The sequence below is a fragment of the Malania oleifera genome, chromosome 2 (assembly GCF_029873635.1).
Source record: "Malania oleifera isolate guangnan ecotype guangnan chromosome 2, ASM2987363v1, whole genome shotgun sequence".
In the NCBI taxonomy this organism is placed as follows: Eukaryota; Viridiplantae; Streptophyta; class Magnoliopsida; order Santalales; family Ximeniaceae; genus Malania; species Malania oleifera.
The window spans coordinates 22,433,465-22,505,553 of NC_080418.1; the positions used below are offsets into that span (position 1 = coordinate 22,433,465).

The 72,089-nt window shown below is 35.6% G+C and overlaps 1 protein-coding gene across 11 annotated transcripts; it reads right to left on the reverse strand.

Moving 5' to 3' along the window:
- Positions 1–30,306: 30,306 nt before the first annotated feature.
- LOC131148863 (interactor of constitutive active ROPs 3) lies at positions 30,307–46,079 on the reverse strand. Of its 11 annotated transcripts, none has more exons than XM_058098801.1 (5): positions 45,877–46,079; positions 44,049–44,148; positions 34,346–34,514; positions 30,747–32,440; positions 30,307–30,590 (listed from the first exon to the last, which is right to left on the reverse strand). In XM_058098801.1, the coding sequence occupies exons 2-4, from the start codon at positions 44,066–44,068 to the stop codon at positions 30,767–30,769; spliced, it is 1,863 nt and encodes a 620-aa protein (XP_057954784.1). In that variant the 5' UTR covers positions 44,069–44,148; positions 45,877–46,079; the 3' UTR covers positions 30,307–30,590; positions 30,747–30,766. The 11 variants fall into 11 exon arrangements, with proteins under 11 accessions (XP_057954784.1, XP_057954789.1, XP_057954785.1 ...); XM_058098806.1 differs by having other exon boundaries at positions 30,747–32,434; positions 45,877–46,034; XM_058098802.1 differs by having other exon boundaries at positions 30,307–30,613; positions 45,877–46,030.
- Positions 46,080–72,089: the final 26,010 nt, after the last annotated feature.

Below are 72,089 nucleotides of genomic sequence, written 5' to 3' on the forward strand. Positions count from 1 at the left end.
ACCCGCTAAGTGAGCCTTTAGTGGAATCTTCGGGCTTACGAGCTAGAGGTGGGGACATAGGCACAATTGGCCGAACTCCGATAACATATCGTGTGCCTTGTTTATATTTCCGCTCTTTACATTTACCGCACATGTATGTTATGGTATGAATGATGCGCTTGATTTAAATTTCCGCACATTATATTATTGGCGCATTTGGAATTGTATAGAAAGACCCTAGGTTGTATTATATAGATATTTCATTTAACCTAGGAGATAAATTTTAAAATTCCAATTCACCCCCCCTCCCTCTTGGGAATACAAAAATTCTAATAGGTTACTTTGTAAGAGAATCAAAAGCTTATGCTCCATCAAAAGACTCTTATAAATATACTACATGCTTTAAATGTAAAAGGATGAGTCATATAAAATTTGATTGTCCTTTTAAGAACAAAGATATTAAAAAGAAAAAGGTATGGAGAGTTAAAAGGAGATTCAAGCACTAACCCCTATGGACCCAAGAAAAAATGGATACCAAAAACAGTTACTTAAATGTCTATTGCAGGTGTGCTTGAGATCATCCTCCTCAAAAGATAGATGGTGTATGAACAACGGATGTTCACAACATATGACTGGGGATAAAGCTAAATTCGTATGCATCACACCAAAGGATGGAGGATTTGTCTCTTTTGGGGACAATGCAAAAGGGAAGATCATAGGAGTAAGTAAAGTTGGTAACGATCCATCACTTATTATAGATGATGTTTTACTAGTTGAGGGTTTAAAACATAACTTACTACGTATAAGTCAACTGTGTGATAAAGGTTATAAAGTATCGTTTGAACATGATAAGTGCATTGTTGAATATAAAACTAATAACAAAATTCTATTTACTGCTGACCGTCATGAAAATGTATATACCACCAGCTTTGATAACTTAACTTCTCAACGTGTGACATGTTTCTCTGTTATGAATGAAATCAGTTGGATTTGGCACAGGAGACTAGGACACGCAAACATAGACTTAATATCTAAACTAGTTAAGGGAGACTTATTAAAGGGATTGCCTAAGACAAAATTTTTGATACATGTCAATTAGGAAAGCAAGCAAGATCTAGTTTTAATAAGAAGAAAGTAATATCTACTACTAGGCCACTTCAAATGCTACACTTAAATTTATTTGGTCCAAACCCAATTCAGAGTTTAGGAGGAAAATCATACGCATTTGTTGTCGTTGATGATTATTCTAGATTTACATGGGTATTATTTTTAGGTCACAAAGATGAAGCGTGTAAACAATTTATTAAACTGTGCAAGAAAATTCAAAATGTAAAGAGATATACTATCACTAAAATCCAAAGTGATAGGGGTAGAGAATTTAAAAATCAAGATATGGAAGAATTCTGTGATTCATTAGGAATATGTCATAACTTTTCAGCTCCTAGAAGACCACAACAGAACGGAGTAGTTAAAAGAAAGAATAAGTCTATACAAGAAATGACCAGAACTATGCTTAACGAACATAAACCACCTAAGTCCTTCTGGGTTGAGGTAGTGAACACCACCTATTATGTTCTAAATAGAGTCCTGATTAGACCATCTCTAAATAAGACTCCATATGAATTATGGAATGACCATAGACCAAACATCTCATATTTTCATGTCTTTGGTTGCAAATGCTTTGCGCTTAAAGACAATGAACATTTAGGAAAATTTGATGTGAAATCTGATGAAGATATTTTTCTAGGATATGCCTTAGATAGTAAAGCCTACAAGGTATATAATAAATGAACATTAACCGTTGTAGAATCCATTCACGTCGTATTCGATGAATCCAATCCATTTTCTTAAAAGACTGATGAAATTGAGATCAATGAGGAATTTGAAAATTTGTCTATTGAAAATAATTCAGATAAGAACACTAGAATTAAAGAAACACTTATTGAAGATAATCAAGTAGAAAAAGAGGTTAATGAATTACCTAGAGAATGGAAGTACATAAAGCATCATCCTATAGATCAAATTATAGGAGAACCATCACGTGGAGTAACTACACAATCCTCACTTAGAAATATGATTAGTCATTTTGCTTTCTTATCACAAGAAGAACCTAAGAATGTGAGTGAAACAATTGAGGATGAATCATGGGTAATATCTATGCAAGAAGAATTAAACCAGTTTGAGAGAAATAAAGTCTAGACATTAGTTCATAGACCTGAGGTTAAGACAGTTATTGGAACAAAATAGATATATAAGAACAAGAAAGATGAACATGGAATAGTTGTTAGAAATAAAGCAAGACTAGTAACTCAGGAATATAAATAGATTTTGAGGAAACCTTAGTACCTGTAGTTAGAATGGAAACCATTCGAATGCTGTTAACTTATGCTACTTTTAAGGATTTCAAACTATATCAAATAGATGTCAAAAGTGCATTTTTAAATGGCTACATAAGTGAAGAAGTATATGTAGAACAACTCCCAAATTTTGAAAACCATAAGCATCCAAATCACATTTATAGACTAACTAAAGCCTTATATGGTTCAAAGCAAGCTCCTAGAGTTTGGTATGAAAGGGTAAGCGGTTTTCTACTAGAAAATGGATTTACTAGAGGAAAGATTGACACAACACTCTTCATAAAAGCTAAAAATGAAAATTTGCTTCTAGTACAAATATACATAGATCATATCATATTTGGAGCAACAAATGAAGAGTTGTGTAATGAGTTTGCAAGGTGTACGCAAAATGAATTTGAGATGAGCATGATGGGAGAACTTAACTTATTCCTAGGATTTCAGATCAAACAAGCAAAACATGTAATCTTTATAAATCAATCGAAGTATATTAGAGACTTGCTCAAAAGGTTTAATATGGAAGATGGTAAAATTCTAAGAACACCTATGAGCTCTTCTTTAAAATTAGACAAAAATGAACAAGGTATACTAGTAGATGTTAAGCTCTATCGTGGGATGATTGGCAACTTACTATATCTGACTGCCAGCAGGCCTGACATAATGTTCAGCGTATGTTTATGCACAAGATTTCAGGCTACACCTAAAGAGTCCCATTTAATAGCTATCAAAATAATACTTAGATATCTGATTGGAACCATTGAACTTGAATTATGGTATCCTAAGTATACCTACTTTGAGATTATTAGCTATTCGAATGCTGATTTTGCCTGTAGTAAAGTGGATAGAAAAAGTACGAGTGACATATGTCACTTCTTAGGACATTCTTTAATATCTTAATTTTCAAAGAAGCAAAATTCAATTGCTCTTTTCACAGTCAAGGTAGAATATATAGCGATTGGAAGTTGTTGTGCTCAAACGCTTTACATGAAACAACAACTTATGGATTTTGGATTACACTATGACAAAGTTCCTTTAAAATGTGATAATACGAGTGCAATAAACATCTCAAAGAATCCTATATCACATTTGTAATGCCCCGAACCCTTAAACCCTGGTCTGGTGCGTTATACCTAATAATATCCTAATAAATCATAATTCATAACATATGCAGCGGAAAACATAATCATAATCTCCATATACATAGTTCTACAATACCAACATTCCATAATATTAGAGTTTGCTATATCCCAACTAGAAATCCATAAAATTTATCCATCACCTGCATTTCTATAAATACACACATCTCCAAAACATTTTAGTATATTCACAATCATTCCATTCTCTACTCAAACATAAAAACGTAAAACATAGAATCTTTACATCCCCAAAGTAGTATCAACATATACCCTGTTTCTTAATATTCCTCAAAACTGAGTACCCTCGAGCTCCCTAAGACCAGCCTCGATGATGTCTTGAAAAAGAAACATTCATATTCGGGTGAGACACATTTCAGTAAGGGAAGAAAATATATATATTAAAACATCGTGTGGCCAACATGAGGTAAATAGATATCATTTTAATTACATTTGCAAATCATTAACATAACTCTGAAATCATTTTCTGAACCTAATCAAACACATGCAAATATTTAGCCCACGAGATTACCCAAGGATAGGGGTGATTACCCGCCCATACAAGTAGCACCCCTTTACTCTGATACTTAGGCAACCCTAAGGTCATGACTAAAGCATACCAGGACACTCATCTTACTTAGCAAACCCTTAAGTGTTGACTTGATCTCGTACTCACGCATTCAACAATAGTTTACCGACAAAGGCTCTAAGGATAGAGAATTCTACCCGCCCATATAAGTAGGTTCCCTTTGCCCTAGTACGTTATGCAGCTACTGCCACATCTGAAGCTACTAGTGCACTTGCCTTTCTCAGTAAGCTCTCAGGCGAAGATTTTGCCTTACCCAATCGTAACATGTTCTACATACATAGATACTTCTAATAACATAATACATATTTCTTTCTGTATTTATTTAATCATACCCATTCATTCATGTTCATAGTTTAACATTACATTACATTTCACTTTAAGTGGCTCTTTCCCATTTATATCATTCATGTTTCACAATTCATTTCATTGCATTGTCATTCCATTGTCATTTCATTGCATAACGTTTTCATTTCATTCCTTCGTACTACAGCTGGTTTTTAACCATCATCAGTTAGTCCACATAGAAATGCGCTAGAATCTGCTTAAAATGACTGTCTTTCAGCTATCTTACATTTACATGATTACATTTAACATACACGGGCAACATTGTCCATATCATATTTTATTCTCCATACTTTACTTGCTTAGTCTGCATCTCATACATTTAATATATATATATATATATATATATATATATATATATATATATATATATATGCACAAAATCTCATGCTACACAATTTAACAGTAATTTCATACATATTCCTGTAAAATAGGTCAACCCACATTTAACATTTATATGCTTAAATTACATTTTATTTCTTACATAAATTCCTTAGAAAATTACTTTTCACTTTCAACCGTTTACTTTCACATATACATAACTATATAAGCAATCCTAGGCTCAGAAAACATGGTTTTACATGGTTAGCATTTTAAATCCACATAAAAACATATATATATATATATATATATATATATATATATATATATATATATAACACATAATCCATTTTAATTCATGAAAAACCTAATTTAATACATAAATTTCCCCCTTACCTGACTTTCAAACTACGCTGGCAGGATCCCCGAACCAATATCTGCAGCATTCACTTGGACCCTGAATCCAAAAATCTTATTTTAATTAAAATAATTCCAACTAACTCAAATCTTAAAAAAAACACCTATTTACTACTTTTTAGGCTCCAAATAACAATATTCGCTAAGGAATTCCCAAAATAACTCACTTACCCTGATTTTGGGATGTTTCCCAAACCTCACAACCCAATGATCAGCTCTTACAGCCTTACAGAGAATGATCTTATGAACCTCCTGGCGGTTCCGGATTGTCAAACCGAGTCAAAACCGGCCCGAAATCATAGAGAGAAGGCTGGGAGACCGTCCTAGAGAGAGAGAGGTCGCGAGTTTTTACACTGAAAATGAAGAACAACTTATTTATAGGCAGGGCTTCGTCGACGAGACACGTGGATTCGTCGACGAGGCACCATAGAGACTTCGTTGATGAGAAGATACCTTCGTAGACAAAATTCAGAGTTCCAAAATATACTCTCTCGAGATTCCTTCATCGACGAGGAACTAGATTCGTCGACGAGCTTTAGAAGGACACTCGTTGATAAGGACAAGACATTCATCAACGAGGTCTGCTTTTCCTTCTAAAATCCTTTCTTTTTTCCTTTATTATCCTTTAATCCATTTTATTCATTATATTTTCTAATTATTTAAATTTTCGGGTCATTACAACATTCACGAACTAAACATCGAAATTAGACATCATTTTCTTCGTGATCATGTGCAAAAAGGAGATGTGACACTTGAGTTTGTATACACAGATGAACAATAGACAGACATATTCATGAAACCACTTTCGGAGGATAGGTTTATCCAAATTAGACGTGAATTAGATCTTATACATAGTCGAGAAGTTGCCTAGAGTTACATTAGACTACATAATTAAGGGGGAGCAACTTACATTAAAATTAATATTTGGTTAAAATTTTCACATTTGGCAAATTTTTTTTTACATTTGGTGTTAAACTTAAAGAATGGTTATTGCATGTTAAATTTTTATGGATACATGACACATGTTGATGCTCACATAAACATTTGCACTTTAATGGACTGATTTGCTTATCCATGTCTATGTAAATTGATATACTGTGTATGTTCACATTAAAATTTGATTCAACAACACAGATATACCATAGAAATGGGGAGAAGAAAATTGAGTAACAAGGGAGATATATTTCGTAGTCCAATTTTGAAACATAAAGGTTGAATTGTATTTTGATTGCAGCGATGAGATATATTTATGTCAGAACAATTTTTTTATACCTTTTGTTGATGTCAAAAAGGGGGAGAAGTTAGTAAGCAAAAATGTTTTTTTTTTTTAAATAAAGGGGAAGAAGTATATAAACTCCATTCTAGCAAAAATATTGCATATTTTACAATGTGTATGAACTTCATTGTGTGTAAACTATATTACTGAATTCTAAATTATGCATCATCTTAGGGGGAGTCTTATTAAGCGTAACCCATTTTTGATCGTATATTTGTCATCATCAAAAAGGGGGAGATTGTTGACTCTATAAGTCTAATCCTATTTTGATAATGACAAATCACTTGGTATTTAACTTGTGCAATTGAGTTTGTGAATAGGATCATGATTTAGAATGCACGAACGATAAGCTTGATATGGAAGCCACGAGGAACCTAAAGTACATATCACTTGACTCAATCCATGGAACTAGAAAAATAAAAGAATGAAGAAGCAAACTTCAAGTTCAAGATCTTCAAATGGGAATGGGTATTTAGAATTGAGTGTATTTACATATGTTATATGATATAATTCGAAACTCAAATATTTCCTAGACTGACCTTAGGACTCATGCATTTTATGAAAGATACATTTACATTAGTTCTAAGTTGAATAATTTTTAGAGACAAAATTTTGGAGGCCTCATCGACAAACCCCATGGCCTCATCGACGAACGCATGAAGGCCACTCGGCGATGAACAGTTTTCTCTCGTCGACGAAAAAAATACCGAGAGCCCAAAAAGTTACGACGGTGCTCTCGTCGATGAACTCATAGCCTCGTCGATGAACAGGTGTTGTACACTCGTCGATGAACGTACCCACTCGTCAACGAAGGTCGCGGCACTGAACGACGTCTCAGCGAGGATACGCATGGAAATTACTTAATCTAATTTATCCAAAGGCCAAAACTTAATCTAGGACCGAGAACACTTATAAAAATAATCTCTAAACCCTAGAAGAACATCTTTTTGCATATTATTGAGAGCCTTGAACTTTTTGCCTACATTCTGAGAGCCTTGAATCCTACTGCTAAGAATTTTTGCTTGCATTCCAAAGAATACACATTTGTCTGGGCATTCTCATCACCAAGCTTCAAGTGAATACACGCACAACTTCTGCTAATCTAGGTTTGATCTTGAGGTTTGGAAAATTCTTTCATTGAGTATTCAATCTGTTATTAAACGGTATTCTTCTCCATTGGTTGTTTATATAAAAATATTCTTGAGAGCAAGACACCTATTTTCCCATAGTTATTTATTTGAAAAATCTATTAGGAATAATACTCTAAAGATTGAATCCTTGTGATATTCAAAGTTACATCTTTATACAAAGAGTTTTACATTATTGGTGCAAAAAGTACTTGAAAAACTATTGTTTTTAAATCTTTGTAATATCCAAAAACATATCTTTACTCAAAGGTTTAAATCTTATAAGTTATTTGATAGCAAGAACTTGGATCTACATATTATTCAAGACTATTCTTTTAAAGATCTTATTTGTTATTCTTGCATAAAGTGAGTTGAAATCAAACCCTAAAATCTCCAAAGTTTTTATTTTTAAGAAATTATTTTTGGGAGATATTAATTAAAAATAAATTTGGGAAGCATCACATTACTCATATAATGATCTTATCATTACATACATATTGAATTTCATGTTTTATCATATGATTATGTACTAGGAATTTTTTTGTACTCACTAGTTTGGTTAGAAGCATTTTGAGTTTTGTAGAAATTGTAATTTTTATATTGTATTCACGGTTCGAGCTGTAAACCGAGGTTGAGGAGGAAGTTACGCCTCTTGTAAGCAGAAGATTGTAAGGGAAGCTCCGTCCCAATTAAAGGAACAGATTTTTAGTGGAATCCTTGAGTGGGTTGCTCAAGGTGAGGACGTAGGCTGGGGTAAGCCGAACCTCATAAAAATTGAGTTTGCATCTCTCTTACCCTTACCTCTATTTAATTTTCGCGTAATCTTATTCGTGTGAATATTGTGAATATTTTAAATAGTTAGTAGGTCTTCAAAGTAATTGGGTAAATTAGGTTGATTAATAAAAAAACATTGAGGTAGTTGTAAGTAGCTTGTAAGTTTGTAATTAATAGTTTTCAAAATTAGAACTTGAAGAACTTAATTTAATTTTAAAATACCCAATTCACCCCCCCCCCTCCTCTTGGGATAACACCGGAATTCACAGATTGGATGGGGTAAACTACAAAATAGCCTATATTACATGGCATCCATGTCACAGTGTACTATTGCACCTTCTTTTGCTTCCTCTGTTTCATCTCCTGCAAATTGTTCTTCTTTTGATGTATGACATTATTATTTAGGACATGTACTAGCTTCCAAGCAGCTTATTTTACATAATTCTTGTCCTTCCATTTCTATTTCATCAAATACTCATTGTGATATATGTCATTTTGCTAAACAACAATGTTTACCTTTTTCACTAAGTGAGTCTTTTAGTTCCTCTATTTGTTCATTGTGATATTCGGGGACCCTTCTCCATTGCTACTATGGAAGGTTTTAGGTTTTTTCTTACCATTGTAGATGATTTCAGTCGTTGTACTTGGGTTTATCTCATGAAAAATAAAGCTGATACTCATTTGCTTTTGAAAATTTGTTTGCTCTTGTTCATACTCAATTCAATGCCAGTATAAAAATCTTACGATTCGATAATGGTCAAGAAATTAACATGCCTAATATTTATATTTCTCATAGTGCCATTCATTAACGTAGTTGCACTTATACACCACAACAAAATGGCATTGTTGAGCGTAAACACAAGCACTTTTTACAAGTTGTTAGAGCCCTTCGTTTTTAGGCACATTTACCATTAACATTTTGGGGAGATTGTTCTAACAACCACATATTTAATAAATAGAACCCCCACTCCCTTTCTTTCTAATAGAAGTCCATATCAAGTTTTGTTTTCCAAATTACCTTCATACACTCATTTGCGTGTCTTTGGTTGTCTTTGCTATGCTACCATCACTTCCCCAAAACACAAGTTTGACTCACGAGCTCGTAAGTGTCTTTTTCTTGGTTATCCCTATGGGGTCTAAGGTTATAAGCTACTTGATCTTCAATCTCATACTATTTTAATTTCTCATGATGTTATTTTTTATGAGTTATTTTTTCCATATAAAGCTACTTCCCCTTCTTCTTCTCCTCCTCTAACTAATGATAATAGTCTAGTTCTTCCTCTTTCTTTTTCAGATTCTCTTTCCAATTCTCTTCCCCCTTCTCCTTCTTCATCTCCTATAATTCCTACCTCTTCATCTCACATTTCTCCTTCTTTTCCATCCCCTTCTACTACACCTGTTTCTCCTATTGTTCGAAGATCAACTCGAGTTAGACATCCTTCATCTTATCTACAACAGTATCATTGTGACTTACCACTTAATTCTCATCCCCATTTGATCTCTTTCATGTCTGCAACGTCTACACATTCAGGTAGTCCTTTTTCTTTATCTCAAGTTTTTTCCTATGATCATTTATCTCTACCTCATTGAGCATTTACTATTTTTGTTTCATCATATCTTGAACCCAAATTTTACAACCAAGCTGTCCAATATCCTCATTGGAGGGAAGCCATGTCTGCTGAGTTATCCAATCTTGAGGCAAATAGCACTTGGGTTCTCACTGATTTACCTCCTAACAAACACCCTATTGGTTGCAAATGGGTGTTTAAAATTAAATATAAGGCAGATGGCACGATTGAAAGGTACAAAGCCCGACTTGTGGCTAAAGGCTACACTCAAATTAAAGGTTTAGACTATTTGGATACCTTTTCTCCTGTTGCTAAACTCACTACCATTCGATGACTTCTTACCCTTGCCTCTATTCATCATTGGAATTTACATCAACTTGATGTCCATAATGCTTTTTTACATGGAGATCTTTTTGAGGAGGTTTACATAGTGCTGCCTCCTGGTTATGGCAACAAGGGGGAGACACATGTTTGCAAATTATAAAAATCCATTTATGGCTTGAAGCAAGCTTCAAGACAATGATTCAATAAACTGCCCACTTTTCTTCTTGAAAGTGGTTTTGTTTAGTCCAAGAATGATTATTCTCTCTTCACTAGAAGAACTGGTGGTACCTTCCTAGCACTATTAGTGTATGTTGATGATGTAATAGTGGCTAGCAATAATCCTCAGCAAGTGATAGAAATAAAAGAGTTGCTGCACAATAAATTCATAATTATAGACCTTGGTTTAATGAAATATTTTTTGGGTTTTAAAGTGGCTAGATCAGCCAAGGGAATTTCTATTTGCCAAAGACATTATGCTTTAGATATTCTAAATGATACTGGTTATCTTGGTGCAAAACCAATCAAACTTCCAATGATTTTCAATTTGAAGCTTAGAGATTTAGCTTCTCTTGATTATTCAACAAGCTACAGGAGATTGATAGGGAGGCTGATGTATCTTACTATGATAAAACCAGATTTATCCTACTCAATTCAAGTCTTGAGTCAGTTTATGGATAAACCGACACAAAACCATATGAATGCGCTTATCAGGTTCTAAAATACATCAAAGGGACACCAGGTCAAGGGATCTTCTTTCCTTCTTCTTCATCATTACATTTGAAGGCATATAGTGATTCAGATTGGGCATCTTGCCCTGACACAAGACATTCAATCACTAGATATTGTGTTTTCCTTAGCAATTCTTTGATTTCATGGAACTCAAAGAAACAAACAACTATTTCCAGGTCATCGGCGGAGGCTGAGTATAAGGCACTTGCTTCTACAAGCTGTGAAATTGTATGGTTGATATCCTTGTTGAAAGATTTTGGTGTTGATCATAAACAAGCAGCTTTATTATTCTATGATAGTCAGCCAGCCTTGCATATAGCAGCAAATCCAATATTTCCGAGAGAACAAAACATATAGAAATTGATTGTCACTTGGTGAGAGAAAAAATTTAGTTGAGGATCCTTAGAACACTACATGTCTCATCCAAGCATCAAGTGGCAGACATTTTGACAAAGGCTCTTAGAGTTGATCAGTTTACTTATCTTCCTTCCAAGATGGGAGTGCATAATATACACTCTCCATCTTGAGGGGGAGTGTTAGAAATAAAGTAGGTTTTGTTTGTAAATATTTAGAAAGTGAGAGATATAATTGGAATGTATTTTATTCATTAAATGTAATAGTATAATTAGTGATGTACAGTACATTCACTTTACTTTTTGATCATTCTGGAATATAGAAGAGACTTTCTTCAATTTCTTTGTTTGTTTACAGTCCATGCAGGCCACCATCCCATCCTTCACCCAACTTTTATTATTAACATTATTTTATTTTTATTTTATTTTGTGTGGTTGCTCTTTAGAATTTTGATGGAGCCTATATATATAAGTTTGATTTGAAGTAAATGTGCATAATCTTGACAGAACACCAATTTTCACCCAAGATGCCATCCTTGATAGAACACCAAGCCTATATATACAGACTTGATTTGAAGTAAATGTGCATAATTTTAATAGAACACCAATGATCAGCATTGGACGAGTGATGATCTAGGAAGTATCAGCATCGTGAAGATAGTAATCATATTTATATTTTTTGTACGAAAATTTTAATTTATAAAATTATAAAATATATAATTATAAAATTTGACGTGTGTTTATTTATTTATTAAATAAATTTAAAACTACCAATAAAAAATTAAAAGAAAATTTATGTATTACGAATTTTGAATAAATAGGAAAATTTTAATTTTTATAATTATAAAATTTGATCTGTGTTTATTTATTTTTCAAATAAATTTAAAGATACTAATAAAAAATTAAAAGAAAATTTACGTATTACAAATTTTGAATAAAAAATAACTAATTTTATATTAAAAATAATAATAATTAAATTTATTAATTATTAGAATTTAATTCATATTTTTGCATGTATGCAACCTTATATATATTTCCCTACCATTTCTCCTCTTTGGGTGCACAACCCACCCATCCCACCCTCCTCTATTTTTTTTTTTAAATTCTATGAACTTCACATCTTTCTCTCCTCTCTCCTCTCTCCTCTCTCTCGCCTCTCTCCCGCTTGAAGCGGTGTCCCCCCCCCCCCCTTTTTTTTCTTTTAATTGCGGCTGACAACAGACGTGACGCTTGGCATTTTTTTTTTAATTACTGACGACTGATTTTTTTTTATATATATTTTAAAACCCAAATCGACTTTCCAAAAGTCGATTGGGTATATTTTGGTATTTATATATATATATATATATATATATATATATTTCCCTATCATTTCTCCTCTCCAGGCTGCACAGTCCACCCATCCCATCCTCCTCTACTTTTTTTTTTTTTAAATCCTATTAACTTCACATCTTTCTCTCCTCTCTCCCCTCTCTCTACCCTCTCTCTCGCTAGCAGTGTTAACCCCCCCCCCCCCCTTTTTTTTTCTTTTAATTGCGGCTAACATTAGACGTGACGACTAACATTTTTTTTAATTACTAACAATGACTGGCAACTGAATTTTTTTTTATTTTTTTATTTTAAAGACCAAACCGACTTTCCAAAAGTCAGTTGGGTACATTTTGGTATTTTTCCCTAACTTCTCCATATTTGTGTTTTTGTTTTTGTTTTTTTTAATATTTTCGTAAAAAAACTCCTACTTCGTCTCTAATTTTGTCGATTAATACAATATCATTTGCAAACAAAATATACCATGAAACCTCCTTTTAAATACTCCTAGTCAGTTGGTCCATCACTAAAGTAAAAAGATAAGGGCTTAAAGAAGATCCTTGATATACACCTATGGTGATTGAAAATTCTCTAATTTCTCCATCTATAGTCTTTACACTACTATTACTTTATCGTACATATCTTTAATGACATCAATATACCTACTACATACACCTTTTTTTTCTAAAACCCACCATAAAACTTCTTTAGGTATCATGCTTTCTCTAGGTCAATAAATATCATATGCAAGTCTCTCTTCTTTTCCCTAAACTTTTCCATTAGTCTTCTTAAAAGATATATAGTTTCTGTGGTTGATCTCCCTGACATAAAACCAAATTAGTAATCTGAAACCTTCGTTTCTAACCTTAATCTTTGTTCAACTACCATTTCCCATAGTTTCATCATAATTCCACGATAGTTATTACAATTTTGAATATCTCCTTTATTTTTGTATATAGGTATTAAAGTATTTTTCCTCCATTCATATGACATTTTCGTAGTTTTTATAAGTGTATTAAATAAATTAGTTAACCATATAATTTCGTTATTACCTAAGTATTTCCAAACTTCAATTGGGATGTTATTTGACCCTAAAACTTTCCCATTTTCATTTTTTTTAGTACAAACTTAACTTCGTTAACTCTAATTTTGTGAATAAATCTCATGTTTTTAGTCTTTTCCTCATTTGACAATTTTAAGTTCAAATTTTCTATTTGGTTTTTATTAAACAACTTACTAAAGTAATTTTGTCATCTTTCTTTAATGTCTTCGTCCTTAACCAAGACAATATCATACTCACTTTTTATATATTTTACATTTCCTCAGTCCTTACTTTTCCTTTCTCTAGTTTTAGTAATTTTAAATATATCTCTTTCCATTTTTTTTGTATCTAATCTATCATACAAACTATTAAATGATTTGTATTTAACTTCACTAATGACCTTTTTTGCATCTTTTCTCACATCCTTATACTTTTCAAAGTTATCCATGTTTCTATATTTTTATCACGTTTTATACTAAATTATTTTTATCTTTACGACTTTCTGTACATCTTTATCCCACCACAAACTTTCTTTGTTATTTGAGAATTGTCCCTTTAATTCACCTAAAATCTCTTTTGTTATCTTTTTTATAAAGGTAGCTAAGAGTATATGTATTTATCACATCCTCTATAGTCCAATCCCCATCTTTGATCATTTTATCTTTAAATTTTATATAATTTCTCCTTTTAGGTTCTACCACCTAGTTTTTTTACACTGGTTTATTTAATCTTTTTTCTTCAATTTTTTAATACATATATCTAACTTTAAGACTTTATGTTGTGTAGTTAGGCTTTCACCTAAAATAACTTTACAATCCTTACATAATAAATGATCTACCCTCCTAGTTAAAAAAAAAAATTTATTTGACTTCTAATTTGTCTACTTCTAAAGGTTATTAAGTGTTCTTCTCTCTTCTTAAAACAAGTATTCATTATACTAAAATCATATGACATGGCGAAGTCTAAGATCATCTTCCCAAGCTCATTTTTGTCTCCGTATTATATCCTCTATGAAATACACATAAATACATGTTGGGTAGAAAATGGGAATGCTTTGATTTATTTATAATTCTAAAATAAAAAAGGAGTGTACATTTAATTTTAAGTTGTTATGGACTAGATTAGAAAATGTGGTCACCTTTGTTCCAAAGCAAACATTAGAACTTAAAAAGGGTGTCTCTTGTTGTCATGTCATCCAAGTTAGAGTGACCTAAAGCAATTGAAAACTTCATAGAAGTTACACAATTTTTAATTTTTTTTTATATTTTAATTCTATAATTTTATATAAAATGTATATATTATAATAGGTATTAGAGATATCTGCATAAATAGGCATTGTTCTTAATTAGTATCTAAAAGTACCCTAATATAAAATGTATTATTTAAGGGTTACCTTTTTTCGGAAGAGACGCCTATTTATAATAAGAGTCTTCCAACGGATATCTCTTTTAATTGTCGATAGAACAAGACTGCTAGGAGCAAACTTGGATTTTATATTTGAAATGACATTTGCTCATATCACTTGCACTAAGGAGGCACTACTATTTACACAAGCCACCAACACTATTTTAATTTAATTTTTACTTATTTAAATATATCATTTTATTGATTTTATTGCATCCAAACTAGTCGAATCAATCTACACATATTTATCTGGCAAAAGCCATTGCCTAGCTTCTCTTTAATTTTTCATCTTCGTATAAGACTTCAAAGTATAAGAATCCAGATCTTATGATTTCTTGCATGCTTTTTTCATTTTCTAATTCTTTGGTGAAATTTCAGTAATCAAAGTTTGAAACTTTCATATTAGAGATCTTAGTTTAAATTTTAGGATGAATAAGTAGGAGTGTATGACGATATATAAGTTATCTTTTACTGTGTAATCATAGTCAAGTACGAGCTTCCAATTGACAAATACACACACACACACACACGCAAAGCAATGGTTTTTAAATAGATTTATTCTTTAAAAATTAGTTTCCACAAAACATATATATACTTGGATTAGGTCATGACAAATTATATACAGTGATAGTCTTTTACATATTTGTCAAAAATATAGATCACAACATATTTGTTTTGTACACAAAAATTAAATGAAACGAACTAAAATTGATCTTTATAATTTTATATATGTGCATAACAATTTTTATTACATTTCATTTTCAATTAAACACAATTTGTTTAGCCATTTTTCAGCATTCTAATAGTACCACATTCCTTGTGAATATGAACGAAGAGTGATGGTAGAGAATTTTTTTACTCCATGAAAGAATTTGAGCTAGTGCTAACATATACATTTAAGGATCATTTGGAACATATTGAAAAAATAATAATTATTTAAAGAAGTACTTATAATTAGTAATCCCAAATTATTGTTAGATAAATACTTTTTTAGACAAGTATTTTTAAAATATATACACATTTAGTAAATGCTTATTTTCCCTAAAAAAATAGTTCAGAATAAATATTTTTTGAAATAAGTACTTATTTAAGTGTACATCAAATACTACTTATTGATACAAGTACTTAAAAAAAGCATTTCTATGAAAAAATAAATACATAAGATGTTCCAAAATGGACCTTATACAACTTGAAGCACTAAAGTGATATTAGGAGAAACGAGAAATACCTTTTCTATTGACACTATCTCAAAAATGTAACTTATCTTATTTTTAAAATTATAACTTATCTTATTTTTAAATATATGCTTGAGTTTTTTTTCATAAATTAGATGACTAAAAAGTCGATACATTTTCAAAAATTTATTAATGCAGCTAAGCCGGATTAAGATTTATCATGCTTCATCTTATTCAAGATCTATAGCATGTTTAAACTAGGCTCGAGTACTTGATCAAATTTGTTAAGTAAAACATGTTGAGGAGTATGGTGATGTTATGATATCAAAAGATAGCAACTTTAACCTTACATTTGGAATGTGTATTCTTAGGAATAGATTAGTTATTATAAGATAATTACCATTAGTTATGTTGACACCACAAACCAAAACAATGTGAAAATTTTCACGAGTTTATTACCCAACATACAAAGTGAATAAGTATTCCTAAATTTCACCTTGAAATTGTCTATTCTTTTGTCATTACATGTTGAATGAAATAATTAAAAGCATACAAAAAATAGTAATTACCTAAACTTTCAAAATTTTCACTATATTCCATCTTATTCGGAAAAGGAATAGTTGTTTTTACTTTTATCTCCCGACTCTCAATACTCAGAGTAGAAAAGGCTAGGCTTGTTGAATTAGGAATTTAGAGAAAGAGAAAGGAGTGAAAGATAAAGCTAGTGGGATTAAGGGGAGAGCAAATTAACAACTCATGTGAACATATTTTATTATCTAGGAGGAATTACACTTACCATAGAATTCCAGGAGTGGATAGGAATTAATTAGTAATAAAAGTGTGAGTGCTATACGATCATTGGAATGTTAGTTGAGATAATTTCAATCATAGAAGTTTTAATTTTAATTTTTATGGCATAACTGAGCAGAACTTGGATAAGTCTCAAGATAAAACTACTAGGATGATGATTTTTATAAACGAAAAAAGATATTGGAATCAACTTTGCTGAAAAAATATTGTGCAAGTTAAATAGTCTAAGAACAATAAATTAACAATTAAAATAATCTCAAGTTTCAAATTTTCAGTTAATCACAGGGGAGGCTGTAAGAAGTTAGAAAATAACCAATAAAAGTAAAAGTACTATTTATATTGTCTCTTTTGTACCGTCAATTTTTTTCGTACTTAAAATAAAAACTAAAATGACACTAATTCAAAAATTTTAATTAAAAAGCATCGCAGCTCATTAAAGAACCTAAAGAACTTGTTAGGATATTATTATAAATTTTTTATTTTTGTTTTCATTTTTAACACGAGTTGCCCAATGAGAGCTCTAAAGAAATAAATTAATGTTGTATATTTCAATCGTAAATGATACAAGGCTATATCAATCGTAAATGATACAAGGCTACACATGGCCTTATACATGTTAAAGATGTGCGTTGGAGATGTTCACAGTAAATGCAGTAATATCAGCCAAAATTCAAGGAGAGAATCAAGGCTTGATTGGAGGAGCGATTGAGGGCTTGACCAGAGGTGCAATGGCAAGTGTTGACTTATCATGCCCCCGCAAGATCAACTGGCCATTGAGGACACCAATCTTGGTTCGATAAGTAAGAAAGGGGAAGCGAGGCAGTGGCTTGGTAAGAGACTCAGCTAGTTGATCAGAAGTATGAACATGAGAAACACGTAGGTGACTTGTAGCAACTTGATCACAAACAAAGTGGAAGTTGATGGCTATGTGTTTATACGAGAAGGGAAGACTGGATTGGCACATACATAAGTAGCGCTCACGTTGTCACAATAAATGACCGGAGTAGGGGATACAGGTACACACAACTCTTGAAGGAGATTCATTACCCAATTTACTTCTGCTGCACTAGAGGCAATGGCATAGTATATAGCCTCGGTGGAGGAGCGAGTGACAGTCTTCTGCTTTTTAGAACTCCAAGAGATGGTTGGCGCCAAGAAAAAGAATATAAGCAGAGGTTGAAGTCCAATCATTAGGATCACCAGCCCAATCAGCATCGGCAAATGTATAACGTATCTAAGAAGAGTTTTTGCAAAGCATGATGCCATAGTCAAGAGTTCCAACTAGATAGCGGAGCAAGCATTTAACAGCTGACCAATGAAGTGTGGAAGGAGAATGCATGAATTGAGACAACTTGTTAATAGCAAAGGACACGTCAAGATGTGTCAAGGAGAGGTATTGTAACGACCCAAGAGTTTGGCGATACAAGGTGACTTCAGCTGGCGGAAAGCCATCTGACAATGTGAGAACTTCAGTAGTTGCAAAAGGGGTAGAGACGGGCTTGACATCGGCCGTGTTAACTCGATGCGGGAGATCTTGGAAATATTTCCTTTAAGACAGAAACAAACCATTAGAGGTAAAGTGAACTTCAACCCCAAGAAAATATAAGAGATTACTAAGATCCTTAAGAGAGAATGGAAAGAACAGTGATGAAGGCAGTCACATAAGCAGCGAAGGATCCAATGATGATGATGTCATCCACATAAACTAATGGATAAAGAACTGTGTTGGAAGAGTGGAGCATAAATAATGAGGTATCCGACTGAGAGTTGGTGAAACCTTTCAAGATAAGAAAATCGCGAAGTTCATGGTACCATGCGCGAAGGGCTTGTCAAAGTCCATATATGGCCTTGTGTAAGCAACAGACATGATCAGGAAGATCGGGGTGGGTGAAACTAGGGGGCTAGTCCATGAAAACTGCCTCAGATAAAGAGCCCTGCAAGAACGCATTATTCACATCTAGTTGGCGAAAAGACCAACCATTAGTCACAGTAAAAGTAAATAATAACCGAACAGTTGCAAGTTTGACAACTAAGTTGTAGGTTTCAGAACAATCTATCCCAGGTCGTTGATGGGAACCTTTGGCCACTAAGCAAGCTTTATAACGAGCTATGGACCCATCAGGATTCCTTTTAATCCTATAGACCCACTTACACCCAATAACATTTTGTGTAGGATTGCATGGAACAAGAGACCATGTGTGATTGGAGAGTAAGGCATTGTATTCCTCGCTCATGAATTGTTGCCATTAAAGGTGTTGTTGGGCCTGTTTGAAGGTGGAAGGTTCAATAGTGGAGGCAGTAGTGGTGGTGTGAAGGTCAAAAATATGTTTTGTCTTTGTAATGTTATTACGTAGCCTGGTATTATAAGGGTGACATTCTTCTGAACTTATAGATGCGGGAGAGGACATTGGAGATGAGATACTTACCTAGGAAGGATTGGATGCATCCAACGATGGAGGCATGAAGGAGGGCCCCGAGAATGAAATGGCCTGGTGTGGAGATTTAGTCCGATCAGAAAAAAAACTCACCACGCGAAGTAGAAGTAAAAGGTGGAGATATAGAATCAACTCGAAGGGTACCGGTGACAGGCAATTGGAAGTGATTAGGAGAAGATGCATGAATGGACACTTGATTTGGATATCCAATTGGTGAAGGAAGGTAAGGCGAAAGGTGACACGGGATGGGATTTGTTATTCTGAAAGGGAAATGTGTGTTCCATAAACATGACATGTCTACAGATGTAGAGTTTATTGGTGGAGGGATCAAGGCACATATAGGCATGATGTGGAGTTGAGTAGCCAACGAATATACAAGGATGGGACCATGGTTGGAGTTTGTGAGAGGTATAGGGTCGCAAACATGGATGACACAAACAACCAAATGTTTCTAAGGATAAATAATTAGGTGACTGCTTAAAGAGATGAGAGAAGGGAGATTGGTGACGTGTTACTGGAGAGGGCATTCGGATGATGAGGTAAATGACGACTTGAAATGCTAAGGACCAATATTTAAGTGGAACAGATGCTAAGGGTCATGTGGCGCTAGCTAAAGTACTCTTACTTAACTAGCCAGTCTATCATTTACCAACATTCATCCACGAAATACTTTCATTAGCATTCAATCAAATGGCAACAGAAATAATAAGCAATCATGAAAGCAAGCAAGCAGTAAACATGGAAGCAATGCAATTCATTAACACTTTCATAGACATTGTGTGTTTAGCAAAGGAGGCATGTAGACTAAACACGTTGACAATAGCTAGTGAGTTACTATTTGATGAAGAATTTTGGAAAATGGATGACCAAGACGACTGTGCCAGAGACTGATGGTTGGGAGGGAAGGTCTGGACAAGGTTGTTGTGAGAGCCTAGTGTTGTGGAGGTTGTGCTGCAAACTAAAGTCGGTCACTCATAGACATTTCCTCTATTCCGACCTCGCACCAAGGATGCCACCGTGGTTAGATCATTCACAAGAAAAAAATCAGGAAAAAATTCAATAGATGTGTTATTGTGAGAACAAAATTGAGAGACCAAAAGAAGATTTTTCTTGATGTTGGGTGCACACAAAACATTATTGGGTTGAAAATGGAATCATAGGAATTAAGAGTGGTAAATCTAATATGAGTAATAGGAACATTATTACCATTTCCAACCATGACATCATCAATGCCACGATACTCAAAGTGAATAGATAAGTCATGCAAATCTAAGGTGATGTGATGAGATGCTCCGAAGTCAACTATCCAACCTGACTGTTTACTCAGAGTTTCGTGAGTTGTGAAGTTAGCTTATGGCCAGTTGATGGGTAAGGGACGTGGTTTGCATACTTTGGCAACATGACCAGCCTTATCACACAATTGAAAAACGACTTGAGGTTGATTCCCATTGAAGTTAGACCGCTAGTTCTGATTTAAGAAGTTTCATGAGAGTCCTTGATTTTGTAAACTGTTGGAAAAATTTTGGTTGCCATGGTTTCTATAGGAATTATGTTAGAGCAGATTGTTGTTGTTCCCTGGGTAGCCATTATTGTTTCCTCTGAATCGTGTCTGTTTTTGAAAGGTATAGAAATTGTTGTTTCTGCCTTTCTTGTTGCGTTGCTTTTGTGAATATTGGGCAATGATGTGAGAGTCTGTCGAGTGTTATTGCTTTAGACTCGTTTCATAATCCATAAGTTTTTCCACTAATTCTTCGAAGGAGATTGGTGATTCTCTTGCACGTAAGGCAGCTTTGAGTTCTTTGTAATCATCGGTAAGACCATTAAGCGTATGTACCACTATTTCTCCATCACTCATATTGTGCCCAATTATAGCTGAAGGGGCTTGCTGCGGAATAACCCTAAGATCTGGCTGTAGTGCATACGGATAACCAAAAAAAAAAACGATCTTGCATACCCAGGTTAAACAAAAATTCGATCTTTCGAACCCGAATCACATAAAAAAGTCGATCTTACAAATCATTATTACGTGATTAGGATCATACCTGTGAGATCTCTCTGATTTGATTTTGAATCTGCAAGCACGAAGAAGAACTCCTGAATCTGCAAGCACGAAAAGGAACTCACAGATCTGTGAGATCGAAGAAGAACTCTTGATGACGACCAGGGAACTTCTATTGTATTCCTCGAACATGCCTTACTCCTCAGAGAGTGGGTTCGTCAACAGTGGCTAGGGTTTGCTTTTCACGAAGACGTCTGCCTCTGTGTGTGCGTTTTCGTCTAACCCTCACTGCTAAATGGAGCGCGTGTATATAGGCTATAGTAGGGACCTCTGGGCAGATATGACTAGGGCTTCTAATGTAATTAAGAATTCCTAATCCGACTCAAATTAATCCTTAATTACGTTAATTACAATTCATACCACTAAAGAATTATAATTGCACTCCCTGTCATATTCGAAATTAAATTTTGAGTTCTTATTATTAAATGCTTATTTATCTCCCCATGTAAAGATTATAGATACCCGTCAATTAAATTAAATTACTGATAATTTAATTAATTGACATATTAATTCCCTATGACCTTCCACTTGACTTATTTGATGCGTCGAATTCAAAATCCACCTGCAGGGTTTGACACGATCAAAATTTATAAGTTTCATCAAGGGGGTATCATCAATCCTGATACCGGGACGTGGATTTCATCAATAATTAATGTTCATCATACTTATAATGTCATTAACCAACTCACTGAGTTTATTGACCCATAAATAATCTCACTCTTCTATGAATTAAAGTAATAAACACTACATGCACGTGTCCAATAATCATATCAAGATTAAGAGCATAAGCACTCATAATAATCATAATGTATTAATTGTTTTATATAATCAGTACAAAAACAATTATCCCAAGACGGTCATGTTCAATATACATAAAGTGTACTAGCACGAGGAGTTGAAACTATATCATTCCCCATAGTCAAGACGGACCCTGTTAAATTCTTGTCTTATTTTTTTACTGTCTTTTATTATTAGTTTCTGCATTACTTTTGTTTTTTAAATATTCAATAGCATTAGTTGTAGTATTGGTGTTTGACACAAATGGGGTGCCCGACACAACAATTGGTATCAGAACTAGGTTAAATAGTGTCGATATGGAGGTGTTTCTATGTTAGGATCATTGATTCCACATTTGATACCTAAGAAAGACCTTATCCAAGCGAGTGCTCAGAGACCATTGTGGCTTAATCGATCCCTGAAGGTCGGCCTGGACAAAGTGGAATTTCATAGAATAAAACAGAGTAGACACAGTTGGTACATACTATTCATCCTAAGTCTTTTGCTTTGTTGGTTGCTATTGAATATATAGAAGATGATAGAAACTAGTGCAGCAGTAGAAGAAACTATGTCCACACGAACTCCAACCCCTTCAGCTTTGACATCATCGTCAAAGACGATAGCTAATGGTCGATTTGAGGTGGAGAAATTTGATGGTACCAATAATTTTGGTATGTGGCCATGTGAGGTGATGGACATCCTGTATCAACAAGAATTGGATATTATTTTGGATGATAAACCAGTGGATATGAGTGACAGAAATTGAGAAAAGATCAATCGTCGGGCATGTTGTACAATTCGTCTGTGTCTCGCTAAAAATTAGAAATATTGTATTATGAGGCAGACATCTACAAAGAAATTATGAAAGACATTGGAAGATACATTTATGACCAACAGTTTGGAAAATCAGCTCTATTTGAAAAAAAAAAAAGAAATTGTTTCGCTTCCAGTATTAACCAAGTATTTCGATTAGTGACCACATAAATGCTTTCAATAAAATTTTGGCCGATTTGTTAAATTTGGATGAAAAGGTGAATGATGAGGATAAAGTCATATTGTTACTGAATTCTCTCCCTGATGATTATGAACATCAAACCACCACTTTATTGTATAGGAAAGATAAAGTTACTTTTGATGTTGTTTGTACTGCATTGATTAGTACTGAAAGCAGAAAGAAGGATCAAAGGGTCTTTAAGGAAACAACAGGAGCACTAATAATAAGGAGACGTTCACAGAGTCGTATGCCTAGAAGGAGGAGCAAATCTCATGGGAGGAGTAAATCTCGTGGGAGACCTACTAAAGATGAATGTACCTTTTGTCATGAGAAATGACAGTGGAAGAAAGATTGCCCTAAATTACAACAAAAGAATAAGGGCAAAACACATTCTAATGCCAATATAACCAATGATGTTGAAAGTGAGTAAGATTTTTCTCTTATTGGAACATCTTCGTCACATTTTTTTGGTAAGTAGATTTTGGATTCTGGTTGTTCCTATCACATGTGTCCCAATCGAGAATGATTTTCTAATTTTGAAGAATTAGATGGTGGAATTGTTTTTTTTTAGAAATGATAATACCTATAAAATAACTGGAATAAGATAAATACAGTTGAAATGTCAAGATGGAACTATTAAAACCTTGATTGATGTTAAGTATGTTCCAAGTCTAAAGAAGAATCTGATCTCATTGAGAATCTCAAAATCTAAAGGGTTCACTATCATTTTGAAAGATAAAACCTTAAAGATTAAATCAGGTGCGCTGGTGGTGATGAAAGGAATAAGGAAAAATAACTTTTATTATTTACAAGGTAGTACGGTTATTGGCTCAGCAGCTGTTGTTTCTGAGAAAAATATAGGTTCAGATACAACCAGGTTATGGCATATGCAATTGACACATGCAGAAAAAAAATCTTTACAACAATTAACTAAGCGAGATTTGTTAAAGGGTGTAAAGGTGTGCAAACTTGAATTTTATGAGCATTGCATTTTGAAAAAACAAACTAGAGTGAAATTTGGTACTACAATCCACCAGGCCGAAGGTATTTTAAACTACATCCATACAGATATATGTGACCCCACAAAAAATGGTTTCATTGGGTAGTATGCATTATTTTGTCACTTTTGTTGATGATTTTTCCAAAAGAGTTTGAGTGTATTCTATGAAGCATAAAAATGAAGTGAGTGATATTTTCTTTAAGTGGAAAAATTAGTTGAAACTCAAACTAGCAGAAAGATTAAAAGGCTCAAATCAGATAATGGTGGTGAATACAAGAGTGACCTGTTTATGAAGGTTTGTCAAGATGAAGACATTGCTTGACACTTTACAGTTAGAGATACACCACAACAAAATGGGGTGGCAGAGCGCATGAATCGGATTTTGCTGTAGAAAGTTCTATGTATGTTGTCTAATGCTGGGTTAGACAAAAGGTTTTGGGCTGGGACTGTTAGATATACATGTCATCTCATCAATTGTTTACCATCATCTGCAATAGGAGGGAAAACATCCTATGAGATATGGTCTGAAAAGTCTGCTAGTAATTATGATTCTTTACATGTATTTTTTTTTATCAGTAAATGGTAAATTGTATTGATCAAAATGGACATGTACACTATACATTGTGCATACCCAGGAAAGGGGGAAACCAAGTCCCCATCACAATTGTAAAGCAATACAATCAAAAGGCCAGGCAAAATGGCCACCTACATAAAAAACAAAGGAGACCTAAGCTCCAATTCGAAACAAAACAAGTAACAAAAGTTACACAAAAACCTGGGCATACCTAGGATCTCAAAGTCATATCAATTTAAAGATAAACGAAGCACCATTACAATCATAGCATCAACACCTGCACAACCACACTTACTCGAGCAGTAGGAGTACATGTAAAACAATTGGGAGGATACAACAAGAAGCATCAACCAGGAACCGAACCCAAGACCCTTCACCCAGAGACTAGGAGGATACAACTGGGAGCATCAACCAAGAATCGAACCCAGGACCCTTCACCCAAAGACTAGGAGGATACAACTGGAAGCATCAACCAAGAATCAATCCCAGGACCCTTCATCCATGACCCTTCACCTAGAGACTAGGAGGATAGCACTGGGAGCATCAATTAGGAACCGAACCCAGGACCCTTCACCTAGAAACCTTCACTTAGGGACTAAAAGGATACAATTGGGAGCATCAACCAGGAGCCGAACCCAAGACCCTTCACCCAGAAAAAGGACACAATCCATAAGTAGCCTACTGTCAAATTTCTAAACATATCCATTCAGACCACAATCAGAACAACGGAAATCACCAAAGCATCTTCGGCTGAAGACACATTGGAAGCAGGCTAAAATCAAAACTGTAGTGCCCATCTGCATTCATCAAAACATGTAACCTAGGACACTTCACTCGGGATTGGAAGCATCAACCAGAAACGAACCCCTATCCACTGTGCCATACCCTTGAGGCCATCATAACAGCTTTTGAAATTGTCACCAAAAGCATGCATATCTGAACCGTCCCAATCGCCAAATGGTGATGAAAACATCTCAAAAATTTGCATCCCTATGTCCGAACACAGATTGGAAAAAACAGTTGACCAACGCTCCAAAACATTGCCCAGGAAAATGACACTGTATTTGACACAGTATCAACTCACCGAATGGTGATGGAGACAGCTGAAATATTCATCCACCTTACTTCAATCACACTCCTACTGTGTGACACATAGGCAATTCACCCCTCCGACTGTGCAACACAGGCATTTCAAAATTCAAAAATCAAATTGATTGGAGGAAACTTTTTAAAACAAAGAAACGCATCACAACAGTAGACAAACATTGAAAACAACATCAACTCACGTGGGCCACTGACAAAATCACCCACCCCAATGATAGATTGAAGCACGTTGACAGCACAACGCACAGTGCACAGGCGGTCAAGGAAGCGCCAAATTGGAATTGTTGTGTAGGGAAGGAATTTGAAATTCAAAAGTCACACAGAACACCGAACACATGGACCACAACCTGCATGAACTGAAACCAACTCCAATCGGAACCAGCGAGTGAAGAACATTAACCGTCGAACAAGACGATAATTAATTAAGGAAGGTAACAACTCATGAACGGAGGAAAGAACTAACTAAGAACTGGATCACTAAATTGTAAGAACGAAGCCAACAACCAAAACTGAACACAATAAAACGAACGAAACCAATCAAGAAGACAACACAACCCACAAAATAAATTGGAAAGGTGACAACTCATGAACTAAGGAAAGAACAAACCAAGAATCGGAACACTGAACTGTAAGAACGAAGCTAACCACCAAAACTGAACACAATAAACAAATGAAATTAAAGAAAAAAAAGTAACCTCCAATCAGAAAAAGTGTGTCGGAAGAAGCACGATACTTCGCTTCTGCAAATCTAAATCGAAACTGATATTAAACTTTTGAAATCAGACAACCCGCCAGACTTCCAACTCCACAGTTCTTTACATGTATTTGGTATTATGACTTATTATCATGTTAAAGAATCTAATTTGGATCCAAAAGCCAAGAAAGAAATATTTTTAGGTATCAGTGCAGGAGTCAAAGGATACCGTCTTTGGAGTCTAAAGACGAAAAAAATTATTTTAAGTAGGGATGTGACTTTTGATGAACTTGCGATGATAAAGAAAACAACACGCAAGGAGTCACGAGTTGAAGAGAAGACCAGTGGTGCTCAACAACAGGTGGAGGTTGAGACAATTTTGGGAAATCTAGTGAGAAATGAGACTACACAAGGTAACTCTCCAGTTACGATGAAAAATAGTGTGCAAGAAGAGGAGATTACAACTCGAGAATCTTCACAACAACAAGAATCAATTGTTTCTCAGAGGCCAAGACGAGAAATTCGAAAACTTGCTCAGTATACTAATATGGTGGCCTATACACTTCTAGTTGTGGATGATAATGTTCCTTACACTTTCAAAGAAGCAATGAGGATCTTTGAATCAGACAAGTGGAAAAGAGCGATGGATGAAGAAATGCAGCCTCTTCATCATAATCGGACTTGGGAGCTAGCCCAACTGCCCAAGGGTAAGAAAGCAATTGATTGCAAATGAGTTTATGTAAAGAAAGAAGGATTTCCAGATGCAAATAACATTCGCTTCAAAACTAGATTGGTAGCTAAGGGCTACACACAAAAGGAAGATATTTATTATAATGAGATATTTTCTCCAGTTGTTAAACATTCTTCCATTTGAATTTTGTTGGCTTTGGTAGCACAATTTGATATTAAACTAGTTCAGTTCGATGTAAAAACTAGATTTTTTACATGGTGATTTGGAAGAGGAAATCTATATGACTCAACCACATGGATTTCAAGTTGCTGGAAAAGAAAATTGGATATGTAAACTTGGGAAATCATTGTATGATTTAAAACAGTCTCCAAGACAGTGGTACAAACGATTTCATCAGTTTATGATGGGTCACAAGTACATTAGAAATAAACATAATCCTTGTGTTTATTTTTGCAAACTACAAAATGAATCTTTTATATATTTATTCTTGTATGTTGATAATATGTTGATAGTTTCAAAGAATAGGGAAGAAATCAATAAGTTGAAAAGTCAGTTAAATCAAGAGTTTGAGGTGAAAGATCTTGGTGAAGCAAAGAAGATACTTGGCATGGAGATTTGCAAAGACAGAATGAAAGGAAGAGTTAGTTTGTTCGAACCTCATTAAATTCTTGTCTTGTTTTTTTACTGTCTTTTATTTTTAATTTCTGCATTGCTTTAGTTTTTTTATATATTCAATAGCATTAGTTGTAGTATTGGTGTTTGGCACAAGTAGAGTGTCTGACACAACAAAGATAGACCTATTAAAACCTTGTGCTACAGTCCTACCAATGGTGTGTCCAATTCCATTTAAGACTGTGAATAATAAACTTATATTTTATAAGAACCGATGATCTAATCTTTTATGTGTAAGTCGTACTCTACATACTAGATCATCTACTATATAGAATAAAAGACACACATGCATAATCATTAAATAGATAATGTCAGACAAACATTACTCACAAAGATTCTCATTAAAATGCAATAACAAAAGTTATTAATAAACAATAAAACTAATTACATAAAGCATGTCTTTCTGTATAAATCTCTAACAATAGCAAGATCATCAATCATGGTTTTAATAGTTTGCATAAATTCAGAAATGCTCTTTCCTGCTTGACTAACTTTGGTAAGTGAGTCAATTAGACTAACCATCCGAGTATTGGATTTATTGGCATAGGAAGTTTTGAGTTTGCGTCAGCCTTCCTCTGCATTTTTACATTAAGATACAATTGGTCCTATTGGTCTAGTGACAGTCTTTTGGATAGCAAGAAGCAATAGTCAAACTTGACAAATCCAAGTTTTGTACTTTGGATCATCGATTAGTGGGCATGGATGAGTTCCATCTACAAATCATATGAGATCATACACAAGAAAAAGATTTTTCATCTGTGAGTTCCACATTGAATAGTTTCCTCCGCTTGAAAGTTTGTGAGGAATAAGCGTGGATGTATTGATTGAGACAACATGAGTATTTCCACTAGTGGACATAACCGTGACTGCACTTGATTCAGTCATGGTTGAAAAGAGCGTGAGAGAAAGAAAAATTAAGAGAAGATTCTGAACCAAAGAACAGAACTATATTTGCGCACGTGCAATGCACAGGCGAGATTGAATTTGTATGTACTCAGGGGGCGTCCATTGCAGCCACTTCAAATCTCAAAAACTCGAGATGTGCGTGCTAAAAATAACAACGACGAAGACGAAAACAATGGCGACAATGACGACCACCTTCTGAGTTATGCGAAGATAGATGAAGATTAGAAGGACTCTACTTCTGAATCTGATTCTGATGATAGGAGAACCCGGAGAAGAGCAAAGAGCACAGTAGAAGTTGAAGCACGAGGATGACAAGGACTGTCGCTCGTGCGGCCAGAAGAGCTTCTACAGCAGCGAAAGAGGAGAAGAAGACTCTAAAGCTGTTCGGGCCGCCGAGAATATGGAAGTCAAGCTTGGTGACTGCGATGGCGAACTACCTTAACTTCGATGTGTATGATCTGGAGCTATCAAATTTGTGGTGCAATTCCGATCTGAGGCGATTGCTGATTTCAATAGCGAATCAGAGATCACGAAAGGGTGTTGGGTGGAGAAATTGAAGCTCAAGAATGAGTAATGGGAAATTAGGAAAAAGGGAAGGAATTATTTGAAAAAATCAGAAGAAAGATGATCTAGGTTTGGTGAGACTATGTGCGTACAGTAGGAGTAGGAGAAGAAAAAGAGAGAGAGAGAGAGAGAGAGAGAGAGAGAGAGAGAGAGAGAGGGAGGCGCAGGCGGCTTTTGCGATCGACAATCTGCAAATAGCGAAAAGTTACATCGATTTCAAGAATCGGAACACTCTGATACCATAAAGAAAGAAATTAATCTTGTGTATTTCAATCGTAAACGATACGAAGCTATACATGACTTTATACATGTTCAGAGATGAACATTGGAGATATACACAATAAATGCAAATATATATATATATATAGTAAATGTAGTAATATCAGCCAAGATTCAAGGAGAGAATCATGGCTTGACGGGAGGAGCGATTGAGGGCTTGACCGGAGGTCCAATGACAGGTGTTGACTTATCAAGCAAGAGACAATTATTTCATTATGCATATTTGATTTAACCCTGGGAAGCATGGCTGCACAAAGATTTCAAGATACATATTATTATAGAAATGAAAAATCATTTCCCACACTAGAGGAAACCTAGGTTGAACCGATTAAGGTGCAGATGTCGAACAAGCAAAATCTTCGATCAAAAAAAAAATAAAATAAAGGAACCCCAATAATTACAAAGGATCAAACGAATCCAACAGCTTAGGCAACCATGCCCTGGGACTAATTTGCGAATAACTTTGATAATTAGCATAAGCAAGTAACATCAAAGGGCAGGTTCTATCAGGAAAAACCATGTCTCACCAAAATAGATGAATAAAAAGCATTAGAATATGGCTACGCACCCAGCATTTGAAAGTATATACAAGTCAGTTCAAAGGCAGTGAAGTTTGATTGATTCATACGGTTGGTGGTAAATTTTTATAGAGAACTTTTTCATACAATATAATATAGTGATTATGATTAAAGGAAAAGGACCTGGATAGAGCTTTGAAGTTACCATCACCACTCTACTACAGAAAGCTTCGGAATAGAGCTACTGTTGCCACTCAATTTCTTCTCATGAAGACTTGCTTATCACACCCCATAGTAGCTGCCAAAAGTGTGAGCACTGCTCTGTTAACATTGCAGAATTAAAACAAGAAAAATAAAACATAGCAGTGAGCCAGTGAGCATTATCATATATATATATATATATATATATATATATATATATATATATATATATTAAATAAAAAAGGAAACTTACCTGCCATAATTATGCTGCCTCTATTTCTGTGGCTTCTTCCATAACACCCCAATCTTCTTTAGCATGTTCCCATTTCTCTTCTTCAGTGGATCATCATCCATGTCTTCAGAGCAAGGCGAGCCAAACTTCCCTGCAACATGATTATAGTTGCTTGCCAGTGAACCTGTTCTTTCCATGACCTTCCCATTATTACCTGCAGAAAGCATGGCAGCAGCTGCCTCTGCAGCTTTCCTCCATTGGTCAGACTGCACCTTTAGCCTCCTCAACTCTGCCTCCATTTCTGAATTTGCTGCCTGTGTGGCCTCCAGCTGCTCAGCCACCCGTGTTGCCCTTCTGTTGCTCTTTTCCGACTCCTCCATTGCAAAACCAAGCTTCATCAGAGCTTCCCGTTCTGCAGCCCTTGCAGCTTCTAGTTGTGCAGCAGCCTCATTATAAGTGTTACCCCTGTCCATTTCCCTTCTCTTGATTTCTGACCTCATAATCTCATTTTCCTCCATTATATTTTGCAGCTCTGTCTCCTTGTCCATCAAATCAGCCTTCAAATCTGCAACATTTTCCTTTGATTTCTTCAGCTTTGCTTCCAATTCACACTCTCTTTGGTACAAGAGGTTCTTTTTGAGTCCCATATTTAACACCTCATTCTCCTCCAAAATGCCCTGTAATTGAGTCTCCTTATCCATCAGGTTCGTCTTCAATTCTTCTATAATTTTCTTTGTTCTCTTCAGCTCTGCCTCCAGTTCAGCCTCTCTGAGACTTGATGCAGTCTTGACCTGCTCCAGCAGTTCATAAGCATTTCTAAGCTGCACTGTGCTCCGAATTTGTTCTTCATGAAAGCTGATCTCAGCAGTTTCAAGGGCAGATCTTAACTGCTCCATTTCAAACTTCAAAGAATCAAATTCTGAATTGAGCTGGTTTGACTCTCCATTCTTTTGATTCTCTGTGATTGCTTCACCAAGTAGAAATTCACCTGCAGGATTTCCAGTAGTATTGCTAGCATTGATGAAATCTACCTTAAGTTTACTGACAAGCTCTTCGAGTAAGTTTGCATGTGTCCTTGACTTGTTTAACTCCGATGCTATGGAGTTGTAAGCCTCTGTGGCTTTAATGCCATCTGATTTGAGAGTTTCTATAGTTCTTTTTGCTGTCTCCAATTGCGACAGAGTTTCAGTAACAATTGCTTCAGCCTGTAATTCTGATTCTTTGCTCTCCATTAGTTGGGATTTCATGCTGCCTAACAAAGAATGGGTTTCTGCCAGGTTGCCTTTCAAGCTTTGAATCTCAGCATGTGCTGATTCTGCACACTTGGTCTGTGCAACTTCAGATTCAGCAACTGTTTCAAGCTCAACTTTCAGCCGCTGAATCTCATTCATGGCAGAGGCCAAGGCAACTGAGTGCTGCTTCTGAATAGCCTCAAGTTTGGATTGTGATGCTTGACTCAATTCTTGAGAGAGGTCACACAGCTCGATGACACGAGTTTCCTCGGGAGCAGACAGTGCCTGAAGCTGCCGCTGAGACTCTTCAAGCTTAATAGACACAGCTAATAGTTGTTTCTTGGACTCCTCGGCATCCTGCTGAGCTCGTTTCTTGCATGATTCAGATGAAATCAGTCGGTCTTTAACATTCTTCAGATCCTGCTGAAACTGAGAAAGCTGAGATTCCAATTCAGACACTCGGTTTGGGCGCTTCTTCTGGAGCTTGGAAGAGAAAAAATGAAGGTTTGACTGCTGTTAGAAACTTCCAATTGCATTAACATTTTAAGTTTTCAAATGCATAGACTTCTTAAGGCAAGTAATGCACAAAGAAACTTCCAAAATGCATTGATTTTTAACTTACGCACAAATAATGAGCAACATAACATTAACTTTTAAGGTAGCTAATGAAAAAAGAAACACTATTCAATACTTTAACTAGACGAAACTTGGAAGAAAATAGTACAGGTATAAGAAAAGTGCAACTTAAATAGTATATTAAAGAACTGTGAAATCAAGAACAGAGGAATCAGCAATGTGTTGGGAAAGAATCCTGTAGCGTGCCAACATCAATAAACAAGATGCAAAAATTCTATCATCTCCGAGAATAGCATAACAAAAGTGTCTGCTGCCCCAACTCCTTTTAAAAACTTAACGAAAAACAAAAAAACACTTCACCTCAAGGTAGCCAGGGAACAATTATGGACCAAATCCAAAAGTTCACAAAAAATAATTCCAATTAACAAGAGTCAATTTTTGCCATAGAAAGGAGGCCAATTCAGCACTTTCACACTACTGTCAAATCAGCAAATGTGTATATTAACTATATGCAAAAATGAAGATAAAGTCAAGATAAAGGAAGGCAACACATGATGACTTGAACTTTCAAACAAATTTTCAAAGACGAACAACAGAAAGAAAAGGACTTAACATAATTGATGGTGTGAAATTATAAGTAACAATTTTCAGAGAGAGCTCATATCTTCTAGAAAACTGGAAAGAGTCTTCATTGATACACTTTGTTAATAGTTTCTTTTACTATTTTAGTGTTCATATAAACAACTTTGTGCATCTCGCTCATGCTATTTTAGTGTATACTCTCGTATACACCCATTCAAGTTCATGGAGTTCTGAAATTATAAACCTCCATAAATTTGATTCATGATAGAAGACATCTCATGCTTTTGGATGCTACATCTATGCTCACATGTACATGTTGCCACTGGCAGTCAATCCAACAAAGACTAAAAATAAATAAAACCCTCCAATGGTCTCAATCAGGGAACTCGACGATAAAGGACTTCTATGCACCATGATGCCTCACCAAACTAATACAGTTGGACCTTTTCAAGGCCCTCAAGTATTACACATTTCTTTTTTTAATCCTTCTTCCATCGAATGAGCCCAAATTTTATGTTTGAAACATTAAAAACATTTCTTCTGCAAGCAAAAGCAGCACCAATTTTTTTTTCCCTTTGAAAATATATTGGCTATAGATGAAGAGACAAAGCCATGGATGAAGTATTGTCAATACTTGAGAAAATAAGAAAGCAGAGAAAAGGTCATGCCAAATGGGCAGCAGCAAGCCACTTGCCAAAAAGCATAGATAATGAAATAAAAGTTCAGAGCGAGTTGGCTTGCTCTAGTGCATAGTGAAAAATGGAAAAGGGCCTTACACTAGCCAAATCATAACAGCTGAATGCTGCAGGGGTCTATTTAGACCACAAGAAATATGGGAGGTCGAATTTCTTCTAAATATTTAATTAGATATTTATATTTCCTAATATAGGATACTCCAATAGAAACACTGATTGATTTTGTACACCTTCTTCAGATTATAACTGTTGTGCCGGACACCCCACTCGTGCCAAATATCAATACTACAACTAATGCTATTGAATATATAAAAAAACTAAAACAATGCAGAAACTAATAATAAAAGACAGTAAAAAGAACAAGACAAGAATTTAACGAGGTTCGGTACAGAAAAAAAAACAACAAATACAATGTTTCCTAATGATACTCTCCCATATGTGCAACCTAACAAAAAATGCCAATAGGCTTTTATGTTGAATTTTACAGTTTCTAACTGCCAAGCTCCCAAGCAGCGTGTTCATATTAGGTAAGTACCTCAGGCACAGGGCTCCTTGGTGATCTGCGCTCAGCAACTTTAGGGCTTCTATTTTTTTGAGTTAAAGCAGCTTGAGATGATGATGCAGAGTTGACCTCCAATGCAGTTGCCTTGAGCTGGCGTACAGCTCGAGGAGAAACCCTTTGAGGCGCCTCTGAGGAGCCAATTCTGCCATCAAACATTCGAATACCAATCAGACAGAGTACAAATATACACATGCACACATGCACAAACACATGTAAGCCATCAGAGCCTCTATATCCCACCAACTTATCCATCAACTCAAACTGTGAACCGAAGGGCCAACTTTTAGATGGACAGCACTCCGTACCACAGCGGTCCCATCCATTAAACATTAGCAAGCATGTTTTATTGTGTTAAAAATTCAGAGTAAAACAAAATAGTTGGCCAAAACTTTATATCACTTTTGGCTTTTTCCAAGTGTGCATGGAGGAAATTCTATATTATTCATAATATTTGGGTATTAAAAAATTGTAATATTGACTATGGTTGTAAAAGAGATAGCTTGTTTGTGATAATTATTTAAACCAAAATTGTAACTTTTTTTGGGAAATGGTAATTTGCTTGCTCAATCAAAGAGCTTTTTGGAGCAATGTCATTAAATAGACTACCATGATCAATTACATTAACACTGCCGTTTGGGAGTGTTAGATTACCAGTTTACCTAAAAGCTTAAGCTATTAGGTTGTGGGCCAACAATGTATATAAAGCTTTAACACACTCCCGCACGTACAGTCCAATAGCAGGTGGAGAGATAAACAAATGATAAATAACACAACAGAATAAATGCGGGCGATAAGACTAGAACTCGGGACCTCCTGGTAACCAGAACTCTGATACCCTATTAGATTACCACTTTACCTAAAAGCTTAAGCTATTAGGTTGTGGACCAACAATGTATATCAAGCTTTAACAAGGAGCATGGACTTTGGACCTTGGATTTGGATTTAGTAAATTTTGAACAAATTTCAATACAATTTTAGATTACATCTTCACCAAATCCAATACAAATCCAAACCCAAGTGCTCTCCAAACATAGGGTAAGTAAAACATTGAAGTATTAAACTATTGTCATTGCCTCATTAAGAAAATATTAAAAAAAAAAAAAACGAAATGTTGTTCATTAAAATAAACTGGCATATTGTGAAAATGAGAGTTTATCAATGACATGCCAGAGGCTTATGCTGAACTGAAAGTTTATTCTTATTTTGTACAATTTTGTCATCCACATCAAGTACAGCTCTACCCAAATAATACAAAAACAACAACAAAACCAAGCCTTAAATCCCACTAGGTGGGGTCTGCTATATGAATCATTTTTTGCCAATTTATGCGATCATGGACCATTTCTTTTGACAGATTTAGGGCTATTAAATCCTAAGGTTATTAAATCCTTACTCACTACCTTCCAAATTACTTTAGGTCTACCCCTACCCCTTCTACGACCCCCTATAGTAACTAACTCACTCTTCCTCACTGGCGCACTATGTATCCTCCGTTGCAAGTGTCCATACCATCTGAGTCAACCCTCCCTTATCTTATCTTCTATAAGAGCTACACCTAACTTACCACCAATATGTTCATTCCTTAATTTATCTTTCAGTGTTATACCACTCATCCATCTAAACATTTTCATCTCGACAACTTTTACTTTTTTGATATTCTGTTTTTTCGCCGCCCAACATTCTGATCCATACAGCATAGCTAGTCTTATAGCCGTCCCATGAAACTTCCTTTTCAATTTTAAGGGTATTCTACGATCACAGAGCATACTTGAAGTACTTCTCCATTTTACACAACCTGCTATAACTCTATGCATTACATTATCTTTAATTTCTCCTTCAACTTGCATCATAGATCCAAGGTATCGAAATCTACAAGTGCTATTTATTTCTTCATCATCAAGTTTAACTTTGTCTCCAATATTCCTCCTACCATTACTGAAATTACATTTCATATATTGTTATTTATGGCTTTTATACTTCTATTTTTATAAGCAAAGAAGGAAGGAGGAAAAACATGAAGGGGGCACCACAACAGGACTCGTCGACGAGGGGGCTATGCTTGTCGACGAGGGAACAGTAGAGGTTCGTCGACGAAAGTTCTGAAGCTCGTCGACAAACAATTACCAAGAGTAGGAATTTTTTAGATTTCTAGCATCGTCGACGAGAGCTCTGTATTCGTCGATGAAGGGTCTTCTTGATCTCGTCAACGAGGCCCTGTGTTCGTCGACGAGAGGCGACTGGGCTGTGGCAATTTTTCTGAATTTTGAATTTTTGAACGTTGAGTGGTTGTTGGGCAAATGGAGGGAAATCTCCGACGAACTTCTATATATGTCATCTGGGCATATTTTGAGAAGAGAGATGATCATTAGAGAAGTCTATTGTGTACATTTTGATCTCCTTAGTGAAATTTGTGTTTCATTGCTTCCGTAGATGTAGGCTTTGTTGAACCACGTCAAATCTTTGTGTTGATCTTGTTCTGATTGTGTGAGTGTTATTGACATTTACTTGTTGTTGTTTATTCTGTTGTGTATCTTCATTATACGATCCATATCACAACAAATTGATATCAGACGTAGTTGTTATGGCATCAGGATGATCTTCTGCAAGATTTGACGTTGTCAAATTTGATCGAACTGGAAACCGTTTATGGCAGAGGAGAGTGAAAGATATTCTAGTACAACAAAGAATGGCTAAAGCATTGCTTGATACTCAACCGGAAGGAATGGATGAGACAACATGGGTAGATTTGAAAGCAAAGGCAGCGTCGACAATACCCTTGTATTTGACCGACAAAGTTCTCTATCGGGTGATGGAGGAGGATTCTCCAGCGGCTATCTAAAGAAAGTTAGAAAGTCGGTACATGTCTAAATCCCTCAATAACAAACTTTTTCTTAGGCAGCGTTTATATTGGCTTAAGATGATAGAAGGATCTAGTCTAGATCAACACATCAATGCGTTTAATCAAATCATAAGTGATCTTATAAGAGTTGATGTGAAGTTTGATGAGCATGATAAGGCTTTGATGTTGTTAAATTCTTTGCCCTCAACTCATACCTACGAAAATCTTGTGACCACTCTTACGTAGGGAAAAGAAACACTTGATTTGGAAGAAGTAACAAGTGTCTTGTTAAATTTTCATCAAAGATTGAAAATATGTGATGAAGGAGAAGGACTTGTGATAAAGGATTGTAATGAGCAACACAAAGGAAAGTTTAAAATTGGGTCTAATCAAAAATCCCGGAATCAATCTAAGAAGAAGAAGGAAATCCGGTGTTATAAATGTAGTAAAAAGGGGCATGTGAAACCGGAGTGTCTGGATTGGAATAAGGGAAATGCTAATAAGCATGAGGGGATTTCTAAATCTATGAATGTTGTTCAAGAAGAAGATTCAGCGGATGGTGATATTATATCAATTTCAGCTGAGTCGGATAATCTAACGGACTCTTGGATACTTGACTCGGCATGTTCTTATCACATGACTCCAAACAAGGAGTGGTTAGGCACTTACTGGTTAGTAAATTCTGGATCAATTCTTATGGGTAATGATGCTTCTTGCAAGATCGTTGGCATATGAAATATAAAGATAAAGATGTTTGATGGTTATGTAAGAACATTGTGTAATGTAAGACATATACTTGAGTTGAGAAAGAATTTGATATCTCTTGGTACTTTGGATTGTAATGGCTTTAATTACAAGTTCAAAGGTAGAGTCTTGACAGTATGGAAAGGTAATCTGACTGTGATGAAAGAGCAGAAGCTGGATGAGAATATTTACATGTTGCAAGGAACTACCGTTGTAGGTGGAGTTGCAGCTATAGATGCTGAATCAGATGAGACCGTCTTGTGACATATGCGTCTTGGGCATATGGGAGAACATGACATGAAAGAACTACACAAGAGAAAATTGTTGAAAGGTTTAAAATCATGTCAGTTGGAATTCTACAGATTTTGTGTTCTTGGAAAACAGAATAGGGCAAAATTCAGTTCAACTACTCACAAGACGAAATGAATTCTTGACTATGTACATTCAGATGTTTGGGGCCCAATTAGAGTTGCATCAATGGGTGGACATGTGTACTATGTGAGTTTCATTGATGATTACTCATGGAAGTTTGGGTTTACTTCATGCGTCACAAATCTAGTACTTTTGTCAAGTTTAAGATTTGAAGGTTGAAGTGGAAAACCTGACAGGGAGGAGAATCAAATATTTAAGGTCGGATAATGGGGCCGAGTATGCTGATTTTTGGTTTATGGAGTTTTGTGCGGAGCAGGGCATCAAGAGACATTTTATAGCTTGCCAGACACCTCAACAAAATGGTGTGGCAGAACGAATGAATCAGACTCTTGTTGATAGGGCTTTGTGTCTCAGATTGAATACAGGGACACCGAAGAACTTCTGGACCGAGACAATTAGTATGGCTTGTTTTCTGGTTAACCAATCACCAAGGGCATAACTAGCGGGTAAAGTGGCGCAAGAGGTTTGGATAGGAAATGCAGTAGACTACTTCGAATTGAAGGTGTTCGGGTGTCCAAACTATGTCCACGTGTCTAGTGAGGAGAGATCTAAGCTTGACCCGAAGTCTCGTCGTTGCATCTTCTTGAGATATCCAGAGGGTGTAAAGGGGTATAAGCTGTGGGATCTAGTGACAAACAAGGTGGTGATCAGTAGAGATGTAGTCTTTGATGAGAAGGCTATGGTGAAGCGTACTTAAGAGCTTGATGAACAGAAACAAGAGCCAGAAAGCTAGGGCAGTGATGAACATGTTGTGCAGGTGGAGTTGGAAGCTCAAGGAAAAGAAAATGATCATGGTCCCATAATTGTAGGGAGCTCTAACTCGGGAAACCAGCAAGTCGACGATATTCCTATATAGAGATCCAGACGCACTATCAGGCCTCCATCAAGGTATGGTTTTGATGAGTTAGAATCTTATGCTTTCCTTACTTGTTGCAACGATCCAACTTCTTTTCAAGAGACAGTGCACGACCAAGAGAAAGATAGGTGGATGGAAGCAATGATTGAGGAGATGAAATCATTACATAAAACCTAACTTGGGATTTGGTGGAGCTTCCAGATGAGAAGAGACCAATAGGTTGCAAATGGGTGTATAGGAAGAAGGAGGCAATTTCAGAAAAGGAATGAGCGAAATTCAAGGCACGGTTGGTGGCAAAAGGATACTCACAAAAAAGGGGATAGATTATGATGAGATCTTTTCTCCAGTGGTCCGACATACTTCTATCAGAGTTGGTTGGGGTTGGCAACTTATTATGATCTTCATTTGGAACAAATGGAAGTGAAGATGGCGTTTCTTCACGGTGACTTGGAGGAACAAATCTACATGGTACAGCCGGAGGGATTCATTGAACCAGGAAAAAAAAATTTTGTTTTCAGGTTGAAGAAATCTCTTTATGGGCTGAAACAGTGTCCAAGGCAATGGTATAAACGGTTTGATTCGTACATGATGAAGATTGGCTACAAACGGTGTGAGTATGATTGCTGCGTTTATGTGAATAAACTTGAGGATGATTCTCTTGTTTTCTTGTTATTGTACGTAGATGACATGTTGATAGCTGCAAGAGATTTAACTGAGGTGAATCAGTTAAAGGACCGGTTGCATAAGGAATTTGACATAAAGGAAATTGGTTCAGTCAAGAAAATACTTTGGATGGAGATTCGCCGAGATAGGACTGCAGGGAGATTATGGTTATCTCAGGGCGGTTATGTGCAGAAGGTGTTGGAGAGGTTTAGCATGGCTGATGCAAGACCGGTGTGTACATCTCTAGCGAATCATTTCAAGTTGTCTACTACAGATTGCCCAAGTTCGAATGAAGAAATTCGGGGCATGTCAAAGGTCCCCTATGCTAGTGCTATAGGGAGTTTAATGTATACCATGGTATGTACGAGGCCAGATTTGGCTCATGCGGTAAGTGTGGTGAGCAAATTCCTCTCTAATCTAGGAAGGCAACATTGGAAAGCCGTTAAATGGATACTTAGATACTTGCGGGGTATATCGGGATATGACATCATGTTCTACAAGCAACGGGGTTGTCCTTCAGTTATGGGGTTTGTTGATGCAGATTATCCTGGAGATATGGATGACAGAAGGCCCACAACGGGATATGTGTTTACCCTTATACGAGGACCGGTATGTTGGAGATCCATGGCACAGTCTCTGGTTGCATTGTCCACGACTGAGGCGGAGTATATGGCAGTTGCCAAAACTGCAAATAAAGCCTTATGGCTTACTGGTTTAGTCAGAGAGCTGGGGTTACAGCAAGATGGAGTGGTACTGCATTGTGATAGTCAAAGTGCCATTTACTTGGCGAAGAATTAGGTATACCATGCTAGGACCAAGCACATTGATGTGAGGTTCCACAGAATTTGCGAATTGGTTGCTTCAGGTAAACTTGTGTTAGAGAAAGTCACACATCTGATAATGCAGTAGATATTCTAACCAAATCAGTTACTTCAGAGAAGTTCAAGTATTGCTTGGACTTACTCCATGTCTCCAGGTAATAAGAGGGAGACATACTCAACCAAACGTTTTTAAGTTCAAAGAGAAACAGTTCATGTTTTTGAGATTCTCCTAAGGGGCATATAATCGCCAAGGTGGAGATTGTTATTTATGACTCTTGTACTTCTTTTTTTATAAGTAAAGAAGGAATGAGGAAAAACATGAAAGGGGCACCACAGCAGGACTCATCGACGAGGAGGCTACGCTCGTTGACGAGGGAACAGCATAGGTTCATAGACGAAGGTTCTGAAGCTTGTCGACAAATGATTACCGATAGCAGGAATTTTTAAGATTTCTGGCATCGTCGAGAAGAGCTCTGTATTCGTCAATAAAGGGTCTTCTTGATCTCGTCGACGAGGCACTGTGTTCGTCGACGAGAGGCGCCTGGGTTGCGGCAATTTTTGTGATTTTTGAATTTTTGAACGTTGAGTGATTGGGCAAATGGGGGGAAACCTCCGAGGAACTTCTATATATGTCATCTGGGCATATTTTGAGAAGAGAGATGATCATTAAAGAAGTGTATTGTGTACATTTTGATTTCGTTAGTTAAATTTGTGTGTCATTACTTCCGTTGATGTAGGCTTTGTCAAACCACGTAAAATCTATGTGTTGATCTTTTTCTGATTGTGTGTGTTATTTACATTTACTTCTTGTTGTTTATTCCGCTGCTTATCTTCATTATACGATCCATATCACAACATATATTCTGTCTTATTTCTACTTATCCTAAAGCCTCTAAATTCCAAAACTTCTCTCCATAATTCTAACTCAACCTCTACTCCGCCCCTAGTTTCATTAATTAGTACAATATCATCTACAAACAACATACACCATGAAACCTCATTTTGAATACTCTTAGTCGGTTGGTCCATCACTAAAGCAAAAAAGAAAAGGACTCAAAGCAGATCCTTAATGTACACCTATAGTGATTGGAAATTTTCTAGTTTCTCCGTCTATAGTCCTTAACCTAGTCATTACTCCATCATACATATCCATAATGACATCGCCTATTACATACACCCTTTTTTTCTAAAACTCACCATAGAACTTCTCTAGGTATCCTATCATAAGCTTTCTTTAAGTCAATAAATACCATATGCAAGTCCGTCTTCTTTTTCCTAAACTTTTCCATTAATCTTTTTAAAAGATATATAGCTTCTGTGGTAGATCTCCTAGGCATAAAACCAAATTAATTTTCTAAGACCTTTGTTTCTAACTAATTTTTTGTTCAACTACCCTTTCTCATAGTTTTATCGTATGAATCATAAGTTTAATTCCATGATAGTTATTACAATTTTCAATATCTCCTTTATTTTTGTATATACGTATTAAAGTGCTTTTCCTCCATTCATCTGACATTCTCTTTGTTTTTTTAATTCTACTCAAATAATACAATTAATAAAAATGAAACAACATGAAATAAAACACACAATCTACCCAACAAACATATAAAAATTCTTTAAACAGAAAGACACAACAGTAGCTTCTATTCTCAAGAATGAAGCTCCCCACTGCTACTAAATATGCAAGTTCACTTATATAGAAAAAAAAAACGTAAATAAATAAACAAAGGTCTATTTTTGTAGTTGTGGTCATATTAAGAAACCCATGCTCTGCCCCACGTTATTGCTGGAGATGTGAAATTGCTTAATCTTTGCTTTGATACAGAGAAAGGTAATCTAGGAAGCACCAATACCCAGTGAGAGACAAGCACAACACAACACCGAAAGAAGATAATCTAGGAAGCACCGATACCCAAGAGAGACAAGCACAACACAATACCAACATAGTGATGTGACAATTTAGAAAAAATTGAGGATATAAAAGGCAGGGATATGTTAATTAATTAATATTAAAAAAACTATATTTACGCATGTTTTTCCTTTTAGATGAAAAATATTGAGGTAATTTTAGTTTAAAATAAAATATAAGCATACAATCATACAATGATCAACTATATTCATATTAGCGAGTATTGGTCCAATAACCCTAAAAAAACAACTCAGGGGCATGGCTGATGGTAGGCAATGGGCATTGATAATAATAATAATAATAATAATAATAATAATAATAATAGAGTAGCGAACTATCAATGGGTGGGGGGAATTTTAGGGGCTGGGAGGTCCAGCAGTGCTCTGCAATGCAGGTGCAGTGGCACTAAAGCTCTAGTGTCCAACCACTCCAATGTCAATGAACCTCTTGGCTCTTGGTCTCTCAGCCTCTTCTCAATTTGTTTCTTTTGTCCTGTTAACAGAATTAAAGAGGGCAATAAGAAACAGTGTTTCACTGCAAGAAGTGTCCCGGATGTGTCCTCGCCACGTCGGGAAGTGCTGGGAAGTGTCTCAACTGTGTTCCAAAATAAAATTAATTAATTAATTTCCAACCTGTGTTGGGGTTGACTGGCAGGCGTCAGTGTTTTTTAGAAAGAAATTACACAGATTCACTTCATTCAGAAAGGTCCACCGTCCATAATTAGAGCATCAGATTGAAATTTTTTTCTAGGGGTTAATGGTGCACATAGTATGCGGATAATTGCAGACAAAAGAGAGAATTCAAAACCAAAGGTAAAAGGTTGAAATGGAAGTCACCAAGAAGAACAATAATGAATCACCTTGTGAATTTAGAAGTTACCTAATTGATAATGTGCAATAAACATTGAATGGGAAACAGAAAATAAACAGAAAAGATACAAAATATAACAACAAATTCTAAGATTTTTTTTTTTTTTGGTTAGAAAATAACTGTTTTAGCACATAGCATTATCACATGCACATGATTGGAGGAGATAAAGGTGTACTCAAAATCTAAACCTTGAAATGCACAACCATATCTAGCTAGAGCATCAGCAGGTGTTTCTCTATCAACATGATGGTTTTTTACACATTTAAAACTGATTAGTTAACCATGTAACCTTACCAAATAAGGAACACAGGCACAAAAGCAAAGGAACTTGTTCCTAATTCAAAAGGCAGTCAATATCGAGTTTTGGATCACCTTCAACAACACCAAAAAAGGTTAAATCTTATGGAATCCATCTTATCAGTAACCACTCATTTCTTTAAAAACAAGGCAACCCATCAAATTTGACTAACCAAACTTGCTATGCATATTGCAGCCTGTAAACAGGATAGAATAACCATAAAAGCTTAGAAATTGAAAGTTACCTTGGTTTTGGAGTCTGCATAATATAACTTCCTTCTGGGTACGTGATAAATAGGGGGATACAAGAGCTTCCCTACTTCAATGCTTCCCGTCCCACAAAGCCTGAAATGGCTCAGAAAATCACAAGTTGAGAAAGAAACAGAGCCAAGAATTCAATGTCAAGGTACATCAATTCAAGAAGAAATAAATAGCTTCTTCATTTGCTAAAAAAAGCAAATAAATAAGTAAATGGCTTCACCGACAGACACCCCTCTCAACAATATGGAGCCAATGTGGAAAACACACTATTCAAATAAACCGGTCAATTTTAGCGGCTAGTTTCGGGGAAGTGGGGGATAAAAATAAGAGAGATTCAAAGAAAACCTCTCCTGGAAAACATAATGAAATTATCCGCTCCCCTTGGCTCCTCTTGCTTTTGTTAAGAATCTACTTTTCAAAGCAATTTTGTTTTTTGCTTTAAAAAAACAAAAGGCTAGAGAACCAGTTCAAAATGCTACCCAAAACACAACACCTTAGGTGGATCGATATGCATTCACTGCTTCCACAGTTGCAGGCGCCCAAGCCCCATAATTGCACTCACGAGGGACCTACATGCTGAGGCTCCATCCCACATATTGATCAGGTTATAAACGCTACGTTACAAGCACAAATTACACCTGTCGGATCTGAGAGGCACAGTCGCACAGACACAAGCCGGAGCATTTGGTAAATTGACTTCCATTAGAGGGCATTCTTTTGACTGTACAAGCAAGATGATTGCGGAGAGTGGGTCGTGGGTGACTCGGTGTGATCGTTTTGAGTACGCTCCTTCATCTTTGCCGCCGATTGTGGAGAGTGGAGAGTGGAGCGGGGACGCGACTATGCACAGTAATAATTTTTTAAAAAATTCATAAAATGCTCAAACCCTTCTGATTTTGTCTGCGGAAAGTTACGAGCGCCATTAAAACAATCCGAGATATTATTTGGTTGGCATTGTGGAGGTAATTTTCTACAAAAGTGGGTAAATTTGAGGTTCTAAAAGGAATAAAATTAAAGCACTAGCAAAAAGCTAAGCAAATGATTTCACTCTATGATCCATATTCAAGACAGAAGTTGACCACACAGCTCAAATTCCTTGTCGCTGGTCAATGCAGACACATAAAACTTTGATGAAGATGAGATCTCCACCGTCGAATCAACAAATTTCAGTAATCTAAATAGTAAAGAAATAGTGAAAAAAAAAAAAAAAGAATATCTCACTTCTGCAGTAAAGCAAGCACTGTTCCCCGGAGAGAGTGAGAGAGAGGTAAAAGCTTAAAGCTGAAAATATCAAAATGTGCGGAAGCCTTTTTGAGATTCGATTTTGCTTTTACAGTACCACAAGGCGCTTGAAAAATCCTGCAATATTCAAGCTGTGGTGCTGCTTGAACACCGGCTCACAATATCGTCTTATATAACAGAACTTTTCACGAAACCACATATCATCTAAAAAGAGCTTCAAAAGAAACATCATGGCAACTCGAAAAACTAAAAGAAATACTAAAAACAACCAAAATCCACAATTCCACGAGCTTCCGCCACGTCTAGGAGGAACAAACAAGGAAATGTGAAAGAGTTATTCACGAATTCAAGTTATTCAACCCCAACCCCTCCCATTTGTTGCGTTGCTGAGAAAAAATTTAAGCCAAACAGCTGCTTTCAGCACATGCAGTGGAGTAAAAGTTCATTTCATTTCCTTTCAAATAAATACAAAATTGAAAATATGAAGTCACTAAATTCGGCTATTGCATTTTCTCACCAACCAAACGGAAGTAAGCTAGCTGGTTGGGGCGACATTGCTTATGATCTTACCTAAGAGTGTCCGCACGAACGAAGTGCGAATGGCTTTTCTTCCACTTTTGCAGCTTCTTCGTCGCGCAAGTTGCAGAAAATTGATCCGCCTTCTTCGTCTTCTGGCAAGAGAGAGTGTGTATGTGGGGAAGTGAACAAGGGAATGGTGGGTGCAGGGCAGAGGAGAGAAGGACGACAGAGTAAATAGCTTTGTCGTTTCCTTCCTTTTTTTTTTTAATTTGTTTTTTTGATTTAATCTTTCGGATAGTTAAAATTAATTTCTAATGTGGTTTGACGTCCGAACCGGACGAATTATGGGATGACGTGCACTTTCAGTTCACTGCTCTGTTTTAACCTTCCAAGGGCCATATGATCGTTGACAAGTTTCTCGGGATAAATCCCCAGCGCGGTAATTCTTTGAGTTATTTTTTACTATTTGATTTTAATTTATTTAAAAACATTTAAGAAAAGTTCATTTTTTAAACAAAAGACAGCTAGATGACCCAGCGTCTTTTAATTCGGAAGATCAAAGTTGGAGCATTACAAAATAGTATCAGAGTAATCACCTAACCGAAAGTGTGATGAGATTTACATTATTTGAATTTAGAAATGTAAGTTCGCAATGAGAACGTTATGTTCTATAAGTAAAAAAGAATGTGATACCCCGTGAAAGAAATATTTAAAAGGATTAGATGTACTACTCATATCAATAAAGTGTACCTTTCTTTTTAAGAATCTTTTTATAAGAACTCTACGGTTAAACGTGTTTGATTTTGAGTAATCTTGGGATAGATGACTTTTTGGGAAGAATGACACGTGTTGGTCTGTGGGGTCAGTCATTAGTCTGATAAGATCCGCCCCCTGTTGTCTGTTCCAGGTGGAGGAAAAGAGACGCAATGCTTCCTGATAAACTCAGGTTGGGTCGTTACAAATGATACCGGGGTGTGATGTGATCTAATCACTTGTGTTTAATACCTTAACCTCAATCACGTAGCAGAAAAATAAATAAACATTCTCAATAATATACCAGAGTTCTATATAACATCCCAAAAAAGAGAATTTCCCAACATCCAGTATCCATATATAATCTCGAAAAACTAAAAACATAAATCCAAAAATGCATCCAAGATTTGTATCCTCTCACAAAAATGTTAAACCAACAAATATAGTCTCGAGCTTTAAAGGAAGTACATTAAATAGAAATAGAAAAGAGAAAGTCCAGAGGTTAGTTCCTCTTATAACTATATTTCATTTTGGGTGGAATCATTTATCTATTCAATAGCATTTTATAAGGAGTTTAAAGTTTTGATTTGTTAAATTGTCAATTTCAAAAAACCCCTAAATAGTGTTTAAAAAAAAAATTCCAAACAAAACTACTAAGTTTTAAGAACCATGAGCCAAAATGAAGAGCCTAATTTAACCAAAAAAAATCCCATTTAAAATCAAAATTCTCCAAGATAGGCCCGATTTTTTACCCGGATTTAGAAACCTAGACCTGATCTAGAGAGCCCTAATCAACTTGACCCAAATTCAGGTTAATAGATCCAAGAACTCGAGTCCGCACCAACTACCCTAACCCATGTCAAATTTGACCTGGGTTAACTAATCCATTTAGGACCCAATTAAAACCCTAAGCCCAGCTTATCCTAATTAGACTAGCTCATCTACCCAAAACTTAGCCTCAAATTCAATTGACCTAGCCTAGTCTTACAGTCTAGCCCAAAAAGACTAAGTTCAATATCTCAGCCCAATCTTAGATAAGGCCCAAATGGGTCTGACTTAGCTAGCCTAACCTAATTCATGTACACCTAATCCAAGCCCAGATTGAACATGAACTAGCCCAAACTTAAACAAAAAAAATAAAAAATAAAAACCCAAAGCCCCAAAAACCCATGACCCAATTTAATTAAATAAGCCCCTTTCCCATAAGCTTAAACTCTCATAGCCTAAACATAAGTCCATCCTCCAACGAAACGCCCTACACCAACTATTTTCTGCCATGTCTCACTTCATAATTTTTTTTTTAAAAAGTAAAATTATCCGATTGCTATCACGTATCCCCGCGGATAGTTGACATATGATAGCCCCAAGCATTCTCTCGCCTAGGCTTTTCCCCTGAACCAAGTTAACCCGGTTTGACTTGGGTGAACCCAAGACTGACCATTGACTCAGATCATACCAGTTGTGTTGGTCTGACCTCTTGAATCGCTCCAATTTATATTTTTTATATTTAATATTAATTTAATTTAAAAAATTTATTTTTGATTCAAAGAATTAGGAAAATAGTAAAAATCATTAAAAAAAATATTTGAGACATTTTTTACTCAGGGGACCAAAAAAATGAAAAAAAATACCAATAACAAATAAAATTGGGTAAAATTCCCTAAAAATCCCAATTATTGCAGAAAAATCTTGAAAAATTCTAGAAAAGTTTTTGACGTTTAGAGAATGCTTTGAAAATCATTTTTGCTTAAATTTGGTATATTTGCATGATCATTTTACATATATATATATATATATATAATGTTTTATGTGTATGTGCATGTGCTTGACCTGATGATAAAACAAAGGGTAAAGAGATATTTCAAACCTCACTTATAACAATTTTGAAGGGGAGAGGGGGTTTATCTAGTAAGATCTCCTCCTTTGAAAGTCTTATTAGACACTCCTAAATTACGCTTGATTTTATATTGTCTCTTAAAATTTCAATGTTGATCAAATTGTTTAGGAGTTAATTAAGGACCATCTGATTCGATTTGAGTTAATTAGGTATCATTTGTAGAATGGACACCTTGGGGGTGCTAATACCTTCTCCTTGTATAACTGTACTCCCTATCCCAACCTTGATAAATGCAGACCGAGATTACTGGTTCTTTGGCCTTGGGATTAGTTTAGAAACCAATCAATGAGTTGTAATTAGGTGAACTAACTATACCTAAAAAATAATAGGTTAGTGCCGACTTCATCGAATCATCGATATTATTATCACCTCTCACCATTCTAGACCACTTCTCTGGGACGTTGTGCCAATTGCCAGTAATAAAATCTGAAAGGGCTTTACACTTTTTTATTTGAGTTTGGGACACATTTAAAATTTCTATTTCTATTTTACGTAAAATATATGATGGAGGGTAAAATTGATATTACAAATTTTGTCACATTGAGGTCTACCATATTTTTGGTTTTGCACTTTTAGAAGTAATTTTTTATATATTTATATTGTCCCGAATCAATCCAATGCTCCTAGTAACCATGGACTATGTATGAATTTAATGAATATGTTAGACTTATTGACTTAAGCTATTTTGAATGTATTGAAATTGTAAATATAAACTTCTTTGGTATGCCCTAATATAGGGCTGTGCAATCGGTTAGTTCAACCAATTTGGCTAATTAACTGAATTAACCGAAAAAATTCAATTAACTATTCATTATAACCGAACTGAACGAATTACGTTTCTTACTCGAACCTTACCCTACCAAACCAAATTTTCGGTTGATTTGGTTAATCGAATTTAACCGAATCAAATTATAATTAATTTACAGGAGAAAAAATATGATTGTATGCTTTTAATATTTAATTTATATTTAATTATTAATTATATAATAATTATGGAACACTAATTATAAATTATATAATTTATATTTAATTATTAATTAATTATATAATTCGGTTAAATCAGTTAACTGAAATGTAATTTCTCCATAACTGAATCGAAGATCGAATAACCGATTTTATCGAAATATAAAACTGAACTGAATCGACTGAATTTGGTCAGTTATTTTGGTTAGTTCGGTTTTTACCAAATTATGCACACCCCTACCCTAATCTATCTTTTTTATTGTAGGTGACAAAGCTAATGCAAAATAGATAATGAACAATCACAAAGCAGTAAATTAGAAAACATAATATTAAATCTAAAATATTATTTTGATTCGAATCTTCCAATGTTTTATTCACCCTAATGACCATTGATGTTAACCGATAAGATTGGACTCTTTAAACAATTTCCTTCTCCATTGCAATTAATTGATATTTTGTGTTTGCATCAAATTGAAGCTACAAATTTGTACCTCTGAAGTATGGAGAATTAGTGAAAAATGATTCTTCCAAGAAATCAAGGAGAATTCTACATCCGCAATCAAGAATTCTTCTCTTAGTTAGCTTGGATATGATTTGTTTGAAATAATAAAGAGATCTTAGAAGACTCGATCATTGGGATTACATGAGTTGAAAGTTTTGGCACCTTTTAGTTTTTTAGATTTGGTAAGAATTCTTATTGAAGTAGAAAGGAAATTTTGAAATTATAAACATATGTAATCACCTTATAAATTGAAGGAATTTGTAACTTCCTTAATATGGAAGGTTTGAAGAAGGGAAGGTAGAATGGGAAGGAGTTCAATAACCCAAGATAAAATTTGAAAGGGTTTGAAGCTTTTCAATTTGAGTTTTGGGACACAATTAGAATTTCTATTTTACGTAAAATACATGATGGAGGGTAAAATTGACATTACAAATTTTGCCACTTTGAGGATTACGATATTTTTAGTTTTACACTTTTAGAAGTAGTTTAATTTTGTTGAAAATTATAATACTATTCCTCATATTTGATTCTTCTTAATAAAAAAATTTAAATATATATATTAAATTAAAAAATTATTATTTGTAAAATATAAAATCTCGTAAAACACCGCATAGTTCCATAACCAATGCCACTAAACAACTCCTTAGGAGTCGTTTGGTATCATTATAAAAAATTAGAGAAACGAAAACCAAAAATAGAAATTAAAAATTAGAAATCAGCAACATGTTTGGTTAATATTTATAAAACTAATATAAATTATAATTATAATTAAAAAATATTTATTTTTATTTTAAAATTACAATAATATAAAAACAAAATTAAAATAATAAAATTACAAATAATACATATTAAAAACATTTTGAAGGCTCTGCTTGCAATGCATGTTCTCTCCATGGGCTAAACATGGACCTGCCTTACCCTTCGGAAAAAAGAAATTTTTTAAAAAAAATGGGCCTTGCTTGGCCCAATCACCTCATCAAACGGTCAACCGCGGGTTCCAATACAAGAGAGAGAATCTGACTTTTCTATGGCAATCTGCGCGGGCTTGAAACAGGGCCCAAGAAGAAAATCCATCCCTTCAGAGAAATCCATGGGCTTGGCTGCAGCCAAATAAAGTATTTTCTGATATCATTCTGGGACGGCGAGAGAGCTTTTCTGGTACATTTCGTCTAGGATTGTTCAGTCTCAGTCTAACAGCCGGTTGGTTCAGGTTAGAAAGAATAAAAATAGGAATTCTTCGGTTTTGTTGCAAGGAAAATCGGACCCAATCGAACTCCTCAATAGAATTGAAATCAAACCAATCGGTTTAGTTCGATTTGTTGTTTTGAAATCAAACCACCATGCTCGAAGTTTGCAGTAGGCAAAAAAACCCCCAACATGTTTGGACCCTGAAAATGCTAGACCAAAGTAATCGATTTTACATAAAAAAAAAAAAAATGCTAGAATCGGATCAACTATTCATGCATTTACTTTTGGCACGTGTTGTGAACAAAAATGTTGGCACTCCAATGCAATTAACCAAATGCTTACAACGTACCGATGACACTTACAATGACCATGTATGCTTAGGGCGTTGTAGGTAAAGAAAATTACAAGCACAATGAATTTTGAAGAAAAATAATAATTTTATTGTGACAACAGGCTATACAATGGGTAGTAATAATAAGGGATGAATGATACAGTTGTGGTATTTTGAATTTTAAAAATTCGACTCCTTGAAAATTAGAATTAGATTTTCTATAAGTGTGCAGCAATGGTTTGAATTCTTCTTTAATTGGTGAGAGATTTGCTAAAGTATCTTCATGGGTGGAATTGAAGTGTCTTCATGATTTGCTGAAGTGTTTTCATGGATGAAATTGATTTCTTCATGATTTGCTGTGCTAGAAATACTGAACAAGTATTATTGTATATCTTGTGTCTAAGAGTATACATGGGTGCTTATTTATATAAGAGGCACGAAGTGCTGCACAAGTAAATAGGTGAAATGTAAAGACCATCTGTGGAATGAGTGATTTCAAGACCCAAGAAATAGTTGAGATGACCAAGATCTTTCTTCTCAAATTGCTAACTAAGAAAATCCTTGAGTTCTTGAATGCCACAGAGGTCATCACTAGTTATGATCATATCATCCACATATAAGAGAAGCAAAATGGTGCCTTTGTCAGTGTGACGAAGAAATAAGGTAGAATCATAAGTACTGACAGTGGAAACCAAGCGAAAGATGGTGGAGCTAAACTTGGCAAACCAAGCTCGTGAAGCTTGTTTAAGACCATAAAGTGCATATCGAAGGTGACAAACCTTGTTTGGTTCAATAGAGAGACCAGGTGGAGGTTGCATATAAACTTCTTCACTTAACTCCCCATTAAGGAAGACATTTTTGACATCCATTTGAAAAAGGTTCCACTTATTAGCAGCAGAAACAAGTAAGAGGGCACGAACGGATGAGATACGAGCAACTGGAGCAAAGGTCTCCTCATAATCAATCTCATACTCCTGTGTAAAACCTTTTGCAACAAAATGAGTCTTATAGTGTTCAATGGACCCATCAGAGCGAGTCTTGATCTTGTAAATCCACTTACAACCAACAATGGACAGTCTACGAGGGAGAGTAAACAAATCCCAAGTATGGTTCTTAGATAATGCATCAAGTTCTTATTTCATTGCAATCTGCCATAAAGGGTCAGTGGAGGCATCACGATATGTGTGAGGCTCGTGTAGTGTAGCAAGGGTAGTGTAACAATGATAGTCAACTAAGTGAGCAGGAATGGGTCTTACCCGAGTTGAGTGACGAGGTGGAATGTCTTCTACAAGATCTTCAGGTGGAGCAGGAGCAGGAGACCCAAGCTCAGGGTTGGGTAGCCTATCGTCGACCTGTTCATCTTCCACTCGTTCATGAAAGGGTGAGCTGGGAAAGGGATCAAAAGTATCTGGTGGTTGGATAAAGAAATCTATAGGTGGATCATGAGCATCTATAGAGGAAATAAGTGACTTATTTGGAAATATTTCTGACATAAAGGAGGTAGATAGGGAAGAATGAAAGTGAGAGAGCTCAACAAAGAATTGGTGTTCCCAAAAGACAACATTACAGGAGACACGAAGTTGATGAGAGACGGGATCATAACACCGATACCCCTTTTGAGTTTCGCCATAGCCAAGGAAACAACAAAGTTTGGATCGAGGATCAAGTTTTTTGTGCTCATGTGGATGAAGAAGAACAACACAAGCAGAACTGAAGGAGTGAAGGTGATGATAGTCTGGAGGTGACCCAAAAAGACGCTCATATGGAGTTTGATTTTAGATGATAGGATTGGGAATGCGATTGATAGTATAAATAACATGAAGAGCAGCTTCACCCCAAAAAGGAGCAGGAACTTTGGCAGAGAGAAGGAGAGCACAAACAGTGTCTACAATATAACAAAGTTTTCATTTGGCTCTACCATTTTGCTAAGAGTTACCTGGACAAGTTAAGTGATCTACAGTGCCATAGGAATGCAAAATGCCTTAAAAAACATATTGAGTATATTCACGAGCATTATTAGATTGAAAAATCTTGATACATTTGGAAAATTGTATTTCAACCATTTTTGCAAAGTTACTATAGATTGGTAGTAATTCAAAATGAGATTTCATATGAAAAATACAACTATAACGAGAATAATCATCAATAAAGATAACAAAATATTGAGATCCACCAATACTAGCAATAGGAGAAGGTCCCCAAACATCAGAATGAATTAACTCAAAAATGCTATTAGTGATAGATTTACTATTATTGAAAGGTAAAGCTGGTTTTTTCCTAACTGGCATGAAGTACAATCAAAATTGTCTTTGGACACAGAACCTAACAGACCCCTAGAAGCTAATTGTTGTACTCGAAAAGAGGGTGCATGACCAAGACGAGAATGCCAAAGCGTGAGAGAAGGTAAAGAGGAAACCGCAACAGCTGCACCAACAACAAAAATAGGAGCAATAGGTGGAAGATGAAGCTTGTCAATGGGAAACATACACCCAACTCTAGGACCGATCCCAAGCTCCTACCCCATCCTTGGATCCTGCATAATACATCTAGAATAGTCAAAGGTAAGGTGATAACCTAGTTCAGCTAATTGTCCCATAGAGAATAAATTATAAGATAGTCCAGGTACATAGAAGACCCTAGGAACTGAAAGGTTGGAGGTCGAAACAGACCCTAGACTATTACCATGTAAAGTGGAGCCATCAGCTATATGAATATTTAAAGGGTGTGGTGCAGGGTCAAGTTTAGAAAATAAGGACGAGTGAGGTGTCATGTGGTTGAAACAAGCAGAATCAAAGAGCCAAGATGGAGACTTACTAGTAACGACTGAGAGAGTAGTGGAAAGAGATGCATTACTAGCCATATGAATAGCCTAAGCTATTATGCCCTATAGTTCAGTTGAGGAGAGGTGGATAGAGGATCCAAAGGACTGAGACTCAGTTAAGACGGAAGGCATTGGCGAAGTAGACTCAGAATTGGAAACAACTGTAGTAGATTTGTTGTGATGGTAACAAGTCTCAATAGTGTGCCAAGGATGCTTGCAATAGTTGGAGAACTTTTTGTTGGACTGGTTGCGACGATTGCCAAAGCTAGAGGCATCAAACCCTGATTGCCAAGGTTGCTCTGTGGGAGTAAAGGGAGCAATAGCCAGAACATTTAACTTATTCTGGGCTTAAAGGGTTGCAAGGCGAGCTTCTTCTCTAGCCAACTCATTTATAACAGTATCAAGAGATGGAGGAGGATTGAGATTAAGAAGTTGACCTCGAATGGGCTCATAGGCTTTGTTAAGTGACATCAAAAACTCATAGAGACGAAATTCATCTCGAATAGCAGGATATTGTTGAGCATCTTTTGAGTATGCCCAAGTTGGATCAGAATGGTCAATCTGGTCCCAAAGGAAGTGAAGCTGATCATAGTAGTCATTGATAGATTGACATTGTTCTTATTAGAGCTGATGTAACTCAAGCACTAACTAATATTTCATGGATTTGCGAGAAGCGAAATATCATTTGGCCAACATATCCCATGCAGATTTTGCATCATCAAAGCTGCCTAACAAATTGGAGATGGAAGGAATGGAAGTGTTCTGAAGCCAAGTAAGGATTATATAGTTATGACTATCCCATTCAACTATGCGAGCAGTGAATGCAGTAGCTTCTCCAACTGCCCCCTTGATAGAAATAGTGATTGCACCAGCACAATATTGCCAAAGCATGCCACCCTTAAGAAAACTGCGCATAGCTTGAGACCAAGATAAATAATTCCTAGCCCCCTCCAATGTAGCATTGATGGGGCGAGGAATAAAAATGTCCCTTTTATCCATTTAGAGACACAATATGCAAAACTAGATTGAAAAAAATGAAATCTACGTGAAAAATTGGGTAAGGAGAAACTGGTCTAAAATATTCAACCTTGGAAAAGTCAACGGTTTGGTCAACGATCAATAATCGGGGTCAACGATTAACAATGATGACGTGGCAAGCTAAACATGGCATGCTAACGTGGTAGGCTGACGTGACATGATGATGTCAGCTAGGGCTGACATGGCAGGATGAAACGGGTGCGTGGGCACGTAGAGTGCATATAGGCAGTAGGCGATTGGCGCGTGAGGCGTGTGGACTTTGAAGCAGAACACGGTGGCAGGGCGTGTGGGTGCGTGCGAGCTCCGATGACATCTTGGTTTCCACCGATAAATAGATCGGCGAATGATGATCTTGATGGTACCTGTAGAAGTTTGATCGGAGTGATAAGCACAGCGGCAATAGAGGATGCAGTGGTTTGTGGTGTGGTTCTTTGACAGCGGTAGAAACGTGATAAGGAAGGAGCAACACCAAGAAAATAAGACTGCTAAGAAAAGGTCAGAGGAGTGGCTTTGATACCATGTTAGAAATACTAAACAAGTATTATTGTATTTCTTGTGTCTAAGAGTATACATGGGTGCCTATTTATATAGGAGGCACGAAGTACTGTACAAGTAAATAGAAGTGCAGTACAAGTGCAGTACAAGTAATAAGAGTGTAGTACAAGCAGTACAAATGCAGAACAAGTAATAAGAGTGTAGTACAAGTAAATAAGGGATGGGCTTTAGCCCAAAGCCTAGTACACGTTAACATGCTGAAGTGCCTTCATTAGTGGAATTGATGTCTTCATGGATGGAATTGATTAAGGGGAGTGTGTTGCTAATACCCTCTTGCTAATCTTTCTAGGTTTGGAGGCAAAGTTTGGTATGAAAATAATGAAGAGTTGACTTAGACATTGGCTTTGTAAAGAGATCAGCGACCTATTAAGTGGTTGAGACATGTTGAGTAATGAGCAGACCACGTGCAACACATTCGTGCATAGAATGATAATCTAGCTCAATATGTTTGATGTGAGCGTGGAAAATAGGATTAACGGTCATGTGAAGCGCACTGAGGTTTTCGCAGTAGAGTATAGGAGGTGACGGTAATGTAATTCGAAGGTCTTGGAGGACAAAGGTGATCCAAGTGAGTTCAGCTGCTGTGTTGTCCATGGCACGATACTTGGCCTTTGTGCTTGAATGTGAAATGGTGTGTTGTTTCTTTGCACACCATGAGATGAGGTTCCCACCAAGGAATGTACAATAGCCTATGGTTGATCGTCTCATTGCAGGATATCTTGCTCAATCTATATCTGAAAAGCAACTAGATCAAGTGTAGTGTGTGAAGAAAAATGTAACCCTATGCCAATTGACCCTTTGACATATTGTAGGATACGAAGAACCATTTGTAAGTGTGTCATTGTGGGAGTATGCATAAATTGTGAGACATAATTAACACTAAATTAAAGGTTAGGAAGAGTGAGTGTGAGATATTGTAAGGCACTAACAAGTCCCGATAATAACTAGCATCGTTGATGGGAGTGTCATTGGAAGGAAGTTTAGTTTTAGCTTCAAGGGCTGTACTCATGGGTTTACAATCAACCATGTTGGAGCGTTCAAGAATAGTGAGAGCATAGTGTGATTGGGATAGATGAAGCCCTAGACTAGGTGTTGGAGTGATTTCTATGCCAAGGAAGTGATGAATAGGCCCTAAGTCTTTCATCGTAAATTCACTACTTAGGAGTTGAATGAAAGATGTAACAAATGTTGGAGTAAAGCCAGTGAGTAATATATCATCCACATAAAGAAGTAAAATTAGGGAACCAAAATTAGAGTGAAGAACAAATAGGAAATGGTCGACCAAGCTATAGAAGAAACCATATTGTGAGGAATGGTGTATTCCCCAAAGGTGGGGGTGAATTGGAATTTTATAAAACTCTAGGTCACTTATGTCCTATTTTTAAAATACAACCACACAATCACAAGCTTAGATACATACAAGTTTTGGTATTACACAATCAAACTAATTTAAGGCTTATAATGTATCAAACAATTAGTACTACACAACCAATCTCGAGTGCTGTAAAAATTAAAGCATTCACAATAATCATAATAAAATAAATTTAAACATACATGTGCAGAAATTTAAAGTAGAGAAGGGATAGAGAGAATGACACTATGATTTTTACAAGGTTCGGCTATTCTCGCCTACATCCTCGCCTTGGGAAAACCACCCAAGGATTCCATTATCCGCTCCTTCAAACAAGGCGAAGCTACCTTATACAATCCACTTCTTCACACAAGGAGAAGCTGCCTTTTACAATCCACTCCTTCTAGACGGAGCTGCCTCTCCAAATGATACCCCACACCTGACTCGATTCTATACCCAAACCGCAAAATACAATGGGAATAAAATATTTTGGTGTACAATAAATGCTTCTTTAATAAGCTAATTTATACAATGAAGAATATCTCTAATATGCACTCTCAAATGATTTTAAATTTGAAACTCGGTAGAGTGTGGGTAGTCCTCTCATAAAATATTTTTCAAGTAAATGAATGAGAGTATAGAAATGTTTTTCTCAAAATTTGACCTTAGAAATATCAAGAATAAGAATGCTTTGATGTAATAAATATGTGTTATACTCAAAGCTTTCAAGAATAAGGAGCCTTTCAAGCAAGTATATATGAGTGAAATATATGCTCAAAGCTTCCTTGTAAAACTCAAAATATTTTCTCCAAAATATTTTTCAAAAAGAAGAGTAGGAGAGAAATATTTCTTCAAGATTGACCTTTGAAAAAACAAATAGCAAGAAGGCTTTCCAAGAAAAATATATGGATATGAATATATGCTCAAGCCTTGCAAGTATAACCCAAAAGAATTCCCCCAAAAAGATTTTCAAAAGGAAAGAGTAGGAGAAGTATGACCTTGATCTTCAAAATGGAGTATAAAATACGTTTGGGAATCAAAGAATAATGACGTATGCTCCCAATATAATTTTCTAACCTTTTACAAGTTGTTTAAGCTTGTATTTATAGGCCAAACCCAAAACTAGCTGTTATATGGCCATTGGGGAAGTACAATATTATTTTACTTTGAAAACTAGTCATTTTATGGTCATCGGCGTTCTGTCACCACACAAAACCATTGACGGTTTTTCTGGGCTCTCCCAAACCGTCGACGGTTTCCTGTAGGCCAGACTCATTTTTGGCCTTTTTCATTGAAACCATCAAAGCACTTATTTTGGACATAACTTTCTCTATAAAATTCCAAATTGGACTTTCTTGGTATATGTAGAAGGCTAAGAGAAAATCCCATAACTTTTATGTTGAACACTTTTTAAAACAAGAAGTGATTAATTGAAAAAATTGCTCATCAATGAGACAGAAGAAACGTGAAAGATTTTGAAAAACTTGTTTTGGATTTTTTCACTTGAAATAATATTTACACATTTGTAAAATGATTTTCCATGAAATATAGAGTGCCTAAGGTCAGTCTAAGGTCACGGCTAAGAGAGAACTTCAATTTTAAATCAAATGATCATGCATGCACAATTGAAGACCTAATTACTATTACAACTAAAAAACAATTTGTGCTTTGAAACTGTAAACTTGTTCATTCACTTAAGCACAAATTAGATGTTGTGATTTGTTATTATCAAAATGGGATAGGACTCAAAAAATCAACACTTATTTAAGAAGAATATCACTAAATAGATCAAACCAATCACGGGGTGCTTGTTTTAAGGCATAAAGTGAGCGTTGTAGTTTACAAACATATGTTGGATCAAGCATCCCTGGTGACTACTGCATATATAAATCTTTAGAAATAAGACCATGCAAGAAGGCATTTTTGACATCTAGTTGACAAATAGTCCACTGTCGATTGAGAGATATTGTTATAATCATGTGTATGGTGCTAGGTTAGATGACGAGGGAAAAAGTTTCAATGTAGTCAACGTCATCAATTTGATGGTACCCTTTGGCAAACAGGCGTGCCTGAAGTCAATCTAAGGTGCCATCGAGTTTGATTTTTGACTTGAACACCCATTTGGAGCCAATGATATGCATGTGAGGTGTGCGAGGAATAAGTGTCCAGGTTTTGTTTTGATGGACGACAGTGAGTTCTTCATTCATGGCTGCGGTCTAACCATAGCATGCTAGGGATGCCTTTTTGTTGTGAGGTTCACGGGGAATGGTGGTCGATGTGAGGGTGTTCAAGGCATACTTTGTATTGGGTTTGACTATACCAAGTTTAGATCGAGTGACCATAGAGTTTGTTTGTCCTAAAGGGATAAGGTGTTAGTGAGATGGTGTCATTGATTTAGGAATGGGCTGTGGGTCTATGGTATGAGATATTGTTGAGTTATTAGGTGGTAGTGAGTCATGGGGTGGTGACATGGTTGATGAAGCTACGCTATGAGGTAATGCAGGAAAAGTCTATGCTAAGGCATTAGTAGCGGTTGAAGACACTATGCTGTGAATCGGTAAAGATGAAGGGTCAGTTGATGTGGAATTTTGGGAGATGGATGTTGCTGCATCTTGGGATGGCTGTAAGATACTTACCCATGGAGATGTGGATGGGTCTGTGGCTGAGTCTCCTAGTGAGTAAGTGGTATTGTTAGGTAGCTAGGTGTCAAAGATACTAATTGCATTTGGTGTTGTTGTTATCAAGCAGGTGGTGTGTTTAGACTTATAGGGATAAACCATCTCATCAAAGACAACATGCCGGGAAATAAAAATTTTCCTACTTGATGGATGAAAACATTTATAAGCCTTGTGTTGGTCACTGTAGCCAACAAAAATGCAGAGAAGTGTTTTGGGGTCAAACTTGTGACATCGCGTAACCCAAGTTTAGGGAAAACACTTAGACCCAAAGGTTCGAAGTGAAGAGTAAACTGGATGGGTTCCATGTAATGCATAATATGGAGTTTCAAAATTGAGGGTTGATGAGGGTAGCCGATTCATTAAATAAATAGCGGTAGTGAAGGCTTCTACCCATAAATATAAAGGTGCACCATAATGAAATAGCATGGTCATACCTAGTTCTCTTATAGTCCTGTGGCGTCTTTCGACCATACCTATTTGCTTGGGCATATATGGAGCTGATACTTGATGCATAATGTCTATGGAAAAAAATTGAGTAGAAAATTTAGAATTTATGAACTCACCACCTTTATCTGAATGAAAAATTTTAATTTTCTTGTTGAATTGTCTAGCTACATAATTTTCAAAAGCTATATATGCACCAAAAAAATCAGATTTCCGACGTAAAGAAATAATCCATGTATATTTAAGGAAATCATCAACTAAACAAGCATAATATTTGAATATTTCAATAGAAATAGTAGGAGCAGGTCCCAACAAATCACAATGAATTTTTCCAAAGGAATTAGAACCTGAATGTTCTGAACAAGAAAAAGGTAACTGACTAAGTTTTCCTAATTGACAACTATCACAAAGATGATGTATTTTTGTTGTCCCTATAACATCAATTAATCCTTTACTTTTTAGTCTTTGTAAAGCAAAATATTAAGGATGACCAAGGCGTTGATGCCAAACTGCTACAGTGCTGGATTTGAATTGATGAGAGAAATATAACTCTAGTGAAGTTGGTAGGACATAAAGATCACCCTTGCGCTTCCTTGTCATCACTGCTTGTCTTGTTTCCCTTTCCTTAACACAAAAATCGACATTAGAAATAAACAGGAAATTGAGTGGTTAATTGACTTACAGAAAGTAAGTTTTTTGTTAAGTTAGGGACTAATAACACATCATTTAGGGGGAAGGCTGACTTGTTTTGTTTTAAATAGGAGTCTCCAATGGCAAGAATTGGCAATGAAGATCCATCTCCAATTAGTACTGAGTCAGAAGCAAAGTATTTCCAGAGATTAGTTAACACACCTGACTTACCTGTCATGTGATTGGAAGTACCGGTTTTGATAGTCCATTCTATGTCTACAATGGTGTTGTCCAACATTAATGCTGCAAGTGCTTGTGGAATGTCATCTTAAGAAACTAATTTCTTGGGTACCCACTAGCATATATTTGCAATGTGGCCTATCATGCCACAATATTGACACTATTGGTCATGATATTTGCCCCTCTCAATAGGTGTCATGCGACATTCACTTGGTAGTGGAGGACGTTGCTGTGTATTTGACTGAGGGGTATATTTTGTGTGGGCTTGCCTTGAGTCCCTATTCTGTTGTGCCCAAAATCCACGTCCAGTTGACATGAATTTTTGTGATGGTTCACGATAGCTTGAAGGGCTTGATTGGGTACATCAATGTTGTTGTCCATAAAATGCCACCTGATGGGTGAGGGATGTGGGTAAAACATTGGTGTTGCTAGAAAATCAAGTTCACCTTTGATCAAAATTTTGTAGTTGAGAGACCAACTCAGAGTAGGATGGTCTCGGCAGCATTAACATAGTTGTTGTGAAGACTTCATATTATGGACCAAGACTAGTGAGAAGGTAAAATACCTTTTCTTGGTCTGGGATAGGCTTCCCAATTGCTGCTAAATTTTCACAAAGACCTTTGAAGTTGCGGATGTGGTCTATGATTGTTATGTGATCTTCTTTCTAAATATAAGTAACTTGTTGGTGTAAAGTAAACTCACGTTCTTGTGAGTCTTGAGCATATGCATTTTTGAGAACCTCCCACACCACATGAGTTGTGTTGCGGCCAACAACAAGTCTAAGAGTCTCCTTAGACAGTGTCCCAATGATCTACTGTGATGCCCTGAACCCACCAAGTGGAGCCCGGGTACCACGTGTTCCAATCACCTGCATCTGATACCATAACTAACATGCACGCAGCGAAACATAAATAAATAACCTCAAATAAATATCAGAGTTCTATATAACAACCCAAAAACGAACACTACAACATCCAGATATCCGTATCCACAACCAGTATTTAAAACATAACCCAGTATAAACATATCTGTATGTATACCAAAATCTCACAATACCCCAAAAAGAAACCACCAAAAAAAATAATCTTAGTCTAGTCCTTTAAACCTGATTTTCAGAAGAACCTGAAAAAAATCGTTAATCCACAAAGGTGAGTCACTTCTCAGTAAGGGTGGAATAAATTATAACAGTGTGTGACAAACGAGTTTTAATATTTACATACCAAAATAAACTTTTTCTCACATAATATCAATAACAACTGAGAAAATGTACCATTAATAACATTCCCAACATCTAATATCATACACACATCCAATATGCATAAGTACATAATTTTTATGCAGGTGAAAGTCCCCAAGGATAGGGAAGATTACCCACCTATACAAGTAGCTTCCCTCTGCTCTGGTACCTAAAAGATATCTACCAGAGCACTCACCTTACTCAGTAAGCCCTCAGGTGGAGAATTAACTCGCCGTCAGTATACACACCTTTATTATTTTAAAGGCAAAGGTTAACAAGGATTGGGATGTCTATCCGCCCATACAAGTAGCATCCCTTTGCACTGATACCAAGAAACTACCTAGCATAGCACTCGCCTTTCTCAGTAAGCCCCCGATGGCATGTTTACCTCGCCGCATGCACACACATGCATTCACAATATGCACACACATGCACACATATGCATTCACAATATGCTATATCATTTTTATTATGCTATAATAAATTCACATGCGCACAACACATCCACATAGGAATCATGCAACTTATACTTCATCTTCCAATGTCCTTAGTACGTGGCCCACACAGAGCAATTGCGTACATGTTAGTACGTGGCCCACACAGACACCTACGTACTTCTTATTTACATGTGGCTCACATAGGCACCACTACCCACACAGGGTACATAACATGGCCCACACAGGCGCCACCATCCACACAGGATACATTATATGACCCACACAGGTGCCATTATCCACACAAGATATAACGTGATTCACACAAGCACCACTCCAGCTTCCGTGACATATAGCCCACACAGGCACCACTATTCACCAGTATCCAATCCCCATTACCTACCCGTCATACATCAGTAAAACAAGCTCCTCGACCTGCCAATGTCCTACCCCATATAAATGAAAATATGACGAGCTCCTCAACCTACCAACGTCATATCATGATTTATATCTAGGCAATATAACAACCTCCTCATGCCAACGTTATATTGAGATGCATACGAATAATTACACCAGTTAGTTCACACAAACGCATCAATGCATTACCACACAGATATCCAACAGATTAATACATTTTCACATGCAAATCCAAATACTACAGTAATTCATATTCAATTTATTAGGAAAAATTGTTCCTATGTCACATGAATTTAATACCATATGCAATTATCCCAAATATAAACCTTAAACAAAATCATCATTTTCCAGTACTCAAGTTGTTTTAAAAAACATATGCTCGTAAATGACTGGTTCACCTTAATAAAATATTGATATAATTTTATTCCCCTTTACCTGATTCCCTGAACCACGCCTGCAAAACTCCTAAAGATATACCTGCGGCGCTCACCCGAACCCTGATTTAATCAAATCAACCCCAATAAAATATTATTTTAACCTTTTCGAATTATAATAATTAAATAACAATTAATTTCTAAATAACCCATTTATCTTAGTTTTGGGGCTATGCCTACAACGACCCCACAAGAAATTCGCTCCACTAGGTTTGTAGAGAATTATCCCTGGATTCTTGTGGTGGTGTCTGATCGTCAATTTGGCTTAAAATTTAAGAAAATTTGAGGTAAGAATGAGAATTTGCCTTACCCTAGGAGATATGCCTACGTTGCTCTTACGACAAATCCACTTCAGTAGATATATCGGTGGCGGAGAATAGAGTCCAGTGGTATTTTCGAATTTTCAATTGGGCAAGAATCCGCTGCGAAATCGTAGAGAGAAGAGAAGTGGAGAGCATGAGTTGAGAGAGTTTTTTTTTTTTTTTATTTCTTTCCCTTTCCTTCCTGCTCTGCGCGTGAGAAGAAGTTTTTTTTTTCTTCTTTCCTCTTCCTACTTTGCTTCAGGAAACTTAATCACTAAGTTTTCCTTTTTCTTTTTTTGCCCTTTATCCTTACTTTATACCTTATTATATAATAACTTTATATATAGTTTTATATACATATATATATATATATATATAATTTATCCTTATATGTATTTAAGTATACATGTATATATATATATACCCACAATCCTCAAATTTCTTAATTTAATTAATTTTCTTAATAATAATTAATTAATTAATAATAATATATTTTTTTAATTATTTTTTTTGGGAGATATGCTTACGTTACTCTTACGATAAATCCACTTCAGTAGATATGTCAGTGGCGGAGAATGGAGTCCAGTGGCAGTTTCGATTTTCAATTAGGCGAGAATCTGCCGTGAAATCATAGAGAGAGGAGGAGTGGAAAGCGTGAGTTGAGAGAGTTTTTTTTTTTCTTTCCCTTTCCTTCCTGTTTTGCACGTGAGAAGAAGTTTTTTTTTTCTTCTTTCCTCTTCCTACTTTGCTCTAGGAAACTTAATCACTAAGTTTTCCTTTTCTTTTTTTTTTTTCTTTCGTTTATCCTTACTTTATACCTTATTATATAATAACTTTATATATACTTTTATATATACTTTTATATACATATATATATATACACCCACAATCCTCAAATTTCTTAATTTAATTAATTTTCTTAATAATTAATTAATTAATAATAATAATAATAATTTTTTAATTATTATTATTTTTGGTCATTACATCCACCCTCGAAGGAGACGATCGGACTTTCACCATGCTATAAAAGCATCTAATAATTAGGGAGTTGTGTCCCTGCATTCGTGGGAATGCTTGGATTTGGTATGTTGTATTTTGTTGGTGCAGGCTCTTCATTTGTGAGATGCCCAAGTAATTCTTGATTCTCAGCTAAAGCTAGTGCTTGCTCATGCCATAATGGATAATTGTTTGGGGTGAGTTTGAGGGTGATGAAGTTGCCAACATTGAGGGATAATGTAGCCATGAAAAAAAAAAAAAAAAAAACAAGAAGGATACAAAAGAAATGGAGTGGAAGATAAGCAAGAAGGTTAAACATCGTAGGAACTATAAATTTTTTTTTTTATCTAGTGTTCACACAGGCTCTGATACCATAAAGAAAATTAGAAACACAATGAATTTGGAAGAAAAAATAATAATTTTATTTCAAAATGTGGCAACATGAACCCTTAGGTTATACAATGGGTAGTATTTATAGGGGATGAATGATACAGTCGTGGTATTTTGTGTGACGACCTGATTTTTCTACAATTTTTTTTCAACAATAATAATCATTTATTATATGTCAACTAACTCTGATACCATATATTACACATAACCCGACCCTAAGGGGGGGGGGTGTAACGTCCTACTTTACTTATCATATAATAAACATAAATAATAATAACATCAACTCGAACCCATGGGTAGCGGGGATAGCCTAATATAAACAGCGGAAACCTAAGTAGCAGTAAAAATAATTTACATCCATCAAACCATTAATTACATAATACCAGAGCCTACTACATTCCCAAAATACAGTATTTGAACACAATCTCCAAAACATCAAACTAGATCTAGAATCTTACAACAAAAATCTCCTGATCCTAGAACAAAGCTTACCCTTCTAGCAGGGAAGCTCAACTCACTTAACGGCGGCCACGACTCATCGGTCTCCCAGGGTCTCCTGAAAAATTAATTAAGTTTGGGGGTGAGACACATCTCAGTAAGGAAAAATAAACTAAATACAACTGTATGGCAACATGAATATATAATGCAGTTATACATATATAATACATTTCATATATCTGTAAACATTCGTCATAACATACTGAATCATCATATACTTTCATATTTTTCTAGTAACTCATATCATTCATAAATTGTCTATTATATCTGATAATACTGAAAACATACCTAGGATGAATAGTTAGCTGATGTCATGTATTACCCCCCATGATGGGTTGTGCAGCCCAAAGGCGGGAGCCGACAATGGCTGGCTGACCATTGCCGAGTCAAAAATGTCTGTAAGTACGATGGGCCCGCCACACCCTGGTCCAGACTGCCAGGTGGACGTCCACACTCTACTGAAAGCTACATCAACTATCCATCTCCCACCCCCTCATGGGGTGGTTAGCACCAATTTGATCATAAATATCTGATCTATAAGCTACAGTATCGTGCTCCTGAACTGAACTAAACTAACATCCAGATTTTGATTTCATATAATACATGATAATATAGCATCTTTCATAACTTCATAAATATGGCCTCATGCTGAAATCATTTTATAAATACGGTCTCGCGCCGAACATTTCATAAATACGGCCTCGTACCGAAATCATACGTAAAACACGGCCTTGCGCCGAATATCTCATACATATCATTTTGAAAATAAATCAATTATCATGTATTTTCAAAACTATAATGTACTGCATTATTTCATAATTCCTGAAAACATGATTTACTCATAAAATATTTCATATCATAATACTTTTCATGAAAAATAACATTCATGCCACACAAAGCTGGGTAAATCATACATTTCATTCTAAAATCATAATTCTCGTACAACAATAGTATTTTCCCAAATACACATTTATTCCATAATATTCAAATATCGTACATATTTTTCAGAAAATCAATTTACTTATAAATAATAGTAATTTGCGTGAAAAATAACTGTTTTAGTTTATTCCCTTACCTGGCTACTGAAAAAGCCCCTAAAATATCCTGGTCTAACACCCATAGGGTTTCCTGATCAAAGCCCTAAAAACAACAACCCCCAGAACCAAATATCAGTATTTTTTCGTAAATAACATTTCTTATAACTACGGAAAGACCAAATTTGGCATAAAAAGCTTTACCTTAACTTAGAGACGAATTTCAACTCAGCTCCATTGACAATTTGCTCCTGTAGATATGGAGAGAACTTCTCCAGGAGTGTCGTAAAGACTTTAGATCATCGAACCGGTGGAAATCTAGCCCGAAATTGAAGAGAGAAGGAGAGGGAGCCGAAGAGAGGAGAGAGAGGGAGTTTTTGCACTGAATTTCATCAAAAATCCAAAATTTTCACTATTTATAGGGTTTAATTCGTCGACGAGTTATGTCGTCTCGTCGATGAGTTCTTTAATAATTTCGTCGATGAAACCCACTCCTCGTCAACGAAATTCAGACTGCCCAAAACCTCTCTCGGTATTTCCTTGTAGACGAGACATGTCACCTCGTCGATGAGCCCAATTACAATTTCGCGTTCATCGACGTGGCCTACTGCCTCCTTCTCTTTTTGTTTCCATTCTCCACCCTTTTAATCATTATTTAAATACTATTATTCTTCGGGTCATTACAGGGGGGGTACCAAGTATTTAGTCTATTCAAACATACTATCCATGCAGCGGATTACATACAATGTCTGAACCCAATATACATTACCATCCAAAATGCTATACAATACTAGAGTGATGAGACTTCTACACACACACACACACATACACACACACACACACACACACACACACACATATATATATATATATATATATATATATATATATATATATATCCCCAAAAATTCATAAAATAGTCTAGGGGTTACACAATACACATCCCCTATCTACGGTCTCCTCTACCTCAGAGCTCTCTCTGCTGGTCTGTCTTGGTTTCCTGAAATATTTAAATTATGGGTGAGACACCTCTTAGTAAGAAAGAATAGATTATTATCAGCGTGTGGCAGATGAGTCTTACTTAAGTAAAACATAACTATTAATTTAACTTTAACTAAAAAGAAATCTGTATATATATATATTGAAAACCAAGGTTTAGTCCCAAGAGGGAGGGGGTGAATTGGGTTATTAAAATTTCTTTCAAATCTTTTAATAAATTCTTAAGCTCTTGATGATTTATGAACAACACAAAACAAGCTTAATTTTTTATTCAATCAACAACCACAAAAACTCAAATGAACAAGCAATCCTAAAAACCAATCAACCAAACCAATTGATTTACCAAGCATAAGTGATCAAAAACTTAAACATCCACATAATCAATCAACATCTAAGTAATCAAAAACAAAATACTCAAGCAAATATAATTTTCAGCACTTTGGTAATTTTAGCTTTTGTTAATAGCCCTGTGTGTATAACTATTTCAAGCCCTGTAGTGAATGTAATTTGATTCAATGCAAACCACAAATCAAATCCAAAACAACTTAGAATTTAAATAAACTCTCAGTTAATTTGTCTTTGGGTGTTAACCAATCAACGTCCTCCCTTTGAGGTTTCCGCAAAGTATTAATCAACCAACGTATTCCCTTTCAATTTCCGCAATCCCAAAACCAAATTAAACTTCAATTTATTTAATTTCCAAATTATGTAGTATATATGATTAAGAAATTAAATCATCCACGCAGTTTATATGTTTTTTGGAATTTAAATGAGAGTAGGAAAGAGAGTGAGACGAGATTTTTACGAGGTTCGACTTATCCCTAGCCTGCGTCCTCGCCTTAGGCAAACCACCTAAGGATTCCACAATACCTATTCCTTTCTAGGTGGAACAAAACCTTACACACTCCTTCAATAGGTTAGAGTAACCACCTCTCCAAGTGATACCCCACGCTTGGGCACTCCTTCAATAGGCTAGAGTAATCACCTCTCCAAGCGAAACCACTCGCTTGGTCCAACGATCCAAGCACCTTGGAATCATCAACAATTTACAAGAAAATAATCAAGATATTTTCGTACACAAGATACTCTCCAATAGAGTTGATTGGTATAATTTCAAAACTATATACTTCAAAGTAATACAATATGAAATTGAAATTGAAGCTCAAGGAATTTTATCACCGGCTAATTCTTTTAATGAGTGAAAGATTCAGACTTTGAGCGCACAATTAGTGATTGAGAGTCAGCAAATCTCAGTGGATTTCGTGAGCAATATATGAGCAAGATAGCCTTTGAAAGATGAGAGCAATTTAGAGAGTTTGAGAGCTAAAATTGATGCTTTGTGAATAAAATCAATGGCCTTGAAGGTTATTTATTGACCTGAAAAAGTAATTTACTTGGTCCCCAAGTTTACTTAGAATAGTGTCCAAGTTTTTGATAAATTTGAGCCCCAAGCAATCAATTTTAAAAACTTTTCAATTATAAAAAAAATTGAATTTTACCGCGTGGCAGCAGCCTGTCACTTTAAAACCCAGTTTAATTTGAAAGTTAGAAGGGTGGCAATCACTTGGCAAAACCCACTCAGGCTTCTCATTTTACTATGTGAGGCTTCTTTCAAGGTCTAGTCAGTCACTTGACGACCTTCTGTCTGTCCATCTTAAAAACTTTAAATATGTCAACTTACTGAGGGTTTTTAGTCAGATTTCTGTCTAGTTCAAAAATGTTGTTTTTAAGATTTGTTTACAAAAACTCTATTTGCTTCTCAAATCTTGAATTTTTGATTTGTTTATTTAAAAATATTTTCCAAGATTAAAAATTAGGTCTCTAGGTCTCTTATCTAATGAGCTTCAAACAATCTCATATTGGTGTATACTTGAAGTACTTACATAAAGACTTCTTATGACTTTGGCATTCTAAGTGCTTGAGTCTTCATGCTTGTTTTTATTTGAGCTCTCTTGTTTTGATTTTCTTTAGCTCCATTGCTTATCTTCAAGCTTTGATATATTTTAAACTTTTAGCAAGTCCTTTTGAAACATTCGTGCTCTCATGTTCTTCAGACTTTATTTGATCATATTTGCATCCATGCTTTGACTCTTCATTTGATCATCTTTCTTTGGAACATAAGCTTTGAATCATCTTTGTGATCATTTTACTTTGTATTCTCATTCTTTAATCCTGAAATTTTATTATTTAACCAAATATGTTGAGTTTGTCTTGTTTGGTATCATCAAAATAAGATTTTAAGTCTTATAAGGCCAACATATATATCATAACTCACACCTATACAACTTAAAATACACATTTCTTCTCAAACATACTTTTAGCTAAATAAATAATTCTATTTTTCGTAAATATATGTATATGTATTTTCACATTGGAATTTTTGTACTGAGCATACCTCCCCCACCGACATTAGTACAAACTTCATAACATAATTTTCGTACTGAGCATACCTTCCCCACCGGCATCAGTATAAACTTCATAACATGATTCCCGTACTGAGCATTCCTCCCCCACCGACATTAGTACAAACTTCATAACACAAATACCATAGTATTCCCAACCAATCAAGAAACCAGTATGATATCACAACTTCGTATATATTCATAATTCAGTATAAAATTTATACTTAGTATAAAATCACATTCCTACATAAAATCACAATTTCACATGTAATCTTAGCATAAAAAACTACCTTTTCCTTTCTCATTATAAAGATGTCATGTCTGTATAAATCACATTTTTCCAGTATCAAAATATCATGTCTGTATAAATCACATTTTTAAGTATAAAAAATATCATGTCTGTATCTTGGTATAAAACCGACATTTCACATATATCACAAATTCATAGTATTTCCAGCATTTCCATAAAATCAGTACCATTTCACCATGTAATACCACAGAAAAAATATTCTGATTCAATTATGCAATAAAACATATTATTCTCATGCCACACAATTTAAATTATAATTTCGGAATACCGTAAACTACCCGGGGAAAATATATTTTGTTGAGAAATAATATTAAATCAACTTCTAGGGTTTACTCAACTCAAACACTTGGTTTCCAAAAAATATAATAACTCATAATCAAAATTCTCATATGCATGAATATTTTGAAAATTTATACATATTATTTATGTAATTAAATATTACAAATTAATCGTTGAATTTTTTGAAAATACTTGACATAATCTATCCCCTTACCTGATTCCTAGAGAAATGCCTGCAGGGATCCTAAAGCAATGCCTGCGGCGTTCGCACAAATTCCTGTATTCACATACCTTAGTTTAATCAGCTCAACCTCAAAATTACAATTATTTTAATATTTTTAAGCTCACACGCTCTCATTAACCGGTTAAATTCTAAAAACGCGGGTTTGATCCACTTTCCATATTTAAATTTAATTTCTAATATATTTAAAAACATCAATATGATCAAATTCCCGCAGTTTAATCTAATTCCACAATAGTCCGCAAAAATTCTATTTAATCAAATCCCTGCAGTTTAACTTAATCCCAGAAATATTTCTAAAAATCTAAAATAATAAAATCCTGCAGTTTAATTTAATCTCAGGAATATTTCCAAAAATCTAATATAATCCAATCATGTAGTTTAATTTAATCCCAGGAATATCTCCAAAAATCTACTATAATCCAATCCCACAGTTTAATTTAATTCCAGGAATATCTCCAAAAATCTAATATAAGCAAATACTACAATTTAATAATTAAATACTAGAATTTCATTGGTTAACTTTTTAAAACAATAGACACAATTTGTACTCCTCACCTTATCCTAGGAGTAGTATCGAGGAAGCCCAAATCACAAATCAACTTCGATTAAAACAACGAGGATGGAAGTTGGGACCACGTCTGATCGTCAATTTAGCTGAAGATTTGAGCAAAAATTTGAGGGGAGAGAGAGAGAGAGAGAGAGAGAGAGTTTATCTTATCCCTAGAGTGGTGCCTTCGACGACCATACGAAAATCTAAAGTGGTGCCTTCGACGACCATACGAAAAATCCACTTTGGTTGAAATGTCGGTGGTCGAATTTGGAACTAAGGGATACTTCCTGTTCTTCAATCGGCACACGATTTGCTGAAGAAGTCTTAGAGAGAGAAAAAAATGGAGC

Bases quoted from the DNA above. Each gene is read 5' to 3' on its own strand.
- LOC131148863 (XM_058098801.1), bottom strand. From the start codon at position 44,068: ATGCAGACTCCAAAACCAAG. The intron at 34,515-44,048 runs GTAACTTTCAAT...GTTTGATGGCAG, and splicing joins ATGCAGACTCCAAAACCAAG to AATTGGCTCCTCAGAGGCGC. The intron at 32,441-34,345 runs GTACTTACCTAA...TTCTCTTCCAAG, and splicing joins CAAGGAGCCCTGTGCCTGAG to CTCCAGAAGAAGCGCCCAAA.